Raw genomic sequence first — 69936 nt, 5'->3', positions numbered from 1 at the left:
GAGACAAATGCATGGATAAGTATCTCCAGGTCTCGCTTTGAGATTATGTTTTTGATTTTGGCAATGTTTTTCAGATGGTAAAATGCCGCTGATGTTACTGACTTGATATGGCTGTTAAAGTTCAGGTCAGAGTCCATGATTACCCCTAGATTTCTGACTTGATTTGAGGGTTTAAGAGACAGAGAATGAAGGTAGCTGCTGACAATTTCTCTTTGTTTCTGTGGGCCAAAAATAATAACTTCGGTCTTGTTTGAGTTTAGCTGGAGAAAGTTGTTCTGCATCCATGCACTGATCTGTTGGAGGCAGTGGCTGAGTGAATCCACCGGCCCATATTCACCTGCTGTCAGTGACACATAGATCTGAGTATCATCTGCATAGTTGTGATAAGATATGTTATTACTGCGTATTAACTGCCCTAGTGGCAGCATGTAGAGGTTGAACAGAAGGGGTCCCAGGATCGATCCCTGGGGTACACCACAATTCAAGCCCATGTAGTCTGAGACACAACTCCCAATTTCAACAAAATATTTCCTGTCTTCTAGATAAGACTTGAGCCAACTTAGGGCAGATCCAGAGATGCCAACCCAGTCTTGGAGTCTGTGCAAAAGGATCCCATGATCAACAGTATCAAAGGCAGCACTCAGGTCTAGCAGGATTAAGACAGTGACTTTGCCATCATCAGTGTTCAGGCGGATGTCGTTGGTTACCTTGATAAGAGCAGTTTCTGTGCTATGATGGGGTCTAAAACCTGACTGGAAAACATCAAATGAATTGTTTAATAAGAGAAAATCAGTGAGCTGTTGGTAGACAACTTTTTCAAGGACTTTTCCTAAAAATGGCAGATTAGAGATAGGTCTGTAATTATTCAGTACAGTGGGATCAAGACCGCTCTTTTTCAGGAGAGGTTTAATGACTGCAGTTTTTAAGGCCTCTGGAAATATTCCAGATTGAAGAGACATGTTAACTATTTGAGTAATTGATGGCAACACACTGTTCAGGACAGACTTTAGAAATCTAGTGGGTAACACATCAAGGCAGCATGTAGACGAGCTCAGACGGGTGATGGTCTCTTGGACAGTTTGGTCAGTGACAGGTACAAAGTGAGTCAGCTTAGAGTGAGTAGGTGGCCGTTCGATAGTTATATGTGTTGTGGAGTTGATGGCTTTTTTAATGCCCTGAACCTTGTCATTGAAAAATACAGCAAACTCATTACATTTAGGTGTACAAACCAATTCTATTGGTAGCTGGGTTGGAGGGTTAGTTAATCTGTTAACTGTTGTGAACAGGACACGAGAGTTGCTGCTGCAACTTCCAATGATTTCAGAGAAGTACCTTTCCCTTGTTCTGCATAAGATCTGGTTGTAAGCGTACAACTCCCCCTTAAGCAGGAGTGATGTGATCTCTTCTGCTAGTTCCTGCTAACAATCTAGCTGCTGCATTCTGAACAAGCTGGAGACTTCTTAAGGAACTCTTAGGACACGCTGCTAACAAGGAGTTACAGTAATGGTTTCCGTGAGCCGTGGCGTGTGAGGTCACCGCTGCACACGTGACGTCAGGTTCCCGCCTGAACGCTGTGCAGCGGTCGGTCATCTCACGTCCACAGGAGGATTTCAGCCAATGAGTGCAGTTTCTGCTGACAGGTGTGGGCTTTGGCGCTGCTGAAGCAGGAGAAGAGGCTGCTGACGGGCTCGGCCGACAGCGAGCTCCGAGCGTGGGACATCGCCGCCCTGGAGGAGGTGAGGACCATCGCCGCTGTTCTTGAATGAGTTTAAACTTAACGCCAGCGCCCCCCACAGGACACTGAAAGCAGCGTTTGGTGAAAGACTGCGGTGAAAACGAGCCTTTTTGTGTTTTAACGTGTTCTTTTATCAGCTTTCTGAAGATGGAGGACAAATAGAAAAGATATATATTTATATATAAAAGATTTATTTGTTGCACTTTTTTCTTTTGTACGACAGAGTTTTAGGGTCAGATTACAAACCAAAAAATTATTTTTAAATTGCAACTTTAACGCCGTAAATCTACGAGAAAAAACACCAAAGTTGTCTGTTTATCTGAGCTTTTTGTAAAGTTTTATTTCTGGATAGGTTAAAAAAAAAGAAATTCTGAACCTCTGAACCTGGAAGAAGCTGCATTTCCAGGGTTTCATGCTGCATCGCTGAATGAAAATTCACTAACAGGGGTGTCAAACTCCAGGCCTGGAGGGCCCCCCTCCTGCTGGTTTCCCAGAATCCCTGCCTGTTGATTACCTGGATCAGGTGTGTTTAGCCAAAAAGGAGCTTCAATGGCGGGTTGGTTAGAAAACGCGTAGGACGCCGGCCCTTGAGGCCTGGAGTTTGACACGTGACTTAAAGGGGAATAATTGGCACACAAAAAAATAAAGAAATGATCAAAGTTGACCATAAACAAAGTGAAAACGGCACAATAACAGAAAAGATATGTTTGTGATAAATGCCAGAGCCGGGAATCGAACCAGCGAGCTTCTGCACCAAGGATTCCCTATTTGTTTCAATGGAGGCAGAAATCCTGGAATATCTGGAAAAGTTCAAGGATTTGAAGGAGCAAAAGTCACAGCTGGAGAAAACTGAAAGAGCTGAACATTTGAACAGTTAAATGGTTCAAATAGCTGAAAAATTGGAGGAGTTTAGCGGCAAAACATGGAAGAAAATACTAGAATAAAGAGAAACAGGAAAACTACGGGATGAAGGGTTTATAGTATTCAACCAAATATTGTCAGTGTAGCCGTCTTTCGGGGGTTCGGTGTCGGTAAAGCGGAGTTTCATCTGTGAAATAAGGAGCTCAGAGACACGTTTGGGTGTAGAGGACCAATACTTTATTCTCCTTTTCATTCACATAACCTGCAGTTCATTTGTCTCATTACGTCATCAACCTGTCATCTGAACACCAATGTGGAAGTAAACAATGTTACGCCCCCCCTCCTCCAGATGAAACGTCCCGTTTCAACATAAAATAATAAAGATGAAGGAAAATAGTCTGTAATATTAGCGTTAGAACGTTGAAAATGCCAAACAGTGCTGCTCCTCCTCAGACAGAAGAGTCACACAGACGTAGAGATCTGGTCTTTGGAGGAAGAAAGGATGGAAGTGGACATCTGCAGGGGGGGGCGTTAGCTAGCGAAAGAGATTGTAAACAAAGGGATGATGGGATATCAGCAGAGGCCTACTTCCTCTGCGCCAACAGTCCCGCCCACAACTCAGTGGCGAGTTTCTGATGAGCTCCTGCCGCTCTGCAGAAACTATGTCCTAGAACATGACTGTGAGGAAACTGGTTATTTCTAAACAGGACTGTAAATGAAAATAAGGTTAGGTTCGTACCCTTTAGTTTCCTGCACACAGAAACGAATGAATAATGACTCAGAGACAAAACTTATCTTCAGTGGAAGTTTACTCCGTACAAACAGCACAGACATTTTGTACGAAGGGGACAGACAGATGAACATGGTGCATTCAAAGGCTGAACACCGAAGGCAGGGAGATGGGTTTGGTATAAAAACCCTGCATTTGCATATTCAGAAGATCATACACTGGACAATGGTGTGAAAATCACGCCCACAGGTTGTTGCTGGAGAGGCGCTCCAAGGTCACAATGGAGTTATCTGTGAGGCATCACACACAGGAAAAGGGAGTATGAGAAACTGTGGGAACAAAAGCTTGGCTTTGCTGTCTTCAAATGTAATATAATTTTCAGATGATAATACATGCTTAATGAATTAAGTTTAAACCATTAGTGTAATAAAAGTTAAGGGCAGTTTCTAACTATTCTTCACACTGACTTTTGGATTTTCCGAGGGTCTTCTGAAAGAAAATGTTTTCTTCTTTCACAGGATAAAACGGAAGGAGGACCCAAAGTGAAGAAGGGCAAAACTTTATTGGAGGAAGATGAAGATGATGAGGAGGAAAAAGAGGATGAGAGTCTTGACGAGGTTCCAAAATTTACCTTTTCAAATGTGATTTTTAGTGGAAAATATGTCATGTTTCTGTAGAAACCTCCAAATAATCAGTGTCTGTGTAATGGGGTTAAAGTGTCAGCCTGGTCTTTCAAAACCCGTTTTTAGATGTGGAACTTTTTCATGTTGCCTTTTGTTGGGGGGTTTCCATAGCGCATCTTGAGCTGCAAAAAGGCCGGCTCCATCCTGAGGGAAGCCCGAGACAGAGTGGTCTCCATGACGACGGACTCCAGAGCCAGAGTGGTGGCCTGCCATGTGAGTGTGGGGTCTCTTCACTTTGTGGGGGGCAACAAAAGCTTTCTGCAGGCTCTCAACTGTCTCAGCAAGAGATGATCCATAACAGTAAATAACTGTGTCATCAGCATAAAAGTGCAGATTAGCATCAGAGACATTTGAGACAAAAACTGTAGGCAGAATTAAAAAACCTGTGAACTGAAATTGAATTGATCTGATATTTTAGCACTAAAACCAGCATTTTTTATTAATTAATAATATGCATTTATACTTTTTTCTTTTGCAAATTGTGAGGAACATAAAGACGTGTCTGTCTTCTGATCAGGGAAACGATTCTGTGCTGGAGCTCTTCACCGTTCTGACAGAGGAGGAAGTGCAGAGAAAAATGACCAAGAAGATGAAGAAAGCCAGAAAGAAAGCAGCCAAGTAAGGAAACTGTGTCTGGGATCCGTTTAGCTTCACATTCCTGTGAGATTCTTGAGAAAACAGTTGAATCTGAAGGTCCACTGCAATCATCTTTGGTTCTGTTGTAAAATGCTTCTCAGTGGTTCAAATCTAGAACCCGAGTCATTTTTTTAGGACATAGTTTCTACAGAGCTGCAGTAGTTTGTTAGAAATTCACTTCTGACTCGTGGTCGGGACCATTGACGTGGAAGAACCCCGCCCACCCCTTCCCGTCACCCATAGCTGAGAGTGCTCTGTTTACACTCCTGCCCGCTGCCTTACAGCCCCTCAAAACACCAACCCAACATTAGCGGGGCAAAAGAATGGCAGCAGTATGGCAGCTACCCATCCGTACAGCTTAGATCCAGATTCCAGCTCAGACCAGGGAAACAGAGACGTTCATGGATCTGTTTGTCTGACGGTGGATGATCAGAATGGAGCAGAGCGGGGAGACTGTGGCCCCGCCCATCGTACTTTCTACATCAGATATAAGCTTTTTTTTAAACTGCATATTTTTAGCTGCTCCTGATTCACAGTGATTTGAAGAAAGACCTCCTTAAAAATGCAGGTTTGAGCTTAAGGGAGCTTGACAGTCGTGTTTAGCTTCTTCCATTTTCTAGCAGTTGCTCCATCAGTGGATCTTTTTTCACCAAGTTGCTTGGTAATTGCCCCGTTGCCCTTTCCAGACTTGTGACGGTCTACAATCTCTGGTGTCTTTGGACAGCTCTTTGGTCTTGGCCGTGTTGGTAGTTGGAGTCTTGTACATGAGGACAGGTGTCTTGATGCAGCGGACCACCTCAAACAGGTGGATAGTGGACTATGTAAGGCGGGCTAACAGGTCTTTGAGGGTCAGATTTCTAGCTGATAGACAGGGGTTCACATACTTTTTTTCCTATTGTATGTCCTCCTTCTTAGGATGTTAACTTCAAGAAAAGACCTGACTTTACCAGGACTTCTGCTTTGGTAAAATTATTTCAGAGGTTACAGTTTTTTTTATTGATAAAGGTTTCCAAATGCGAGTGACTGATGGCGTTCTGCAGGGTTCCGTGCTGGGACCACTTGCATTCTTTTAGTCTAGGACGGGGGCATCAAACGCTCAAGGGATTTGCATTTGAACCTGACTTGCAGCTGATGTGATGGTGGTTTTCGGAGTGAAATACAGCTTTGAGGTGTCATAGAAGCTGGTAGACGTCTGCTTGACGGTTCTGTGGCAGAGCTCAGGAGGAGGCAGGAGGAGCCGCCGCTGAGCCGGTGGTGGAGCGGACGCTGAAGGACGAGATCGTCCGGCTAACCAACATCAAGGCTTCCGCTAAGATCAGGTGAGCGGGGGGCTCGGCGCGGCGGCAGGGGGAGGTTCAGAAACCCAACGCCTCACGCGTCTCTGCTCCCAGGTGGGCGGACTGCCTGTCCGGTGCAGGCGGCGAACTGAAGGTGGCGCTGCTGCTGCAGAACAACACCGTCGAGACGTACAGCCTGAAGACTTCAGACGAAAACCCCTCGGCCAATAAGACGGCTCGCCTGACGCTGGGCGGCCATCGCACCGACGTGCGCACGCTGGCCTTCAGCTCGGACAACCTGGCCGTCCTCTCTGCCTCCGGAGACACGGTCAAAGTGTGGAACAGGCGAGGCTCCGCCGTCACTCACAGCCCTCTAGTCGGATCTAGTCCTCATGTGTTGGGTTTTCTGCACAGGTCGACCCTGCAGGTGATTCGCACCATGACCTGTGAGTACGCTCTCTGCTCGCTCTTTGTGCCCGGAGACAGACAGATCATCCTGGGAACGAAGGTATCTGGAGCTTTACAGCCAGAAAAATCCACAATATTCACTTTTTTTTAAATCCTGCTGTTTTAGATGCTCTATTTATCTGGAATTTCCGTTTTCCTCTTTAGAGCGGGAAGCTGCAGATCTTTGAGCTGGCCTCAGGCAGCCTCCTGGAAACGTCGGACGCCCACGATGGAGCCGTGTGGTCCCTCTGTCTGGCTCCAGACCAGGTCAAACCCGCCGCCAGCGGCATCTTTTGTGGCCTTCGCGCCTGCAAACGGCTGTGTCGTCCATCCATACGTCAGAAGTCACTGGTGTCGGTGCCGTCGTTCCGCCCGTCCTCATCGGGTTCCTGTTTTGCAGAGAGGGATCGTCACCGGAGGCGCAGACAAGACGGTGAAGTTCTGGGAGTTCGAGCTGATCAAAGACCAGTCGAGCGCTCAGAAGTAAGTCGGAGCAGGAAATGTTGATGTCATGCTTTCTTGTGAGGCTGAAGGCTCCTTCATCTGTGATGCCGATGGTCCAGAAACCGCAGACGTCCTGCTTGGAGCAGGCTGTTCAAAGGCTCAGGAGTAGGGATGGGTACCTTGCCCCGGTATTGAACCAGCCCCGGGGCCGCATTCTTCAAGACCACAGTATCGTTAAGATCTGACCTGAACGGTTCTGCTATCAGTACGGTATATCGGTAAGCGTTATCTGCCATATTTAACTCACCAAGTCAGTCAATTTTCCGTTAAATAATGATGATATTAATTTCGGTATTCTCGTTGAAGCGGAGATCTCTGTCTGTCTATTTGTGTGCACGGGGGGCGGGGCTGTTGTTCAGACAGCACGCGCCGCGCGCGCACACACACAAGACAAGGCAATGCACACAGTCGGTGGCGATCTTGTAGGGGACACGTGAGCGCCCTAGACTAAGAACTAACGTTTCTGCGTAAAAATTATTACGTTTGCCGACCATGCTGTCACCTTGCTACTACGATGACCGTATGTTGCGCTGTTTGTGCAGAACAGGCTGGGGCAGCGGGGGGGGGGCGTTGCACGCGGAGCATACAACAAACAGGTAGAGAGGCGGGGCTTAGACTCACCGCTTATGATTCCAGACCCGCGACAAACTATCAGCTGCTTCCTAATACTTAATAATAATTAATAACTAATGATAGTTGTCATTCGTGAAATTAATATCATTTATTGGGTTTACTTGATTTAAACAAAAATAAATAAATAGACAGTCTGCATCAAAGTGAATTTGTTTCCATCATTTAACTTAACTTAACTTAACTCTGGTGTTTGACAGACAGAAAAGTCTATTCAAGGTTGTGGAAAATGGACAAAAGATCAAAGGAAACATCACACTCATAAATAATAAAAACAATTAGATTAAATAATTAAATAAATATCCTGTCTGGAACATTCTCATGTATAAAGTAAAACGTTTTGTTAAAAAAAACAATGTTGTTGCATAGTGAGGAAATAAAACTCTGGAAAACCACCTCTTCCCAAAATGGCTTCATCCGTAGCCCCACCCACCTGTAAGGAGCTCGCCGCTCCACGGCCTGCAGAAGACGCCGACGTCTCCTCTGATGGATGATGATGGCAGAAACGTGACTGGATCAGCTGTCAATCATTGCTCACATCCATGTTTTTGATCAAGTGGTCTGTGTTTATCTGCACACCCGTGATTTCATGGAAACAGCGTGAAGTAGTGTTTTTTTCCAGGATTTGTGCATGCGTGTGATGGAAACACGGCTCTCACACGCTTTGTGTTGCTGTGATCCAGGAGGCTGGCGGTCAAACACGTCCGCACTCTGCAGCTGGAGGACGACGTTCTGTGCGTGAGGTTCTCTCCGGACCACCGGCTGCTGGCGGCGTCTTTGCTGGATTGCACCGTCAAGATCTTCCACAGCGACACGCTGAAGGTTAGCGGCACACGTGTGGAGGCGTGGCGGTGAGCAGAAGCTGGCGCTGTACGCTGACTCCTCCTGTGTTCCTGCTGCAGTTCTTCCTGTCGCTGTACGGACACAAGCTTCCTGTTCTCTGTCTGGACATCTCGCATGTGAGTAACCTGAAGGTGGCGCCGCAGAACCGCTATGGGCCGTTTAAAGGCGCTGTTTCTCTTTAGGGTGAAGGGTCAGAGTTTCATAACACGCTGTGAAGGAAATGACGAGTCATGGTCAGAAACACCTTCAATCCACAGATTTATGTCTGAAAATCTACTTTAGTTCTTTGTATCTTTGTATTAAAACTAAATCATCTCCACTTTGACAGAAGAATTCACAGAACCGGATAGGAATTTGATCTTAGACACGTTTAGATTCCATAGTTTTCTTTAGGAAATGAGAAGAACCTTTATTACAAAAATTACAACACAAATAAAATGTTTCTATATATTCATAAAAGTATGAAAACAATAAAATAAGGATCATAAATAAATAAAAAGACTAAAACTACTGCTGACATTTATAAAAGTCCACCGTACCAAAACCTCCCAATAGGGGGCAGCAAACTAAACGTGCTGTACTTACATTGGTGAAAGTTCAGATGATTTTCTATATTTAAATTGATCACAAGACGATCAAAGTGGGATTTTTAAATCTAAATCAAAACTGGAGTACAAACTACATAACACAACCACCACAATGAAACAAACATTTGACAAAAAACATGATTGTTTAATGAAAAGTCAAACTGTTTTAAACAGAGGTGGTGGGGGGGGGGGGGATTCTCCTGGTTCCAGGAAGTAGAAGAATTTTTTATTCTTTTTAATGAAGATTTCTGAAACAGTGTTATGTCTATTTTGTCTGATATGACTTGAATTTTCTAATGAAAATAATCTGCATGTTCTATGCTGATTTCAGAATCAGAAGTACTTTACTGATCTCACAGGTGGGAAAGTTGGGTAGATCAGTGGGTCGACTTCTACCACGCAGGAATCCAGGGTTTGATTCCCGGAGGGGCAATTACAGTGTTAATGGGGAGCAATTAACATCATCCAATCACCCAGTGGGGGGGGGGCCTTTGGGCAAGACCCTTAACTCTACTGCCTACCAGCATGAATGATCCTGGTGATGGTCAGAGGGACCAACTGGCAGCCACGCCTCGACCATCACCGAGTATGAATGAGGAGTGAATAAATGATGGACAGCACACTGTCTAGTGGGTCTATATGACCCAACTCATGTTAAAGTGTCTAGGATAGCACAAGGGTTAAGGATTCTTAATTCTGTCAGATAAAGTGATGAACCAGATGATGATAAATCATGTAATAAAATGGTTAGAACAGTTCTCTTCCTTTCAGAAATCTTTGATTTAATGTCTAATTATCCTACATTTGTTACGTCTTTGTCGGAATGTGGAACTGCTGATTGTGTTGTTTTGTGCGTTGTTCTCGCGCTCCCCTCCCCCCACGGCTCTGATGTTGGTTGGCGTTTACAGGACAGCACGCTCATCGCCACCGGCTCCGCTGACAGAAACGTGAAGATTTGGGGGCTGGACTTTGGCGACTGCCACCGCTCCCTGTTCGCTCACGACGACAGGTGGGATCCAAACCCCTCCACGCCTCCCGGCGGGGGCGGGGTTTCCGACCCACGCTGAGCCTCTGTGTTCTCTCCTCCGTCTCCACAGCGTCATGTTCCTCCAGTTTGTGCCCAAGACTCATCTGTTCTTCACGGCAGGGAAGGACCGGAAGATCAAGCAGTGGGACGCCGACAAGTTCGAGCTGGTCCAGACGCTTGAGGTGGGCCTCCTCTCTTCCTCTTCGGCTTTAACCCTGGAGGTCGAGAAGCGCGTCTGGGTTTCGGCCTCCTCCAGAATAAGAGCTGCACTCAAAACCTTCAAGAAGCTCCCTCAGACCCTTTGGATCTAGCAAACATCATGACAAAAATCACTGGCAGCTCGTCAGTTTAATCTGAAGTATCTGAATATTTTGTCAGAAAATCCTCAAATCTCTGGCTGCGGCGTCTCTCCGTGGTTTTCGGTCATTCTTTGAAGCCTTTTTCTGTTTGCTGTGCGAACATTCTCAGCCGAAGAACCACAAATACTATTACAGCCTTTTCATGGCGGCTGTACGACTGTAAAATAGTGATTGCTATAAACAATGATGACTATATATGAGTTTAAATTTGACAGCTAGCGATCAGGAAAGGAATTACATTATTATTATTGATAAATACATATTTATAAACAGAGAACCACATCAATCAAACATGTACATCTGTATTTCGTATACCGTTCTTAATCTCAGGAACAGGCTCTCTGATTGGTCAGACTGGATCACATGGTTTCACGACATGGCGGTCTCTAATACGTCTCCATTGAACGGAGCTCTGGAGTTCAGAAACGTGTCGTTTTGAGGCTGAAGCCCTCAGAGTCCAGGAGCTTCGGCGGTCGGACGAGGCTCTGAAGGGATGAAGGGTTTTCCTGCTCCCTCCGTCACCTGAACGAACAGCTTTGAGGATCAAGCTGTTCGTTCTTGAATTCAACTTGATTCAGCCGGATGTCTTGGTGGGAGTCTGGCTCTTCTTCTTCGGTTTCTACAGCCCACCTCTGCCGTCTGTGTCGCCGCCGCAGGGTCACCATCGGGAGGTCTGGTGTCTCGCCATCAGCCCCAACGGAGACCACCTGGTGTCGGCGTCTCATGACAAGTCCCTGCGGCTGTGGGAGAGGACCCGGGAGCCCATCATCCTGGAGGAGGAGCGGGAAATGGTGAGGGGGGGGGGGGGGGGGGGGGGTCAGATGATGCCGGCCGACTCTCTGACACGTGTGCTCGTACTGACAGGAGAGGGAGGCGGAGTTTGAGGAGAGCGTGGCTAAAGGAGACGCGCCCGTGGTGAGTTTCAGCCGCCGCTCCGCCACATTTGCAGCTTCCGGGTCGGAGCTCTGATCCCGCTTTGACCCCGCAGGTTCCCGGAGAGGTGGAGGGGGAGGCGGCGCCGGCGGCGAAGAAGACAGTGGAAACGGTCAAAGCGGTGAGTGTTGTGGAGCGCCGTTCTCCACACAGGTCCAGAACCGACCCTCTGACCGAGCGGAGAGGCGGTCCTGTGTGGAGGGAAAACGCTCCATGAATGAAGGTTGAATGATGCAGCCTGCATGGAACTGCACTGGGAGGATTATTTGGTTCCCTAAACACAACCGGCTAACATGAGGGAACAAGAACTGGAGACGAAGATCCTTCTAGATATTTAAAATCCTCAAGTGACTCTAAAGCTTATAAACTAACGTCCAGCTTCCTAAATGTTTTATTTGATGTGAAATGATGGTGAACACTCCTATTTTTGTCTTCCTGTCCCTCCGTACATCAGACGTTTGCAGACAGACGTGTCCTCAGCAGAGGCTCCTGAATAAGTATACATTCATTTTCTCACGTTGGCGTCTTTCTGGCAGGCTGAGCGAATCATGGAGGCTCTGGAGCTCCACAGGGAGGAGCTCAGGAAGATGGAGGAGCACAAATACGCCTGTGAGGGCGCCGGCAAACAGGTTCCGTACTCTAACATTACCTGTCGTATGTGTCATATTGGGACGTACCAGCAGCTTTACTGTTTTCAGTTTGACAGCAGAAACTGGGTTTTGTTTTTTGTATCGTCAAGTCAGAGATGGGGAGACTTGGGACTCAAACTTTAGTCGTACTTAAATCAAATCAAACTTTATTGCGCAACTGGAAGCGCTTTAACATTTAGAACAAACAAACCCAACCCACCCTTCACCCCTCCCACTCTCCTCTGTTAAAACATACGACCTATGACCCCGCACACCATGAATGCTGATAAAAGTAACTTCTAGAAGAAACTCCAGGCTCTGCTGTGAGGAAACACTATTTGGGAATCTCCCTACACCAGGAGCAGCGGTGGAACATCACCACAGATTCCAGCCTCACCGGGACGGCAAAATCTCACAAATAGAGACCCACTCCCATAAAAAATGGTCTTTTTGGTGTCCTTAAAGTTTTCTTAAGGACACGATGGAAGAAAATTAGGATTGAAATTGCGTTTTCTGAGTCTCTGTTCTTCAAATCGTTGTGAATCAGGAGCAGCCGGAACAATGCGTCCTGGAAAACAAGACTGGTTTTTGGGCTTAAAACCTCATAATCATGAATAAAGACCAATGGGAATGTTTGAAAAAGGATCAAAGGATGACTGGATGGGGACTTTGAGGACTAAAACTAAAAGCTTCAGCTGTTTCGCCACTTCCTGTTTGGAGATAATTCCATAATTCTTCAAAGACTTGAGCTTAAATGCAGAGACTTGGTACTTGACTTGCATGCAGGGACTTGTGAGCATCTCTGCTTCTGTTCATGGTCATAACTCAAACTTTTCTTGTAGCTCCCTCCTCCAAAGCCCAACCCCGTCCTGGTGGCGTTTGGAAACGTCTCTGTAAGTTTACCGCTCTCTTTCCAAACACTGCACTGATATCATGAACACTGCTAACCGGGTCGTCGTCCTCCTGCAGCCGGCCCGCTACGTTCTGGATGTGATCAAGGCGGTGAGATCCAGGTGAGGAGAACACGGCGAGGCTGGTCCGGTCCGGTCCGGTTGGAGCCCGTTAACCTCCTCTGTGGTTCTGACCCCCCAGTGAGCTGGAGGTTTCCCTGCTGGTGCTTCCGTTCCCATACGTCCCCGAGCTGCTGCAGCTTTTCAGCAGCTACATCCACCAGGGGCTGGAGGTGGAGCTCGTCTGCCGCTGCCTGTTCTTCCTTCTCAAGTAAGACTCGTCTTTGGAAAGACGCCTTTGAATTTATGTCTTTTATTTACTGTTGTAATGATATAAAAAAGTGCATAATGTTTGAACCTCTTCAGTAAACTATGACTGAATATTGGCGACACCATAAAAGATAAAACATTTACGGGAATAAAGTTGCTAATTTCTGAAAAAAAAGTTGTAACTGTGCAAAGAAAAAGCCCTGTTTATTTTGAAACTGTAGGCTAGTGTGTTGTGTTGACCTCATTACCGTCCACCTGCTGCATCCTTCATGGGGTCACGGGGTCGTTTCCTAGGCTGCGTTTCCACTGACTAGGAAATTATGCAAATTGCATTTGCGATAATAAATGTGCCAAATGGAAAACTTTGAAAGAAATATTTGCGCTTAGAGGAGGTTTTTTTTAGGCGTATTGACATATTTAACAACAATGTAATGGAAACACTGTTCTTCTAATGAAATGAGTCACATGACCAACAACCGGATGGCGATGACCTTCTTGGTGGGAACTGGCGGCCTTGGGCGCTGCACGGCGGGCGCCACCAGAGGCCGGTGTCATCCGCTGAGTGTGTCACGTGGAATCGTTGGATCCACAGCTCCTCTGGAAAACCACCATTTACCAAAAGGGCTTCATCCGTAGCCCCTCCCACTTGGAAGCAGCTCGCCACTCCACGGCTCGTTCTCACCCATCGGCATGATTTTGAACGACTTATCGCGGGATTTGGGTTAAGTTTATATGGATCATTATGATTCCAAAACTGTGTTTTGTCAACATTTCTAGAATTTCGCTAAAGTTTTGTTGCGCATGTGTCATGGAAACGCAGCTTCAGGTGCTGTCGGGTGAAGGCGGGGCACAGCCTGGACATGTCGCCCGTCCGTCACAGGGCACACAATCCCTCCCTCACACACACTCACACACACAATCCCTCCCTCACACACACTCACACACACAATCCCTCCCTCACACACACTCACACCTAGGGGCACTTGGAGTAATAAATCGGGTGTTTTTGGACGGTGGGAGGAAGCTGGAGTTCCCGCATGAACAGCGGGGATTTGAACACTCCATCAACATCACTAAATCCACCAAATGAAAGCCATCACAAACGTCCAATCGCCTGACGTTTGATAGCTAAGCGTTTCTTCCAGGATCCATTTTGGTCAGATCACCAGTAACCAGATGCTGCTGTCCGTCATCGACGACCTGCACAGCGTCACCGTGTCAAAAGTCTGTGAGATCAGAGTAGGTGTCCCTCATGACAGACGTCCTCCTGCGCGTTGGTGGGGGTGTCCTCACACGGCCTTCTCTTTCAGGACGTGATGGGCTTCAACAGCGCCGCCCTGCAGTTCCTCCAGCGCCAGATCGAGAGTCAAGAGAACGTGACGTTCTTTGCTGAGGCCACGGGGCGACTGGAGGAGAAGAAGAAGAGGAGGAGGAAGAGGGAGAGAGCCGTCCTGACCATCGCCTAAGTCCTTGTTCACATTCGTTCCTCGTCTTCTTTCAGCTTGATTATGTTTTCAATAAAATCCAGACAACCTGATTCTGTTTTAAATGGTTTTGAAACGGGAGGCGTTGGGTCAGGAATTTGCTGCGGTGCTAATGTGCGACATAAAAACGCTTAAGAATAGAAACAATGAACAACCGCGAGCAAAAAATAACACAAAGGTCAACAATAAATAGAAGTACAATAGTGCAAACTGAGGATAGAGAAGGTGCAGGTAGTGGACTGGTAACTGGACATATAGGGGAAAAGGTTTAAGGGGGGAGGAGTTAAAAGTGTTCATGAGTCGGAATGCAGAGGGAAAGAAACTGTTCTTGTGTCGTGAGGTTCTGGTCCTGATGGACCGTAGCCTCCTGCCTGAAGGGGGTAGTTCAGGAACACCATGTCCAGGGTGAAGGGGGTAGTTCAGGAACACCATGTCCAGGGTGAGACGGGTCAGCTGCTATCCGACCTGCACATCCCCCGGGTTCTGGAGACATACAGGTCCTGGACAGATGGAAGGCTGCAGCCAATCACCTTCTCAGCTGAGGGCACAATACTTTACTGTCTGTTTATGTCCCTGGTTGTAGCTCCGGCGTACCACACGGTGATGGAGGAGGTAATGATGGATTCTATGATGGCCGAGTAGAACTGAACCATCATCTGGGTTGGCAGCTTGGCTTTCTTCAACTACAGCAGGAAGTACATCCCCTGCTGGGCCTTTTTGAGCAGAGAGCTGATGGACGGCTCCCACTTGAGGTCCTGAGTAATGGTGGTGCAGAAGAAACGGACGGAGTCCACTTTGGTGATGGGAGAGTCTGTCAGGATGAGGGGGGGTGAGGGGCCTGTGACTTTCCTGAAGTCCACTATCATCTCCACTGTCTTCTGGGTGTTCAGCTCCAGGTTGTTGATGCTAAACCACGACACCAGCCGGTCCACCTCCCTCCTGTAGGCAGACTCATCATCTTTAGAGATGAGCCCGATGAGGGTGGTATCATCTGCAAACTTGATCAATTTGACATGGCTGGAGGTGCAGCGGTTGGTGTACAGAGAGAAGAGCAGAGGAGAAAGTACACAGCCCTGTGGTGATAGAGGGGATGGTGGAGACATTCATCCCCAGCCGCACACACTGCCTCTGGTCCATTAGGAAGTCAGAGATCCACCTGCAGGTGGAGTCAGACACGTTTGGCTGGAGCAGAGAGGAGGATGGTGTTGAATGCCGAGCTAGCAGAGGTACCAGGGAGTCCAGATGCTGCAGGATGAACTGGAGGGCCAGGTTGATAGCATCCTCTGCAGACCTGTTGGCTCTGTAGTCAAACTGCAAAGGGTCCAGGAGGGGGGAGGTGAAGGACTTGAGGTTGGGGAGGACCAGGCGCTCGAATGACTTCATGACTACAGACCTAAGTGCCACAGGCCTGTAGTCATTAAGACCAGTTATGCGGGGCTTCTTGGGGACAGGGACGATGGTGGACAGCTTGAAGCAGGCCGGGATGTGGCATGACTCCAGGGAGGTGTTCAAAAAATGTCTGTGAAGACTGCTGCCAGTTCAGCTGCACAGTGCTTCAGGGTGGCAGGGGAGATGCCGTCCGGGCCCGGAGCCTTCCGTGGGTTTTGCTTCCGGAAAAGCTTGAGCATCTCTTCTGTCACAGAGAAGACAGTAGTGGGGGAGAGGTGGTCCGGAGGGGTCATACTGTCCTGTCAATGCCCTACCCGCCAATTTTAACTGCACCCCTTAGTACACACATCCTTTACCCCACAGCAATATACACTCCAACACACACATATACACACAAACAAGGAAGGAGGGACCTCTGACTTCTGTCCCATACCACATCCCTGGCGGGACAAACCAGGCCCTCAGGCCCCACGTACTTGGGTGCTGGCTTCCTGTGGATTTCTGAGTTCTCTGGTAAGACCAACAGCCGGGGATCACATCACATCTGAGCCTGGGGGTGTCCGTGTCCCTGTGGTGCTGGTTCTGGTTCTTTCCTCGAGCGCCGCCCTTCTCCAAAATTCCAACAGTGGGTGAGCCTGGTCGGGCCATGGTTACAACACTCCAAGTGGGGACCCACACTTCTCTTGGGAGTCTTCCTCCTGGGCGGGAGTGGGCGGCCTATTTTAGCAACATGCTAGCTGTGTTGGCTAATTTGACATCATCTGAGATGTTCTTGTCTAATTTGGAGTTTAGCTACCAGCTATAGTCCTAGTTTTAGCGATCAACTTCTGCCTTTTCAGCTGCAGCAGTTTCAGCGTTTAGTTTCAGCGTATTCAGCGGCCAGATTCAGTTTACTGCATTCACACTATCCCAGGTGATGCAGTAAATCTACTTTAAATTCCTTCTTCTTCTAGTGTTTTATGAAGGATGGCACACTGCGTTGAGGTGCAGTTTAAATTGTAGTTGCAGTACCTCTTTTCAACACTAGGCGTCAGAGCTGCCTGCTGTCTAAAATGAAGGGATCCCTCCTCTTCCCTCCATTTAATCAATAAACGTTATAGGGTTTTGAGGCTAGTAATATAGTAAAGAAAACACACCAAAACCTGTTGAAATGACTATTTTCTTTGTGGTAAAAAAAACTAATGGTAGCAGAATATTAACCATAAACATTGTTAGTTGTTGGCTGAAAGGTTTTGTCAATTTTCACAAATCATTTAAGAGAGTTTTAACGCTGCTGTTATTTGATCAATTTAATTGATGTTGGTGGTATTGCTGCAGACCTGTGGATCTTCTCTGCTTTCATTTGGATTTTTCTTGAGGTTTCTGTTTGTGTAAAACATGATTCACACGTATCCAACCCCCCCCCCCGTGTGGAACTTTACATGACCATCGGAATGGCCCCGAAAGACTCGTTTTTCTGTGCCGCTTGCAGAATTGGGAGGTCGTTTTTTTTATGTTTGGCTCTGTACAAAGCGATGACCATTGACACATGTTAGATTGTTGAAGATTTTTCAGAATCAAACAAGTGACTCCGCCCCCAGAGGTTACAAACAAATGTGCCATAAACAGCCACCAAAAAACGGAGAAAAACCAGAAACTTCACAAAGTTCTAGTTATTTCCAGCATCAGCTTACGTTAAACTGCTTAATATTGCTTTGCTAGACCTTTCGCATTGCAGCCTATCAAGCATGAACATTAAACATTAACAAATTCCAATTGAAGTCAGAAATAAATGAGTTACAGTCAAAGCCTCATTAGCCATTTGTTCATTTGACCCGTCCCCTGGGGGAGCGGCGAACCGCCGGCACAGCAGCGCTCGGGAACCGTTCGGTCGTTTATTCCTTTAGAAATAAGATGAATTTTAGAGGGAACTGACCATTGATGAATTAAAATAGTGTAGAGTGACAATTTAACTGAAAGTTAGTGGACAGGTTTAAGGTCAAATGTTGAAATGCTAACTAACTGGTAGAGGTCAGAGGTTAAATTACTGTTGGCATCCAGTGTCAAATCACGACAGTGGGATTTAAATTGGTGTAAATGCTGTTTTTTTCAAAGCAACCAAGGATTCCCATTGAATGGGAGACAGAGTCATTATAAAATATCAATGAAAACCGAATTTGAAATATATCATCCCAACCATCAAATCCCCGTCAGGCAGTTTCCCGTTATTCTGAGCACTTCTGTGAAGATGCCAGTGAGACCCCCTGAGAGGCTTCATGTCCCCCTAAGTGCTGCTGCAGAGATCCTTCAGATGTTTGGGGTCCAGGCGACTGCAGCCTCCATGGATGAAGAGTCTAGATGACCAGAAACAGACATGATGAAGGGCTCAACGTGCAAATGCGTGTAAGGTGAACTCCAAGCTTCAGATTGCTCCATCCATGGCTGAACTTCACCAGAGGAGGTCGAGAAAAACACAGACCTATATGGGCCACGGTTCTGCTCAGAGCTCAGTCCTGAAGTGGGCTGAACACACATTTGACTTGCTCTGTGACTCTTTCCAATATTTCTGCAAGTGTAATTGATTTGTAGAAAACAGAATGCAAACCGCTTGCTCGTTCTGGGTTGGACCCCCTTTTTTTCTTCAGAACTGCCTTAATCCTTGGTGGCATGGATTCAACAAGGTTCTGGAAACATTCCTCAGAGAGTTTGCTCCATATTGACATGACAGCACCACACAGTTGCTGCAGATTTGTCTAATGCAGGGCTGCTCAGATCCAGGCTTCGAGTTCCGATGTCCTACATGTTTTCCAACCAAGCTGCTATTGAAGATCCTTATTAGAGATCCAGATAATCAGCAGCAGATGAGACAGGATTTCTGGAAAACCAGCAGGAGGCCGGCCCTCGAGGCCTGGATTTGGGCATGTTTGGCGAGGATTTTGGATTGTTTCATAAAGTGTGTTTTAGAAATTGGGAAAGACTGCAATAATACAAATGTAAAAGATGAAAACACCCAACTCCCACCAGTCAACACCTAGCTATAGAAAATATGGCTGAAGCGTATGTAATTTTGATTGAAATCAATCTTTGAATTGTTGTTTTTTCTAAGTGCTTATCTTGAATGTAATTCAACTCAGATAGTCGATTTTGTTTTAATAGTCGTTTTACACATTATAAACAGAAAACTAATCATGACTAAGCAGTTTGTTTATTTTTTTAGATCTTTGAAGGCGTTGGAAATATCAGGTCTGTTTGAAAAATTTGCAGACTTTTATTTTGAATCTCCACCGGAAGTCGCTTTTGTGGTTTCCGGTGTCTGCGGCTGTTATCAAAACAGACCAGAGAAGAAGTGCGACTTTTTCCACTTAGGAGCGAATCGCTTCTGTTCCCCGTTTGAGTTTGTTTTTATATGTATAAATACTTTCTTCATTTCTAAAATTTCAGCATTTTTTCCTCAAGATGGTGAAAGTTTCGTTTAACAGCGCTCTGGCGCAAAAGGAGGTGAAAAAAGACGACGAGAGTCTGATTCCGGAGGAGGAAGTCGAAGTGGTGAGTCGAAAATGGCTAAACGAAAGCTGCACTTTGAGCTTATTGGAATTAGGAACAGAACGACTTTGTTCTTCGGTTCGACACCACAGAACCCGATTTACTTTAACGGATCCTGAAACAGATTCGATTAAACTTGAGAGCAGCTGAAACTGCATTTGCAAGAAACGTTCTCAAAGTAACGACGTTACTTCCTGAAATACTCCACTGTGGTCTCGTTTGTCTCAGTGTTTTGAGACAAGATTGTTATCCAACTGCGCCCTTTCGATGGACTTTATTTATGAAAATGAACCCATGAAACATGTTTTTGATTAAAAAGTTTATATTCTCTCCGTTTCCCTAACAGAGGTTGTCTCTGGACTAAACTCTTTCATGTCTCTGAACATTAACTGAGTAAAAAGCAGAAGTGTTTACAGTTGATATTTTAAGATAAACTAAACTTCCTAATGGTCTTTAAATAAACACATGCTGGTTTTCCTGCTACGTCCCACACAAAGGAGAATAAACGTTGATGGAAATGTCCATTTCAACGCTGACCTGAAGAATTCATGACTTTAGTTCAAACGAAGAACAAACTTCTGATTGTTTAAGAGGGAATAGTTCCTCCAGACCAGCATGGCTCTGCCAGTGTGCCAGGAGAGGTGGACAGGTGTGTCATGAAAAATAGACAGGTGTGCCAGGAGAGGCGGATAGGTGTGCCATGATAAATAGACAGGTGTGCCACGAGTGGTGGACAGGTGTGTCATGAAAAATAGACAGGTGTGCCATGAAAAATAGTCAGGTGTGCCAGGATAGGTGGACAAGTGTGCCAGGCGAGGTGGACAGGTGTGTCATGAAAAATAGACAGGTGTGCCAGGAGAGGTGGACAGGTGTGTCATGAAAAATAGACAGGTGTGCCAGGAGAGGCGGATAGGTGTGCCATGATAAATAGACAGGTGTGCCAGGAGAGATGGTCAGGTGTGCCATGAAAAATAGACAGGTGTGCCAGGAGTGGTGGACAGGTGTGTCATGAAAAATAGACAGGTGTGCCATGAAAAATAGACAGGTGTGCCAGGATAGGTGGACAGGTGTGCCAGGCGAGGTGGACAGGTGTGTCATGAAAAATAGACAGGTGTGCCAGGAGAGGTGGACAGGTGTGCCATGAAAAATAGACAGGTCTGCCAGGAGAGATGGTCAGGTGTGCCATGAAAAATAGAGAGGTGAACCAGGAGAGGTGGACAGGTGTGTATTGAAAAATAGACAGGTGTGCCAGGAGAGATGGTCAGGTGTGCCAAGAGAGGTGGAAAGGGTTGCCAGAAGAGATGACAAGGTGTGCTAGAATAGATGGAAAGGTGTACCAGGAGAGGTGGACCGGTGTGTCATGAAAAATACACAGGTGTGCCAGGAGAGATGGTCAGGTGTGCCAGGAGAGATGGTCAGGTGTGCCAAGAGAGGTGGAAAGGGTTGCCAGAAGAGATGACAAGGTGTGCTAGAATAGATGGAAAGGTGTACCAGGAGAGGTGGACCGGTGTGCCAACAGAGGTGGACGGGTGTGCCATTGGAAATTATTCATTTTTATCCAATTGATTGTCAGGATATCAGCTCTGTCTTTATCCAAACAGGCCCAGGCTTCACACTGAGTAGTTTAAAAGATCATGAAATACCTTTTTATCGTGTGTTTATGTTATTCCTAGTCAAAACACTTTTTATCAAGGAACAAGTCTACTTTGGCTGAAGAGAGGTTGAAAACACGGTTCTGAACATTGTTGAGTTCCTGTGTTTGATCAGCAGCTTAAGTACAGGACGACTCATTTAACCCTTCGGGAGTCTGTGGGGTAAAGTCCACGGCAATGCCTTTATAAAGACCTGCAGATCACATTTATGGGACCAAACCTGCTTCTCTGAAGACAGGAGTGGGATGGAAATGTGCTGAGTCCGCCTCAGGGAAATGGCTGTGGTTGTGTGTCACCTCTCTCCAGGCAAAGTTTAGTAGGAACCTGTCTCAGGCTCCACCCTGTTGTGAAAGAAGTTATCTCTGTTAGGTAAGAGGAGTTTAACCTGTTCAGGTGTTGACAGACGACACACAGGCCTCATTTCTCCCTCCTGTTTCAAACATAAATTCAAAAAGGTTTTTTGTGTTGGTTTAGGTGTGTTGTGGTGGCTTTCTGCCGTGGTTTCAGTTTCGTCTCGATGGTCAGAGTTTTCAGCACGGGATCGGATTGCATGCAAACACAGCAGATTTAGTTCTTCTGGGGGATTTCCGTGGACATGGAAAAGAGGGTTTATCTGCAGCAGTTAGTAATATCTAGATCAGAATCCTCAAATCTCCTGGCAGATCTTTAAAGCCGTTTATCAGTAAATGTATTAACCCATGACCCACAATGCTCTGGGCCTGTTGGGTTTGCTATCCTATTTTATTTGTACTTTTTTAAGGCTTTTGTGCACTTTATATTCCAACTCCACAAATAATTTTTTAAAAATGGTTCAAAATAGATATATTTGAGTTTTAAACAACATGTATGAACAACCAATTAAACATCGTCTTACAAAGCCAGAAAAAAATTCATGTTTAATTAGGAATGTTTCATTAAATAAACTTTAATGTACAATTGTTTTTAAAGCACAAACATGAACAAACAACATTAAAACGTTGATCACAAAACGACGAATAAATCCATTTTTAAAGGACCTTCTGGAAGTACAGCTGTGTACTGAGTGAGACAGAGTTTCATTAAATACAAATTCATTTTCCACATTTCAAGTCAGAACACGTTTTATTACGTTCCGAAAGACTGGATAGTCATAATTCATTTTCAAGTGTAATGAAGCCGGACTATCAAATGGTATATGTGGTGTTTTATAATGTTCATTCCACACATAAACAACCCCAAAGTGAGCTCCAGCCCCTCCCAACCCACAAAAAACAAGTGGGTCCTCACATTGTGACGTCATAAAGTGAGAACCGCCCCTTCAGAAAGAGTCTGACCTGCCAGCCCCGCCCCCAAGCTAACTCAAATGCCCACTTTCTCCCCAGAGCTAGCGGTGGTTGGTGTTTTCTTTCATTCGCATAATATTCACATCAATCTTTGCAAAAGTTTGTTTTTTCGTTGGCGAAACGCAGACACGCTGCCGAGGCCGACTCTAGGATGATGTCATGAAAGGGCCGAAAGGCGGAGCCTCAGATGTAGAGTTGTCTTACTTCTAGATACTAAAACTACTCATGAAAATAACTGTTTAATTTAAAAAATAATAATTTTGTGTTTAATGGTAACATCTTATATGCATGGATTTAGTTAAGTATAAAAGGCTTTAAAATTGTATGATATAGCCCATTTAATTACAAAAAAAAACAGGTTTATTTTTTCTTTAAACTAAAAACTTTTTTTTTTACATACAGTAAATGGCTTCAGGAATAAGATCAGTTGATTTCATGAATCAATAATGCATCTTAGTGAAAGGTTTGCTGTAACGGATTCATTTTTTCAGACCCAGTCCACTTCAGGTGTATTTGTCATTGACACTGGTTAAGCGTACTGACTAACAGGTCATGCTAGCAGCTGCTTTCATTATAAAGAAACTCCTAACTGATGAAAAAGTCTCAGAAATGTTCAGCATCACTCAGATATGTGCAACAGGGGATCTACAAACACTCCTACTAGTGTTATCACCAGTCCAATGAGACCATTTCAGATCAATGTTGCTGTTCACCGCAGGCGTTTCTGCTGACTGTACGCTGACAAAACTCAGAGGCTCTGCTGGGTCTGACCTTCATGGTCATTTTCTTGCTAATTTCCTTTCTGAACTGGACCCAGAAAGAAAACGCTGCTTGTTCTCCTTGGTGGGGCTTCAGTTGGACCAGCCTTGTGTGGCGTTTTTGTTCTTTTGTGTCACAAATCGACGCATAAGCTGAACCCAAGGAAGGTTGTGATGAGCCACAGTGGGTGAAAGTTGAAACCCTTTTGGGCGGAAGTGTGTCTTACCTGTCCATGACATCATCACCATCTGCAGACACATCTTTAATTCATTTTCTGGGTCATGTTTACCATCAGTGTACCAGAGATGTGAGCCATCTCTGAGATGGATGATTACACACTGAAACAGCGAAAAGATTGAAAATAGATGTTGAAAAGTAAAATATTTGTAGATGTCTATGTTGACGTCTAGATCTGTTTTTGTTCACGTGTTTCTGCAGATGCGGACAGGACATTTTCAAAGGTTTTTAGTTCATCACTTTTGATAAGGAGTTATGGACTGAGTGGCTACATGTGGATCAATGTTAATCCAGCAAACGTCTGACTGCCGTGACATTGACTTCAACCTTTTTGGCTGAGTTTTAGAGTTAAGCCTGAAGCTTGAAGGTCATGTCTGAAAAGAGAAACCTGACTAACAAACCAAGTCTGGGGCTGTTTGTTTATTTACTCTATTAAACATTAACTGCCTACAGGGGAGGCACGTGGGAGGGGCCTGTGGTGGTTTGAAGGTGAATGTTGGATCTGATTTTTGGAAGCTTGTGCATCAGTTTGTGTTTTTATGAGGGTTTCCATGGAATAACATTTGATGTCTCTAAATCATAGTTTTTGAAAGCCTGCGTTATATTTGGTGTGGATCTAAAGTTGAATCGTTCTTTCAAAATGACTGTTGGCTTCACTTTCGAGCAACGCGGATGTGGTTCGGCTTTGAACGAGCAGTTTGGCAGCTCGCGTGGAGAATTATTTTCTAACGACCGCTAGGGGCGCTCGAGCAGTAAAGGTGAGCGTGAGACAGGGTGAAGACGAAAGTTGAATGCCGCTTTGAGAATGAATAACACAAACAGATTCTCACGGATAATCAAAAAAGAAAAGGAGAGTTCTAGCTGTCAGTCATCTGAGCTGTCACTCATACAAGTGATTGCAATGGAAACTATGCATGAATCATGCATCTCTTGATTCCGAACAGTCTCAGGAGGAGGCTGCCGAACAGCATGGAGGTCACTTCTGCTCTTAGACCCCTAACTCATGGTGCAACAAAAAGAAACACCCATGCTCAGCCCTTTTTTGGCCGCATCCCACAATCCCTTGCTGCTATTAGCCCCATGGCTGCATCCCACAATTCCTTGCTGCCTTTAGACCCAGCATGCACGTGACCGCCACTACAATATGATGCAGCTTTCAAGTCAAAAGCAATCGTTAAAAACAGTGTGAAAAAATCCATTATCACCAACGGGTTTGGAAAAGCCGCTCTGCCGGCGTGAATTTTAAATAAAACAACTCAGATGCCATTGAAGTCCAGATTTTCAGCTTTTATTCCATGGGTTGAACAAAAAGATTGCATAAAAATGTGAAAAACGAAAGCATTTTTTAAACACAATCCCTTCATTTCATGGGCTTGTAAGTAATTGGACAATTGACTTCCATGCTATTCCCTTGTTATGTCATTATGAGTGAAGCAGATAAAAGGCCTGGAGTTGATTAGAGGACTCGTGCTGCATTTTGAAGATTTTGCTGTGAATAGACAAATGAGTAACTGATGCAGTGCTCTTAGGGTGTGATAAATATGGACCTCATGTGTTGTGTTTTGTTGAAAGTGTTAATTGGACTTTCTAGAAACAGAACAAATAGCTTGTTTATTTTAAATGTACACATTATTAGTAGTAAAAAGAGAAGAGATCAGATAAACTCCTGGCAGTCGACGGCTGTAACCCCAGGAGACGTGTTAGCAGTCGCTCCAGTCCTCTAGAAATAAATCTAAATCCAGACTTAGATCCACGCAGTCAGCGACTGTTTGAAGCTGCTACTCACAGATCTGTATTTATGGGAACGTTTAGCATATTCTTTACATGGGTATTCATATTCCTATGGTAAAATGTTTTTGCATCTAGATTTGCAATGACAAAAACCTCAATTGTGTTTGTTGCCTAAATGTGTGACGCACAAACTCCTGCTGTTATACTTTCCGTTCAAAGTCTGCATGTTCAGACGTTTCTCCTTTTGGAGAATTCCTGCGTTGTTGCTAATGTTGTCAGAGAGTCTCGTCAAACTAGGTACAAAGTTTCAGTGGACCCATGGGAGCCTTTGGAGGGCAGGTGAAATGTTTAAAATCAATCAAATGATTTACAAAAAACAATAAAAGAAATATTTCAGGGAGCATTTTAAGCGTTTGCCCTTTAGTTTCTCCTTCTTGCTGTGATCAGGCGTTCCTTGACTCTTTTGTTTGTATAAAACAGTCACGTTAAAAAAGAGACGCCAAAAAGAACATTTGTGGGTCCTTCAAGTCCCCCCTTAAACGTCGTCTCCTCATTGGTGCCTTTTATTTATGCATTTGATGGGTTTTGGAGCCTTCACCCCTAAGAATAGCCTCCAGCTGAGCTTATCTGACTGCACACATTCACACATCACAGTCCAGCCTGTGCTGTCATCTCCATGCAGGGAAGGCCGCTGACGCACAGCTCCTGACCTGTAAGCGCTCCACGCAGATTAACGTTCAGGCCGTGCTCCCTCATGGCGAGGAGGAGGAGCTTTAACACAGATCGCTGTGCACAGATTTACCTTAACATTAACCACACTTGGTTTTGAACCGTCATCTGTGTGTTTGCTCATGGGGATGAAAAGAGGAGACAGGGATGAAAATGAATGGTTTTTTTTTAAAAGAAGGCTCTAAGCTTGAGGAAGCTGCACTCTGAGATGTTCCTGTTGCCAGATTCTTCTGGACAGAGATCACAACGGTTGTTCTGTTCTTTAGGGGTGACGGCCTCACTGTTCTGACTAACGTCTTCAGGAAGAATTTAACTTTGACCTACCAACAGGTTTTCTTGCTAATCCATCCTCTCCGGGTCGCTGTCCAAACGTCTGTCTGATGTTGTTCGTTTAGAGGAATTCATCTACCACTAAGACCTGCATCTGCTGCTTTTCTATCATCTGTTCAGACATCACCATCTTGTTTGTATCAGAGAAGTTCTTGGTCCATCCTTGTTTGTGTCTGCTGCATCTTCCACCCCAAGTGGACTGTTAATTATTGTATCACACAGAAAATTCTGAAGATCCCAGCCTAATCACAGTCAATCCACCTCTGGGAACACTTTTATGATTGATCAAAATATGACTTTCTTTCTAAATGTCCTCCATCATGGGAAAAATGCTACAAGAACATGGTAATAACCCAGAGTGGGTCTGTAAACAGATTTGTTTCAATGTTAACCTAAGTTATTGACACCATGTGCTGCTCACAGTTCATTTATCACCAGCATGTAACAGCACACATGCTGTGTGTTTGTGTTACATTCACACAACTTTGTAGTATTGGGGTACAAAGTTAATTATAATAATAATATATTGTTGTAAGTTTGGTCTGGTCAAAAGGTTGGTAGATTTGCATGGTTGTGGTTTTTCAACATTCAATGATATTAAAAGGGCAAAACGTAAAAAGTTTTGTTTGGATTCATTTGAATCTTCCGTTTTTTGTTTTTTTTTTGTAGTTGTATTTTGTGGTATCAGGCACTCTGTGTGATTAACAAAGCTTAGAGACTAATCATCCAGATATCTTTAGTTGCCTCCCACTGAGTTTGACCAACTCTATGAAAACTCAAGAGAGCTGGATACTGAACGAAGACCAGAACCGGAAGAGGATTATCAAACAGGCAAAGAGATGGCCAGCTACAGTTAGGCCCGGACAACCTTCACACAGCAGATCAGTGATACCTCATCTCACCCATAATTATAAGTTTTTTTTTCACCTGGAATGTTACATGGATCTCCATTGTGTACTTATCATCAGACCTTTAAATACAAGGACTTTTTGATAAAAATTAGATTGAATTTTTACCAAACCTTTTAGTGAGCTTTTGTAAGGGTGTAATGATTCATTCTGACAACAATTCCATGCAATATTTGTGGTTGCTGATCCCATTCATATTTGATTTTGGTTCATTTTGAACGATCTGATTCTCTGACCTGAAATGGATCCAGGACGTCTTTTTATCCCAAACTTCCAGCAGTGAGATTCAGACAGACATTCCTGCTACTGATCAGTTTTCCAGATTCTTGGTTTTCTTCCAGATCATCAAGTTAAATGAAATCTGTGTCCAAACCAACAAGTAAACTAGAATGAATGTCAAATCCATTCACATGTTAGTTTCCCAAAGTTCACCGCTGTTGTTTTTTCACATCCAAAGAATCCAAAGGGAACATTCTTAGAACATTCTAGACACTGGATGGTCACATGACTTTATTCAAAGTCTGTCCACACATTGGACTGGAATGATGGACGGATCCGCGTTCATGACATCACATGAGTGTTGTCTGGACTTGGTCCTTTTTCCATATAATAAAAAAAAAACATTAATCCAAATGGTATTCTCCAATATCGATTTCAATTATCAATTTACCTAATTTTGAAATGATTTTTTAATGAGATAGGTCGATTTGATTGTGCCTAGATCAGTCTGATTGGATTGTAGGAATAAAAATCAATTCATCGCTACACCACTAGTTTTTTTGCGACTATTGCTGTTTTTTTTTCTTGGAGACGACCTTTATGTCCCACCCTCAGACTGAGTTCACTGTGTTGATGGAGTGTCTGTGTGCTGATATACTGAAACCAAACCCGTCCTGGATATCAATACTCACCTGTCCCCAGAAACACAAGCAGCTCTCAGGTGAACTGATGCTGGGGTCACCACAGGAAGCAGAACCATGCAAAGCAAAAGGGGGAGGACATAAGACTGCCTTTTATTTGAATTTACACACATTCAGTCAGTAATTATAAAAGCTAATAATAGAGGCTTTGCCATCATAGGTGTGAATCAGATGACATTCAAAATTATGACGACTTCCTTGCGTTCCAAACAGGGACTACCCACTGGCTCCAAGAAACCAAATACCTATTTCAGGGTTAGGGTTTGGGGGCTGGGTTTCTCCTCTCTGGCTCTTCTCTCTATATGTGGGGTGGGTGGTGTGGGGCCTGGGGGGTCGGCGCTTCAGGGGATGGGACCCCTGGGTTGAGGGGACTTGAGCCCTATGCTGGGGGGGGGGGGGGGGGGTGTATTGGGCCCTTGGCAACGGCATCCGTGTTCCCTGGGTGCTTGCCCAGCAGCCCTCTCTCCACGCGGGGAGGGGGATCCCCGAGTTCTCTGGCAAGGCCAAGAGCTAGGGATCACATTTCATGTGGACCCCCTCTTCCCCGGGATGTCCTCCTCCTGGGCGGGGATGGCTGGCCCCTGCCTTGCTGTCTCCTGGACCAACCGTGGGCCAGGTGGGTGGCTGCCTGGAGCGCGGGTCTCCCTTCGGGGGTCCTGGCTCGTACCTGGGGTTGGGGGATCCCCAGAACCCCTGGGTGGTGGTGAGGTGCTCGTCTGGGGCTTGGCCCCGCATTGGGCCTTCCCGACGTGGCGGCGGGGGGGCTGCTCTCCTGGTTGGGCTGGAGCTTGCACTCTCTTTCCCGCCATTCCTCCCTGCTCTCTGGCTCTGGGGGCCCCGCGGTGGTCCTGCTGGTCCTGGCCTTGGTGGCGGATGTGATTGCCCGGGGGCGGTTGTTCTCTGCCTGCTGCCGTGTGGCGTTGGGGGGTTCTGGCTGCCGCTGCTGCTGCAGCGGGGGTCTTGGTGTGGGGATGGCTGGGCACCCCCCCCTCCTTCTTTTCACATTCCACCATCCATTTTAGAAGAACACCTTAGCACAGGTGTTAGCTCACCTTTGCACTAATAGTTTATGTGATTGAATGAAATATTTCACACTAGTTGGTTTGAAAGCATAGGTATGTGTGTGTGAACAATATTTGTATTGTGTATGTTGACATGTTTGTATGTGAACATTTTTGGAGCCAACAGGTGTGTTTGTGACATTTGAGTGTGTGTGTGTGGACAGGCCCCGCCCTTATAGACTTGTATTACATCTGAACCTCACTGTAATGAGTATAACCATCCAGAAACTTGTTGCTTTATGCTGCTTGATGCCCCCCCCCCCCCCCCCCCCCCCCCCATCTAGAATCACCCTCCTACCCCCCTCTCTTTAACATCCTTCTCTCTTCTTCCCGCCTTTCCTTGTCCATCCGGTCCAACACCAAAGATTTTCAAATTGAATAAATGATTAAAATGGTGATTAAAATAATTAAAATTGATTAAAATGTATTTTATAATAAATAAATAAAATGGCAGCTGCACCATAAACATTCTTTTTGTGGTCATCTGAAGTTTTATGCTTTACAACTAAAGAAAACTTTGCATGGGCGAATCTCCATCGACACTGAAGGAAATGATAAAAGAACAAGACACTAAATAAACAACTCTGATGTCTTTGCTAAGTCAACCCCATAGGATAAAAAAAATGAAAACATTATAACATTTTAACATCTCATTGCACTTATTCAGTTTTACTCACAGCGGTAGAAGAATAAAGCATCGTTTAATTCGGAATCTTAGTTGTTGTTTTGTGGTTTGTTCTACTTAATGTATTTTAAATGACATTCATGCAAAGACAAAGTCTTTTATTTTCCTTAATTCTGAAATCAGGGGGTTTGCTCTGTTCCAACCAGGAAACGGCCACAATCCAAAACAAACGGAAATATTTTGAAATCTACTGACAAGTAGCAAATCAAAGTAAATGACGAGTGTTGAAGTGGTCAGAAAGGACAGTTCAGGTCACTGCGATGACGTGACGACCACAGCAGGTGTCGGCGTGCTGGAGCACATTTCTGCCACTAGTCTGTGCAGACGAGGAGCCGCGCTCTTATTTTGAAAAGGGCTGTTGTAGGAAAAGGTTGGGCTGTTTTCCTGGACGGCTCCTTGTTCTCTCCCTGCAGTTTGAGGTGTTCACAGACTTGAGCGTGCAGCCAGAGGAGTGTGACGGCGAGGGCGTGGCCTGGAGTTCTGGAATGTTCTGCCGTTGACATGTCTTCTCTTGTTGGTGAAGCTTTCTGACGGTCCAACACAGTCATCAAGACGCCTCTCCCAACTCTATTTTCTGGATATTCAAAAAAGTAGCAAAGAAGCTTAATGCTTATTTTGAACAAATATCTGTTTCCATCAAAGACTTGAGCTGCAGAGACGCAGCAAGAAAACAGAAAACCTTTGTCAGTCAGAGTCTCTTCCCAGTCTGAGACGCTTCATTGTACTCCACTGTCATGTCAGAATGCAGACCAATGAGGAAGCAGTGAACACATTTCGTAACAAACATGGAGGCCAGCAGTCTGAGAAGAAGCTGTTGATTTTCTAAGAACATCTTAAACGCCAGAAAAACTGTTCTGGACAGCTCAAAACACTTTATAGTCCAAACAAACTAACAAAAGTAGCCACAAAAAAACTTCAATTAAACCCAACCCGCCCCTTTACCCACCCCCCCACCTCCACTCTATCAACACCATTGACTGTAAAAGAGAACTGGACCGAGCGAGTCTTTGAAGACTTTAACAAAAATGTTTGATTTCTTTTTAGATGATTAAATTTTTTCAATTGAGTTTTGTTAGGAATAATTAGAAAGAGAATAGTTAGAAACTCCCTTTTTACATTTTATTACACTAACTTTTACTTTTTATCACATTAATGGTTTAAACTTGATTCACTATGTATTATCATCTCAAAATTGTATTACAAAGCACAACCAAGACTATTGTCTGGTAACATTCCTCCAGCATCCTCCCCTTCCATCTCTGTGTGTGCTGGTGTGTGCGCTCTGGCAAATGTCTGTGATGACCTCAGAGAGATCTGACACTTGAAGCTCCCTGACCTTCAAACATCTAGCTGCAGCAGCCTGTGGGTGGATTTTTCACACCACGGTCTATCAGGTGATCTTCTGAATATGCAAATGCGGGGGTTATAGACCAAGCCCATTTTCCTGTTTTCTTTGTACGGACCTTGATGCAGCAACCCTGTTCATCTGTCTGTGACCCTTCATACAAATTTGTGCTGTTTGTGCGGAGTAAACTTTGACTGACGCTAAGTGTTGTCTCTGAGTCATTATTCATTCATTTCTGTGTTCAAGAAACTGAAGGGTACGAACTTAATCCTTTTATTAATACAGTCCTTTCTAGAAAATCCAGTTTCTTCACAAGTTGAATTGTGTCTGTTGGCCACTTCACCTTCATCCTGTTTCTTAAATGTTGTTTTTACTTCTTCTTTAGTTTAACATCTAAAATAATCCAGATGTTTTTAGAAAAGTGTTTGTTAGAAAAATGACTTGGACCAAACTCTGGGATGTTTGGCTGTTAAGAAACACAAACCTTGAAGGAGAACTAAACTGTTGACCTCTGACCTCTGATTTCATCAAGAAGATTGATAAACTGTTTGTGTGTTTGTTGTGGTTTAAGACAGAGAAGATTCATAGTAGAGCAGAGACGCTGTCACTTTAACCCAATGCATCATGGGAGATGTAGTGATGGCAGACAGACTCTCTTCTCTGATCTTCATGGTTTTGTTCACTTGTTCCACGGTCTGACATCGGATTCTGTGGAAAGTTACACCGCTAAAAACGAGCTTTAGCTGGTACTTCTGTTGGAACTTAGAGACTTTATGAGCAGAATCTGAACAAGGAAGTGAAGACTTTAACCACTTCTGATTGGTCAGACTGATGACATGTGATTAAGCCTCCAAGAATGATTGGTGGAGACAGTTAAAGGGGCGGGACTTTTCCAAAAACAGCTGAAGCTGTGGCTAAATCGCGTTACCGTCATTCTTATCAAAGTGTCTTTAATAGAATCAAATAAACACAAAGAAAAAAGTATTTAATGATCTTTCATATTCATAACTCCTCAGTGTTTTATCCGGGCCTGTTTGGATGAACACAGAGCTGATATCCTGGAGATGGGAAATGACTTTAGATCAGTGAAAATGGATAATCTCCCACAGCACACTGGTTGAAAAATACATATATAATGTATACATTTGAATACCAAACATTAAAAAGAGAATACAAAGATTTAAAAAAATATATTGTTGCTTATGTGACATCCATTCGGTTGTCTCTACCTTCTCTCACATTCATGAGGATCTTTCAGATAAAAAAAGTATTCTATACCTTTGAATTCATTTATAAATTAAAATCCAAGTGGAGCGTCCTATTGACTCTCTTCTACATTTCCCTAGTACAGAAAGACTGAAAGGCACGCCTGCTTCATCTGATGTAATTGTACTTCATGGTGGAGATGCTGAAGACGTGACGTAACAGCCAGCTGGTGGAGGACGGACTGTTGATTCCATTCTAGACCTTTAGGGATCAATGTTTCACAATGATAGATTTTTACAAACAAGGAAGCAAACACAGCTGCTTTTTCCCGTCGCTCCAACAGTTTGGACAAACGGAGGACGAGCAAAGCACACATCCTCCCTTCCTGTGGGGAGAGAGCCCACAGAGGACGCTGTTGGTCAGCTGCTAGCATTTCCAGAAGAGTCTGCGAGAACAGAAACCGCAAAGACGCTTCTCAGTTTTCATCTGTTTAAGATGAATTTCATCAAATTCATCCAGAAGCTTCCCAATCTGTTAGGAACAAGTTTACATTTCAAAAAATAAAGGGTTTCTGAAAACGGTCAAAAGAATATCGGAAGATTTTTTTCAAATGTCGGACTGATACCGATGTTCCGCCCTACTAGTCCCTACTTGTAACGGTCTGATGTGGTTTTCTCGCAGGACGTAGAGACAGCTGTGCTGGTGCGTCGCCAGTCCCGGGCCTGGTGCTGGTGCGTGTGTTTGGGCGTGGCCCTCATGCTGTCTGGAGTGCTGATTGCAGGAGCTTACCTGTTCCGCTACTACACAGGACCGGTAAGCAAAGAGCCCACAAAGGCCCGAGCAGAGAAACAGAAATACAGTCAGGTCCATAAATAATGGGACTTTAGGTTCCTTATCAGGTGGGAGGCACACATGCTAACTGTTGTAATACTACACCGCTCACCTGATCTGGATGTGAATACCATCAAATCAAAGCTGACACTGCAGTTAACGCACATCTTGTTAGTTTCATTTCAAATCCACTGTGGTGGTGTGTAGAGCCGAAAATGTTGGAATTGTGTCGCTGTCCCGTTATGGAGCTGACTGTAAATGGCTGTGACATCATAGTGTGGAGGCTGCTGTGTTCTTATGGTGTGATTGACGCATCTTTGTTTCTCTTTCAGACAGACGCCATCAGCCATATGGTAAATCCTAACAAAAACACTTCCTTCCTGACTCAGAAGGTCTGCTTTAGTAATGTCTCACTGATCCAGGCATCTGACTGAAAGATGGACAACTTAAAAAAAAAAAGGATTGAATGTCACCTGACCTGAGGCCTTCTTTCCCTTTAATAACCACCCGCTGTCCCTGACGGCGTGGGATTCCCTCACACAGGCTTCAGCAGGACCTCTGCCCTGCACTGTAGAAGTCATCTGTGTTTGCTAGTCCCTGCAGCGCCGACTGCTGCTGAGGACGCTCAGCTCATCTATGTGCTGACTACATAGGCTGAACTGTTACAACAGAAGGAGAAATGTGACGTTTAGAGAACAGCCCCGTGCATCTGGCGCCGGTAACCTCACGGCTGCTTCTATCTCCGTTTGTGTCCAGGGGGAGCCGGTGTTCTTCTGTGGAGTCAACTACATTGAAGACGACTATATGATAAGAGATGAAGAGGTGTGTTCAAACGTTCATAGTGTCCGTGTTATGAACTGACTTCTTAGGTTGTTCTGTTATCAGACACGGTGGGGGTTTGTTCACATACCTGAGGTATGTGAACAAACCCCCACCGTGTCTGATAACAGAACAACCCAAAAAGTCAGAGCAGAGGGGTTTTTGGGGGCTCCTCTCTTTCTCAGTTACCACATCTGCCTCCGTCCAATCAGCATCTTTTCACCAACACCATCACTGTTCCTCCTCTCAACGTGTCCAAATCCTCTCCAGAACATCCACCATGATCTCTTCCTCTCGATGGGTTCATACCTTTAACCCGGGGCTGGACAAACTACGGCCCGGGGGCCAAATGAGGCCCCTTAAATGATTTCATCTGGCCCGCCAAACTGCCATCAATTATGTTGATAATCCTTATAAAGGTCTCCTTTTCCCTGTAGTTCTGGAGTCCACTCAGCTTAGATGTAGAAGGTTATTCAGGATTCATGTGGTGTTGGAAGATTTGTTGTGTTTCTGACGTTTCTGATTCTTCCAACCGCACACGAACGCAGCATTTTGCTAATGTTTGCATTTTTCTGGAGAGACGTCAATCCATCGGTGCAAATGGCTCTAAAATGAGAACAAAATCCATTTTTGATCAGTTCCAGTTCATGTTTTCATCCAGATTCCGTGTTGTTTCTTTCTCTGATGAAGCGGACTACCAAAACACTCCACACATCAGCTCCTGGTCCCTCCTGTCCAATGTTAGAACCCTCTGTGGCCCCCCGAGTCCAAAGGTTTGCCCTCCCCTGCCCTAACCCAACATCTTCCTGTCTGCTACCTCCAGCTCTGCCTCCTGCCTTTCTCTGAACTTCAGCTCCACAAGTTGAACTAACTTGTTTAAGATCACTGATTTGGACAGACTTTGAACTGGCTGATTGATGTTTACTGGTTTCTTTTGACAAGAATCCAGATTCTCTGCTCCACTGGTGACCTATAAGTTTTTGAAAGGATCTGATGTGGAGACGATGCTCCATCCTCCACAGGTGGATGTTCCCAGCAGCCTGCGGGAGCTGGAGATGACCATCCGCATCCTGGAGGAGGAGCAGGTGGAGATCATCAGCGTTCCCGTTCCTAACTTTGAAGACGGGGACCCAGCAGACATCGTCCACGACTTCGACAGGGTAAGACTCCGTCCCGCCTGCAGCCTGGTGTCTGGACTGAGGTTCACGCGTGAGAGCAGCAAACATCCTCTCAAGCCTTTGGTGTCCCTGTTTGTCCCCCGAAGGTGAGGAGGTGCAGAGAGGAGCTCAAGATGCTAAAGTAGGGAGAGAACACGAAAGATGAGGCGTCAAATTCACTGCTGGACGCTTGTCCACAGGTGTGTACACCTGATGTGTGTGGGAGGAGCCACCCTCTTAAGTTTGGAGGAGCCGGATGACGTTCAGAGAACAGCTTTATTTCTTAGGAGGAGCTGTAGAAAAGCTCCGGTGATCATGTCTGGGTTGCTGACATTCAGAGACTCTCCTGATAAAACTTGAGGGTCTTTTATTGTTTTCTCAGTCAAAATAAGTTCAGGAGAGCAAACTGCAACCATCAGCCTCTCCTCTAAGTTGACTTTGGACTCCACCCACTGATCGGCTCCTGATTGGTTGACGCGACGCACATTCTTTGCCAAAGTTTAGATATTTGAACTCTAAGACCTCCAAAACAAGCTGCTGCCCCACCCGAGGCTGGAAACACGCTGCAGGACCTCCGATGGCGTCTGTAACTGACTAGAAACGGAACGCCGCAGCTTTAGAGGAAGTCTAGAGTTCAGTAAAGGACAGGTATGAAGATGGCATGACACCCCTGATGTATGCAGGTTTCATAATGGGGGTGGGGGGGGGGGGGGTCATGTTTACTCAACTTGTAAAGTCAGAGACTAAAACGCGTTTGCTCTGGTCTGGAGGATCATGCATGGAGTCATCCTCTCCAAACAATCATTTTCCAGAGCGCTCTGCTCTGGTTTGCTGAGATGACGGGTGAGGGATCGGAAGGGAAGGGAAGCGGGGAGCATGCAGGATGAAGCGTGTGAACGGGGGTCAGGAATGGAGCACAGAGGAGAAGCCCTCATCAGTTCTCTGTTTGCAGAGGATGACGGCGTACCTGGACCTCAGCCTGGACAAGTGCTATGTCATCCCCCTCAACACCTCCGCTGTCATGCCCCCCAGAGACCTCCTGGACCTGCTCATCAATGTCAAGGTAACGGCGGGGATCCGTGGTTGAGCGGTCACACACTGAGGCTTCAAAGCAGAGGTTTGTACAGAAACAGTCTTCTGTCTGTCTGTCTGTCCAGGCTGGAACCTACCTGCCCCAGTCATACCTGGTCCACGAGGAGATGGTGGTGACCGAGCGTCTGGAGCGCGTCGACCAGCTCGGCTACTTCATCTACAACCTCTGCCGCAACAAGGAGACCTACAAGCTGCAGCGCAGAGACAGGATTCTGGGTATGTCCTTCACCTGCAGAGCCACTGCCATCCATCAGAACCAGGCCTTAGCGGGTTTTAACCTGTTCCTCCTCTGAAGATGGAGGACGTGTCAAAAGAAATGAAAAGATGTAGAAACACACTGGGCATGCATGCCACCAGCTCCCTGTTCTGCTCCATTCTCATCATCCACCTGCAGAATAACTGTTTTCCTCACCTGAGCTGGAATCTGGATCAGAACCGTACAGCACGACAGCTGCACGGTTCTGAAGGGCTGGAAGCTAGCGGTAGAGTGTAAACAGAGATGTCACTTATGGCAGATGGGAAGGGGTGGTGGGGTTGCTCCCCGCCATCTCTCTCCTCCACAACTAAAAGGTGAATCTCTAACGGGCCACAGAAACCGTATCCTAGGAAACGACACACATTTAAGGCGGTATGAAGCCAGATTAGTTTAGGGTCACCAAGTATTCCGTCATGATCTCCATCCCAGCTGAGACGGCTGCCTCCTCTCAGGGTTCGGTTGGGCGCCGCTCTTCCCCCTTCAGCAGCCCCCCCACGCCTCGCACGCCCAACTTTAAAGACCGTTCTGCTCTCCCACAGGTATGCAGAAGCGCGAAGTGCAGAACTGCCGCAAGATCCGTCACTTCGAGAACAATTTTGTGGTGGAGACTCAGATCTGCGAGCTGTGAGCCGCTTCGCCACAGCCCCAGAAGTCACCCGGCTGCAGTGGCGGGGCGTTCTGGACGCTCACCGTGTCCTTTTCTTTGCTTCAGGTAGTTTGAGAGAATGAGGGGAAGGAAAATGTGAAACTGTGGTAAATGTTGGATTGTTTTTAGGGAAAAAAAGGCGACGCTGGTGTTTTTTCCTCTCGGCACAGTCTGGGGAATCTACCCCGAAGGTAAACCTGCTTAAATCCAGCTCAGGATAGTCATTATTGTAATCAAAGGCAAACGTGAAGCGTTTTTAAGTTTTGATGAACCACTGATCCTGGGTGTCCAGAGACACTTTACTTTCCTCTATTTTATCTGCTGTAGTCATTATCCTACTCTTCAGTTCTTGATCTTAACTGATTGGTTAAGAGTTTCCTCTGCCTTGAATTCAAAATAATGTAAAAGAAAATGCAAACACAACCTTAGCTTGGCTTTTTTCACAGCCTCTGTTTTAAATTTGTCATTTTGTTGGGAATTCTTTACCCGTTTTACTAATTTGTGTACAAAGAAACAAACAATAAACAAATATAAAAACTATGAATACTCTTGTTTGTGTTTTTCCTGATGGGTCATATTGACCCGTCTCTGTTACTACAAAGAATCCACAGCTGACAGCATCATAGACATCAAAAGACAACTGCAATAAAAACTGCATGGATGTATTTTGAGTCATTGATGATAAAAAGAGAAAAGGACGCCGTCTTCCTAACACCAGGAATACTAATTAATCCTTAATGAACAAACACTGATACCAAAAGTATTGGCTCACATATGAACTGAAGGGCCGTCCCATCCTCACCCATAATATGATGCAGTCTTCTGGGAAGGCTGTCCACTAGGTTGAGGAGTGTTTCTAAGAATTTTCCAGACTGCTTCCAAACCAAACGTCTGACATTAAAATGATGCCGGGCTTCATGAAGCTGTCATTGTACAAGGTGACCTTAAATGAAACGGGTTTGGTGCGACGTTTGCGGTGAAATGGTGGTGAATTTTACAGGCTGAGCGTGCGGCAGGTTCCTGCTTTGACCCGGATCAGAGGAGTCTCCTCCATCACTGCTGCTCAGCGAGGATGACGATGGTTGGAGTCAAATAATATCCATGGAATGTGTTTAGGAACTGTTCCTTTGAAAGAACAGCAAAGAGTTTTAAGGCGACACGAAGAAAGTCTTTAACCTTTTCCACAGTGTCTTCTACACGACAATGAGCTTACGTCCATGATGCTGTCTGGGACACGAGTGAGCTCCTGCCAGCAACATGATCTGTGACAGAATCCAGCACCAAACTGCTGCTGTCATGGCAGGGATTTACATGAAGGCTGCATGGTCTTTGCGCTCCGCGGGCGGCCTTCAGCTCCGATTACAGGCCCAACAGGTGAAAGATGCTCAGGCCTCTCCATCGTCCCGTCTGTTCAGCGCAGCGTTGCTGTCCCCGTTTGTCTGACGGGTCCAAAGAGCAGAAGCAGTCCTTCTCTAAAAATGCAGAACACCATTTTTTTGTTCTTGATGGAAACAGATTTTTTAGCACTACAGAAAAAAAGAGGAAAATCCCCTAAGAAAATCCGTGGTAATATTTGGTACAGCAGCCTTTGTTTGGGATTCCACAGGTCAGACGTTTCCTGTAGTTTTTCACCAGGGATTTTGGCCCACTCCCCCACACAGATCTCCTCTAGATCAGTCAGGTTTCTGGGATGAGAAACATGGAGTCTGAGTTCCCTCCAAAGATGTTTCCTTTTGCGTTGAGGTCTGGAGACTGGCTGGACCACTTCAGGACCTTGATATGCTTCTTTTGGAGCCACTCCTTTGTCCTCCTGGCTGTGCGCTTCAGGTCATTGTCATGTTGGAAGACCCAACCACGACCCGTCTTCAATGCTCTAACTGAGAAGGAGGTTGCTCCCTAAAATCTCCCAATACACACCCCAGTCATTAACTTCTTAAAATATACAATTATCTCCCATGATCCTCTGGATCGCCCAAATGGTCTTTGGCAAACTTTAAACGGGCCTGGACGTGTGCTGGTTTAAGCAGGGGATCCTTTCGTGTCATGCATTATTTCAAAGCATGACGTCTTAGTGGATTACCAACAGTAACCATGGAAACGGCGGTCATTGACCAGCTCCACCCGTGTAGTTCTGGGCTGAGTCCTCCCCGTCTTAGGATCACTGAGACTCCATGAGGTCAGATCTTGTGTGGAGCCCCGGTCTGAGGGAGCTTGACAGTCGTGTTTATCGTCTTCCATTTTCTAACAATTGCTCCATCAGTGGATCTTTTTTCACCGAGCTGCTTGGTAATTGCCCCGTTGCCCTTTCCAGACTTGTGACGGTCTTTGGAGAGCTCTTTGCTCTTGGCCGTGTTGGTAGTTGGAGTCTTGTATGGGGTGGACAGGTGTCTTGATACAGCCAGCCCCCCCAAACAGGTGGATAGTGGACTATTTAAAGGTAGACTAACCGCTCTCTGAGGGTCAGAATTCTAGCTGATAGACAGGGGTTCACATACTTATTTGCAGCAGTAGATGATTGAAGAAAATCATGCAATGTGATTTTTGTTTTAGATGATGTCTCACCGTGATCGTGCAGCTAAGATGAAAATATCAGACCGTCAAGATTTTCTAAGAGGGAGAACTAGCAAAACCACAGGGGGCTCAAATACTTATTTGCCTCTTTTATGTATTTGATTATGAATTGCTTGATGAATGTTGACTTTTGTGTTTTAAATTTTCTTCCGTTTAGTTTCAATTGTATTTATTTCTGTAAAACTTCTTTAACCGTGTTAAAAACCCAAACGGGTTTCTGTCACTCACCATCACAACATTTTATTTTCTATGTTTAATCCTACTTTTTGGACAAGAGTGTTCTTTTTATAAGATAAATCAAACCAGCTCCGAGCAAACCCTGCATTTAATGCTCGCCTCTGTACTGTATTATAAATTTATAAAAAGCAAACAAGAAACCAAAAAGCTCCACACAGACCCAAAGTTTTGTGTCTCTAATCGTTTGAAAGTCAGACAATTACAGAGCCTGTGACCCAAGATGGGTAGAAAAATGATCAAATAATTAATTTGCTCCCACAAAATAATTAATAAGGAAATTATTATTTCGTGTTAACGGATTAATTAATTTTTTACCCACGTCGGGTCACAGGCTCCATAAAACAACATCCCTCCAGTTAGAAAAATGATCTTACATTTTAAAAGTTGAGCTGATTGATGTCATCGTTTCATAATATTTTGTCTGGTAATGGTAAAAAAAAGTCTTCAGCCTGTTATGACAGAAACTACAACCCCCAGCATGCAACAGGGCCGTGCTCCGGCTTCCCGTAGTTTCTGAAGCTGAGGTCTTTTCCAGGCTCCGGCTCCGGCGGTTCACCTCACAGCCTCCGTACTTCCAGAATGTAGATGTGCTTCTGTGAACATTGGAACGGGCGACTTCCTGTTTTCCTGCAGATGTGAAAGGTAAGGATCAGCTTCAGAGCCAGAGGCCGTGTTGTTGTGGTCTCCATGGTAACGGCTTTGCCTCACAGCTGATGGGGCAGAAGGCTTTGAATTTGTCACAATGCTGTAAAAGGAGAACTCACAGCTTGTTATGGGATTCTAAAACCTCATATGTGCTGACTGAACAGGATTTTCCAAAAAAATGGTTCATTCAGAATGTTGTCGATTTGTCAGAGATCTGCAGACACAATGAATTGGATCTACTTATTTTAAGAGACTATTAGCACGTCTCCGACTTAAATTAATAAAACTGTAAGCTTTGGTTAAAACAAAAAGTGCAAGAGAGGAAAATGCAGGTCAAATCCCGTGAACTTGCTGATGGTAGTTTGGTTCTCTGGTTCCATTCATCAGGTTTTCGCAACCATCAACCCAGATTATTTTATGTCTTTATTTATTTTTTTCACTTATTTGTTCTCCTATTAATCCTTTCTTGTTCCCCTCTTCCTGCACTGTCTTTTCCCCAAAATGTTTTAAACAATGAGTAAAGTTTAAATGGTCCTACATAACATCCACAGGTTAGAAGGAGCAGTAAAGAAAAACATTTTGTTTACTGCTGTAAAAGATTTGTCTTTTTCAAAACTGGTGGGAAACAATTATTTTATATTTAACATATTTTACATAAACTTTGTTTTGGTCAAATTACATTAAATGTTCCCATTATTCATATGTTTTTTGTTCTCTCAGATAATCTTCGTTTCAGAATGATGTGTTGAGGCGACAACTGTATCCTCACCTTAACGCATTTGGTTTTTCATTTATCTCTGCTTCAAATCTTTGTAAAAAAAAAAAGCTAATTCAATGATTTTCAACCATCATTTCAACACTTCATGTCTGATTTTAAAGATCTACTTCAAACAAAATGGTGTTTTTGGAGTTTGAAAAGCTTGTAGCTGTGATGTAAAACAACAATGGCCGGCCACCCTGCTCTGCTCCATTCTGATCATCCACTGTCAGACAAACAGATCCATGAACGTCTCTGTTTCCTCGTCTGAGCAGGAATCTGGATCTAAACTGTATGAAGGGATAGCTCCGATGTTGCTTGTCCATTTTTGTTGCACCGCTTATGTTTGGTAGAGGGTGTGAGGGCTGTAAACTATCAGGAGAGAGTGTGAACAAAGGGGCTGATGGGAAATAAAGCCAGGCTTACTCACAGTCCCGCCTACAAGTCAGAGGTGAATTTCTGATGAACTCCTAGAAAATAACAGTTTTAAAAAAAATGTTGCCAAAAAACGCATCATCATAATTAAAAAAGAAAGATGATTGACGTTGGTCTTTAATGGAAACACATTGAACTAACATAAAACATAAAAAAAGACATCAAATGTGAAATATTTCCACAGATGACCTCCCAAAGCTAAACTGGAGTTGTGACTGAAGACAAACAGACATTCTTCATGTTGTGCTGTGTGCTGCAGCCTCTCCAGTGTTATGAACGACTACGAGGTTCTCTGGCAGATTGGAGAGGGAGCGTTTGGGAAAGCCTTCCTGGTCCGGAGCAAGACGGGAGGCGGAGACACGCAGTGTGTGATCAAACAGATCAACCTCCAGAAGGTCCAGCCGACGTCTCCACCCTGTTCCCTCCACTGCATCACTGCATCACTACATCACTGCATCCCTGCATCACTGCATCACTGCATCACTACATCACTGCAGTACTGCATCACTACATCACTACATCCCTGCATCACTGCATCACTGCATCACTACATCACTACATCACTGCATCACTGCATCACTACATCATTACATCACTGCATCACTGCATCACTACATCACTGCAGTACTGCATCACTACATCCCTGAATCACTGCATCACTACATCATTACATCACTACATCCCTGCATCACTGCATCACTGCATCACTGCATCACTGCATCACTACATCACTACATCACTGCATCACTGCATCACTACATCATTACATAATTGCATCACTGCATCACTGCATCACTGCATCCCTGCATCCCTGCATCACTGCATCACTACATCATTACATCACTGCATCACTACATCACTACATCACTGCATCACTGCATCACTGCATCACTACATCACTGCATCCCTGCATCACTGCATCACTACATCACTGCATCACTGCATCATTACATCACTGCATCACTGCATCACTACATCACTGCATCCCTGCATCCCTGCATCACTGCATCACTACATCATTACATCACTGCATCACTACATCACTACATCACTACATCACTACATCACTGCATCACTACATCATTACATCACTACATCATTACATCACTGCATCACTGCATCACTGCATCACTGCATCACTACATCATTACATCACTACATCACTGCAGTACTGCATCACTACATCCCTGCATCACTGCATCACTACATCACTGCATCACTGCATCACTACATCATTACATCACTGCATCACTACATCACTGCATCACTACATCACTGCATCACTGCATCACTGCATCACTACATCACTGCAGTACTGCATCACTACATCACTACATCCCTGCATCACTGCATCCCTGCATCACTGCATCACTACATCACTACATCACTGCATCACTACATCATTACATCACTGCATCACTGCATCACTACATCACTGCAGTACTGCATCACTACATCCCTGCATCACTGCATCACTACATCATTACATCACTGCATCACTACATCACTACATCACTGCATCACTGCATCACTACATCATTACATCACTGCATCACTACATCATTACATCACTGCATCACTACATCACTACATCACTGCATCACTGCATCACTACATCATTACATCACTGCATCACTACATCACTACATCACTACATCACTACATCACTGCATCCCTGCATCACTGCATCACTACATCATTACATCACTGCATCACTGCATCACTGCATCACTACATCATTACATCACTGCATCACTACATCACTGCATCACTACATCATTACATCACTGCATCACTACATCATTACATCACTGCATCACTGCATCACTGCATCACTACATCATTACATCACTGCATCACTGCATCACTGCATCACTACATCATTACATCACTGCATCACTACATCATTACATCACTGCATCACTGCATCACTACATCATTACATCACTGCATCACTGCATCACTACATCACTGCATCACTGCTTCACTGCATCACTGCATCACTACATCACTACATCACTGCATCACTGCATCACTACATCATTACATCACTGCATCACTGCATCACTGCATCACTACATCACTGCAGTACTGCATCACTACATCCCTGCATCACTGCATCACTACATCATTACATCACTGCATCACTACATCACTACATCACTGCATCACTGCATCACTACATCATTACATCACTGCATCACTACATCACTACATCACTGCATCACTACATCATTACATCACTACATCATTACATCACTGCATCACTACATCACTGCATCACTGCATCACTGCATCACTACATCATTACATCACTACATCACTGCAGTACTGCATCACTACATCCCTGCATCACTGCATCACTACATCATTACATCACTGCATCACTGCATCACTACATCATTACATCACTGCATCACTACATCACTGCATCACTACATCACTGCATCACTGCATCACTGCATCACTACATCACTGCAGTACTGCATCACTACATCACTACATCCCTGCATCACTGCATCCCTGCATCACTGCATCACTACATCACTACATCACTGCATCACTACATCATTACATCACTGCATCACTGCATCACTACATCACTGCAGTACTGCATCACTACATCCCTGCATCACTGCATCACTACATCATTACATCACTGCATCACTACATCACTACATCACTGCATCACTGCATCACTACATCATTACATCACTGCATCACTACATCATTACATCACTGCATCATTACATCACTACATCACTGCATCACTGCATCACTACATCATTACATCACTGCATCACTACATCACTACATCACTACATCACTACATCACTACATCACTGCATCCCTGCATCACTGCATCACTACATCATTACATCACTGCATCACTGCATCACTGCATCACTACATCACTGCATCACTACATCACTGCAGTACTGCATCACTACATCACTACATCCCTGCATCACTGCATCCCTGCATCACTACATCCCTGCATCACTACATCATTACATCATTACATCACTGCATCACTGCATCACTACATCACTACATCACTACATCACTGCATCACTGCATCACTACATCACTACATCACTGCATCCCTGCATCACTACATCACTGCAGTACTGCATCACTACATCACTACATCCCTGCATCACTGCATCCCTGCATCACTACATCATTACATCATTACATCACTGCATCACTGCATCACTGCATCACTACATCACTACAGTACTGCATCACGTCATTACTGCAGTACTGCATCACTACATCACTGCATCACTTCTCTCTGAACTCCTTTGAGGATTTTTAGAATTTCAGGAATCACATTGTGGTGAAGACGTTCCTGGTTTAAATCCCAGGTGGCAGCTGTCTGTGTGGAGTTTGCATGCCCCCCCGCATCCGTGGGTTTTCTCCGGGCGCTCCGGCTTCCCCCCACAGCCTAAAAACATGCTTCATGGGTTGATTGACGATGCTACATTGACCTTTGGCGTGAACGTAGTTGTGTGCACCAGCATGTGACCGGGTCAGGATGAACCCTGCCTTCAGCCAACTGCAGCTGGGATAGGCTCCAGCAACATTGTGAATGGAGGGAATACTGTGGAAATGGACATAGTAATACAGTATAAGTTACTGTATTATGTTACAAAGAATTCACTTTTTTGTACCTAAACTATTTTCTTCAGCAACATTCATTGTTGTATTTTTGTGCTTCACAGCTTTTTAACAATAGTCACTGATATGAATAGTGATATATTCAGCAAAATAACTATTTTTTAACGTCTTCAGACTCAAGCTCTTATTTAATATGTCATTTTTATTTAGCTTTGTGAGAGCTTTGATGGCAGAATGAAGTACTGTGGTGATGTCACCAAACTGTGTCGTCCACGTATGTCTCACAGTCACTGAGGCCTTTAACACTCCAGGGCCACAAACCTGTTATTCTGATCCTCTGGTTGGTGGATTAATATATTTAGAGTAATTTCTGGGATCTAACAATGAGGTTTCAATAGAAAAAAGCTCAAGTTTATTGAAACATTTGATTGGAAACACATCACCACATTACCTCGAACTAAGAAAAAAACTATTTAGAACATTTTTTTTTACACTTTTAACAATGACAAAGATGACAAATAAAGACAACTTGCACATCTACAGTATCAAAAAACCCTCATGTCAGCTGTCAGATGGACGTGGATGTATACGTCCACAGAATAACCGGGTGTGTTTGTCACTCAGATGTCAGCGAAGGAGAGAGAATCGTCCAGGAAGGAGGTGACGCTGCTGTCCAGGATGAGACACCCGAACATCGTCTCCTTCATCTCATCCTTTCTGGGTGAGTGTGCCGCCCTCCCGTTGCAGCATCTGCTGTGGCTGCAGCAGTTCACGTGTGCACCGCCCTCCTTCCTCTGCGTAGAAAAGGGAAGCCTCTTCATCGTGATGGAGTTCTGTGATGGAGGAGACCTCCTGAAGAAGATCAACATGCAGAGAGGAGTTCCCTTCAGGGAGGAGGAGGTTCGTACCAAACCCAACTTGAACTGCCTTTGTGATGTAAAGAAAGTTGATGTCAACTCCTCACTTAGAGGAAAGAAAGGTTTTCAGAGTGAAAATGAGCTTCATTGGGGTTTTTTCTCAGATCCTGGACTTGTTTGTTCAGATCTGCCTGGGTCTCAAACACATCCACGACAAGAAGGTTCTCCACCGAGACATCAAGTGTCAGGTCTGTCAATGCTGCTTCTTTTTCCTGACAGACTGAGCATTTCCTCTGTTTTTTACTGTGAGGAAACTGTTTTTTTCTAAATAGGACTGTAAAAAGGAAGGTTTAAGGTTCGTACCCACATTTCCCTGCACAGAGAAACGAATTAATAATGACTCAGAGACAAATACTTGTCTTTTGTGGAAGTTTTACTTCGCACAAGTAGCACAGACGGAGGGTTACAGACAGATGAACAGAATGCATTCAAAGTCCGCAGACCGAGGCTCAGGAAGATGGGTTTGGTATAAAAACCCTGCATTTGCATGTTCAGAAGTTATACACTGGACAATGATGTGAAAATCACGCCCACAGGCTGTTGCAGCCGAGGCGCTTCAAGGCCACAATGAAGTTATCTCTGAGGCATCACACACAGGAAAAGGGAGTATGAGAAACTGTGAGAAAATAGTTGACTGTGCTGTCTTCAAATGTAATATAATTTTGAGATGATACTATGTGCTTCATGAATTAAGTTTGAACCATTATTGCAATAAAAAGTTAAAGGGAGTTTCTTTCAACCCACAAGAATGTTTTTCCAACAGCCTGTCTGTTTAATGCAGGAATGAAGTGTTTGACAGAAATAGTAAAACCCAAAAACAGATGGACTCCGGTCTCACACTGACTCTGAAGCAGACACGTCTCCGCTCAGCTTCTGAGCTATTTCCTGAAGATAGAGCCCACTTTTCTACGTCAGAACCTCCGACTTCAGTCGTTGAAGATTCAATCCAACTTTTCCTCTAAAATGCTCGTTTCCAGAAGGAGAGATATTAAAGTGAAGAACGAGTGGTCTATTTTTTTAACCTGCTGTATCTGTCCCAAGAGCGGTTGGATCTGAGTGCAGTAGGTTTATTAGCTCAGCTAAAAGCCCACAAAGCTAAATCAGGGTCAGGCAGGCGGGGGTCAATAACAGGCATGAGATCATCAGAGGAGAAACGGGGGGGGGTCAGGATCCAGGCGAGAGTCGGGGCAGGCGACATGGCAAACAGAGTCAGAGTCAGGATCAGTTACCGTGACAATGCGCTGCACCCAACTCCCAATGTTAAAGTGCCTAGGATAGCACAAGGGTTACGCTACGTGACCGGAACTAATTTTTTAGGCGTGCGGTTATCACTTTTTAATGCAAACCCAGCAGCCAATCAGAATAGAGTATTCACCCGGACCGTGGTATAACTATTAATAAAAAACACGTGGGAACGTTTTGACAAAAGACCAAACGATGATGGGAGTGGATCTTTCAAGCCCTCTTTAGATTTTTTTGATATAATAATAATTGATACTTTATTTATCCCACAACGGGAAATTCTTCTCTGCATTTGACCCATTCCCTGGGGCAGCCGAACCGACCTCAGGAGGCAGTATCGTTAAGGGTCTTGCCCACTGGGTGATGTTATTTGCTCGCCATTGATATGGTAATTGCCCCCAGTACCATTGTTTGTTCCCCTCCGGGAATCGAACCCTAGATTCCTGCGAAGCCATTTACCTCACCAACTGAGCTGCTAACAGCTGATCCGTGTTTTGGACATTTCTCATTTGGTTAAAGAAGTAAATAAATGGAAAGATGCATTCTGTCCTTAAATGCACCAGATTCTTAAAAAAATAGTTGAACTTTCTGTCGGACAAGAATCCATTCTGACCAGACCCACGGTGAACATATGTGGCAGCGGTCCCCCGAGGTTAGGCTGCTTAATGAAGGAGCATTATCACTGCAGGGAATGTTCTGCAGAGCTCTGAACACAGAGCTCCCAGTCAGTCCAGAATATCTCCACAAAACTGACAGCAGGCCGAGGCCTCTGTGCACTGATCCCCTCCACACACACACACACACACACCCACACACACACACACACGCACACACAACAGCACAGTGTGTGAAAGCATGCCTTCATTCCCGCTCCTCTCTGCTGCAGAATATCTTCCTCACCAACGGGGGGATGAAAGCAAAGCTGGGCGACTTTGGCATCGCGAGAATGTTGAATAAGTAAGTCATCTCCACACTCAGGAACAGTCCAGCTGTCTGCGGCCCATGGAGAACTTCCAAACAGCTGATTATCATTCCACACAGCGCCGACCCGGACACAAAAACACCACCCAGGTCCTCCTGGGGTGTTTGGCTGCGAGGAGCCGGTCGGGACAGAAACTGTTGCAGGATTAGAAAAGGAAGCTTTTTAAAAAAAAGACATGGATTCACATATTATTGACTCATCATTATTGATTATTTCTATTTTCAGAGCAGTAATAGAGGGAAGATTGAATGAAAAGTTCCAATAGATGATTCACCTCCTCATCAAACACTGATGAACGTCTGTTTTCAGCAGCTTTTGTGTCACAGAAATGAAGAATTTCATTTTTTGGTTTTCTTTTTGCCCGATTTCAGCAGAAATAAAAGGAGACAACAGAAACCTGGAAGCTCCTTCACTCAGGCTTTCACACAGTTCTGCAGAATATTTGACACAATGTGGCTGCAGTCCTAACATTAGGATTGGGCAATGACTTTTTTATATCATTATTATGAAATCCCATGGGATGTAATCTAATATGGATCCTGTGTGGACACCCGTAGTTCCATGGATCTGGCCAGAACCTGTGTCGGGACTCCGTACTACCTCTCCCCGGAGATCTGCGAGAGCCGACCTTACAACAACAAGACGTACGTACGCCAACAGGCGCCGCCGCCACCACACTCCTCACAGTCACCTGATCTAATATTTCTGACTGAATCAGGATTCAGTTCAAGAAGAAAGGAAATGAGATTTAAAAAACAACAAACATGTATTTTCTTTATTATTTTGATCCACAATCAGTTTTTTGTAAAGACTGAATTAAAGGCAAAGGTGTGAAATATGTTTTGTTTCCACTGGTGCAAAAAATTATCAGTAATAAAAAAGCATGAAGAAGTGAGCAGCAGATCAGTGAGAGCATCCGTCTGTCTCACCATGTCTGGATTTGAACGGACCTTTTAACACTTTTAAAACTGGAGAACACTTTTAACACTTTGACTGAGGACGAGCCAAAGTCTTTTTTCAAAGAAAAACGACCATGACTAAAAAAATCAAAGGGTGACTAAAAGCCCCCTCCGCTGCAGGTGGAGGCATTGAGGTGGAGGGACTGACATGCTTACATAGTACTGTCCAGGCAAAACAGACTTTTGGGTTTGTGTTGCCATTTATTGACCCTTGTGCTATCTTAGATGACCCCACCCTTACATTGATGTGTTCTCCCTACCAGAGCACTGTCTAGTGGGTCTAGATGACCCAACTCCCAACATTAAAGTGCCTAGAATAGCACAAGGGTTACAGCAGATGATGTTAATTTCATAATCCAGAGCATAAATGATTGCAGAAGATATTAAAGTTTCAGGAAAATGCCAGCAATAAATTTGTTGTTTTAGTGAAACCAAATGATGAGGTAAAAACCGTGTGACCGCCTGTCTCCCAAACACCACCGGTGCTCGGACACCGGTACGGTTTTGTGGGCTCCACAGACTCCACCAGTGGTTGACCGAAACATAAGATACAGAAATATCCTCAAAGTAAAACCAAAACCAACCTAAACCAATTTCTCATCCAAACCAAGAACTCGACTGGCTCCTGCACTTTCAGACTCAAATAAAATTCAAATCCTTTACAAGGAAAATCTTTGGTGGCTTTGAAACATGCAAACCATCCACGGTCTGCTGAATCCAACAAGCCAAAATCCCACAGACCCCTAGAGAGAAATAAACGGCTGTTACTCAGTCATTCTGTTGGTCGGAAGAACCGTTCTGGATCCAAAACCTTTCGTCTATATGTTTTAATGATCCAAGTTATTCCAGTTATAAACTGACCAATCAGATGCCTCAGTAAGAGTATCTGGCCTCCTGTCGTAGGTTAGGAGTTTTTGATTGACAGATTTTCCAGAGCCCACTTTCAGTGGAAGGGTCGTGGTCCTTCTCCAGCTCACTTCTGAATGCAGAGAATGGTTGCCATAGAAACATTGACCCAGACCTGCAGGGACCAATCACGGCTTACTGGGGACGTGAATTTACATTTTTTTTCAGAGGGACTGAAGGGATCACTTCTGCTGGTGCCGGTTGGTTCATGTTGGGTCATGTCGGTTCATGACCCAACAGGAATCCGCTCTAAGTCTTGTCCGTACATGACATCTCAGAGTCTATTATCTTATTTTTCAAAACTACAGCTGCTGTCTTGTTGTTGCCTAACAGAAACAGGTTGAATTCCCATCCACGGCTGTGGTGCAGCTCTTGGACACAGTTCCCTCGAGCAAAACGCTGTCTGTGGAAGGTTGTGTGTGATCATAGAGGCTGTGAGTGTCATGGTTGTGAGATAACCTGTTCTGACTCACACAGACAGTGAAGCAGCTCCGGGTTTGGTTCAGTGCTTTGCTCCGTTGTTCCCGCTCTCCTGAGCTTTCCACTTTATCACAAACGGACTCGACCTCTTGAATGTCTACCTAACACTTTGTCTTGAATTCCTTTCGCAGTGTTGGGTCTTCAGGTAGGTTTTTCTTTTTGGGTCACTGCTTTGGTCTGTGTTCTGTGGTTTTTTCGTCATGAGATCCTCGGCTCAGGACAAAACAAAGACGTCTGCGTCCCTGACTCCACCAGGATGACCTAAACTGAACACAATGTCTGCGATGACTGAAAGGCTGGCTCCCACAGTCGTTTGGGCTGGAGAACACCTGCATGGAGCTGAGGACGGGTTCTGACCTTGATGCATGTCCTCTCTGCAGGGACGTCTGGTCTCTGGGCTGCGTCCTGTATGAACTCTGCACCCTGAGGCATCCTGTAAGCTGCACCACACCCGGCACACTCACAGCTCCACCACCTCTGTCAAGGCGCTCTGCAGAGAGATCTCACAGAGATGTTTAGAGTCTCCTGCACTGTATTGTGACACTAAGAAGCCGTTACAGGACTTTTCTGTTTCCGTTTCCTTAGGTTATAGTTGTAGGATTGCAGCTCTGGAACTGACCGGTACTGGAACAGACGATTGAGCTTGGATTTTCAGTCCAAACCTTTCCTAATCGTCCTGTTCTTGTGTACGACTGTTTCTGGTGTCTGTCTCCACCGTTCCCCTTCAGGTGTGAAGATTGTGTTAGGAAAGAATGGTATTGTTTTAAGGCAATACAGAGTTAGCCAAAGGGCTATTTTTCATCTGCAGTCCCTAGGTAGATGTTAAAATCACCCTAAAAAGTGAAAATAACATTGCATATTTACATAACATTATGTACAAATATTAAACTATACGTTCAGGAAAATTACCATTTAACCCAAAAGGAAACTGTGGATAAAACAATCCAAAATCAGACAAATGTGTGTACAAATACACACATACAAGACAAGATGGTAGCGGGATCAGTGAGAGGTTTGCTCATGTTGACAGCTCTGACTGTCAATGAGCCATTTCCTTAACTGTGTCTTACATGAATTCTATGAGTTTTGATTTCTAATAGTTATTGGGATGAAGTTCCACTCAGCTCCAACGGAAAAAAACTTTTTTCTGAGGGGAATGGTTCAGTCTCCTCTGACTGTGATCATCTGTCCGGATGTTAACAAACTGGTGAAGAGGAGAGGATGAGGAGCCCTGAATGATTTTGTACACGAGAGGCAGAGATTTAAACATTTGACCATGTTTCTCCAACAGTAATCCCTGTTTTTGTAATACTGGACCATAGTGAACAATGTTGGGTTTGTTTGTGTCTGCTCGTGTTCCAGTTTGAGGGCAGCAGCCTGCGCCAGCTGCTGGGTAAGATCTGCAGGGGCCGCTACGCCCCGGTCCCCACCCGCTACACCCACGAGCTCCGCCTCCTGGTCAACCAACTCTTCAAGGTCCCACCTTTTATGTGTTTGTCTGTGTGTGAGGTGAAGAGATTTGCCCCGACAGACAGAAGGTGCCAACGTTGAGCCGCTCACAGTGATCATTGACTGTAAATGAGAACTGGACTGAGTGAATATGAGGTCACACATAGAAAACGGCTCACTTCCTGCTCCAACCAAATGACGTCAATTTAGTCACCATTTTTTCACGAGACGGACGGCCTGTCGGAGCCAGAAATCATCAGTAAGCAGTGATTGGTCGATGTTGGTCAACGTTTCTATGCCAACCACTCTAGCCAATCAGGAGTGAGCTTGTTGGAAGGCCACAGCCCTACTACTTTGAAGATGGCTCAGGAGAATCTGTCAATCAAGCATTCTTGAGCCTTTTATTAAAGCATCTGATTGGTCAGTTTATGACATGAACGACTTGCAATAAAGAGAAAATATGAAAGTAATTGAGGATTATCAAAAACAACATAGAGAAGGTTTCTTCTGACCAATAGAAAGTCAGTAACCGCTGTTTATTTCTCTATGGGATTTTGCAGCTACTTCCTGTTTGGAACGCCAGGGGGAGGGGTCACCCAGGCCAGTTCTCAGATACAGTCAATGCAGCAGCTTCACATCCAGCCACACAAAAATGACTCCGACTGAAATAATTCTCAATCACCATCAATTTCACCAAAGAGTGACACCAATTTTTTTCAGTTTAGTTTCTATTTTCTGTTTCCCTAAAAAGACGGGCTGATCCAAAAGGTTTGGGGGGGGGGTCCGAGCTGTGAAGCTCCAACAAACACGACCAGGAAGAAAGAGGGATTTGGACTGAACTGCAGTCATTTAGATCACAGCACCTGAAATGAGCTGAAGGCATCAATTAAAACCACAGTTATTCAAAATGCAGAAGAAAACCGTTTAGTTTGATCTCATTTGGGGTCAAAAAAATAATGGCAATCAAAATGACACCATTGTAAAGTAGCAGAAAGCTGCAGACAGTGTGCGATCTTCCAGAAGGATGGGGGGCACAGCTGGTTAAGGAAAAGATCATTTGGCAAAAAATTAACGTAACTGAAGGAAAACTCTTTGGACGGTTGTAGCATTGGTGGTTTCCCACCTTGACTTGTACCTGCCCCCCCCCCTCACGAAGAGCGTGAAGGTCACAAAGATTGTGTAACTACAGAATTCTGCAGCCGTCGTGATGATCCAAGGGTGGGAATGATGGGATCACAGTGGTTTTATCCTGTTAGGATCCTGGTGACAGCTCCATGGATGACCCGTCAGAAGGACACTCGCTGTTTGGGCAGCTGTTGGGGAGATCACTGGGAGCGACGCGCCGAGGCGGGCGCCCACCGTCTGATGGACAAGCTGCAGTCAGCTGATTATTGCTGCCGGACCAGCCGCCATTGTCCAGCGGCCAAACAAAATCCTCCACTTTGGTCTGAGAATTGAAAATGATTGCAAAAAGTCCCATTCTGGTTTTACAGCAGGAAAATATGTCACAAGAAAAGAAAAGGAAGGAAATCACCTCTTCAGTCAGCTCACACATTCACATCTGTGCTTTCAACCAGGGGAAATTCTCCCTTTGGGGTTGAAATTCCTCCAGTGATATTTGACATTAGACTGAAGCAGAGAACTCGCATCTTTAGCCGTTTGAACTGTGGAGCTGGTTGACCTCCTCGCAGAACGAGCTTCTGATGTTTTTCAGGTCAACCCCCGCGACCGTCCGTCCATCAGCTCGGTCCTCCAGAGGCCGTTCCTGCAGAAACACATCAGCAAACACCACCAGGTACTGACCCTGCAAGCTGCCCTCTGAGCACAGCTGGACAAAGGAAACTGTACTAGACTTTGACTGGAGATGTGAATTCCTGGGAGTGAAATATTAGTAAGAAAAGTGTTTATGTTTCTGACAAAACTCAGCGTTTAATTGTCATTGGGGAGTCTTTATTGTAACATTTCTGCTAAACGCAGAAACATTTAAATGCAAAAAACTGTATTTGTGATGCAACTTCTCCATTTGATACAAAGTTATCGGAAACAATTACAGTAAAGTTATTTTAAATGATAAAAACATAATTAAATGAGATTTTAGGAAGTGACTGATCATTCAAAAAAAGTCCATTCAACCAGTTTTAGACATGTCATGTTCAGGATGGAACATGAACTTTGGCACACGGTGTGTTCAGACTGGATGGATGGAAACTTGATCCAAAAGTAACTTACTGTGCATTATGGGTAACTAAAAGCTGGCGTTAATGAGGTTTTATTACAGGTAAATTAGAATTTGCTATGTGTTATGAGGCGGAAAGTTCTCCCCGTGCAAAGAAAATACAGGGTTGGGTCGGGAAGGGCACCTGGCGCACAAATCTCTGCCGAATCAGTGAAGGCTGATTGGCCGTGGCGACCGCTGATGTTAACGTGTGCAGGTGTTTGAGTGTTGGATTGTGTTTGCAGGCCTCACACGACCACGCCGTCACACATCGCACAGAAACAGCCGCCAGGGCAAAAGCTGCTGGAGGGGGAACAGCTGACCCTGCAGGTAGAATGTGCCGCCAAACATCCCATTTCTGCACAAATGTGTTTTTGTTTGGTGGACTTTTGCACTTTTTTCCACGCTGATGATGATAAAGAGTGAGTGTCGGCACTCACAGTCCAGAAAACCGTTTTTCTTTAAGTTTTTGAATCTGTATTTGCTCAAACTCTTTCCTGTTCTGGGAAGCTTGTGACTGAGGCGTCTGCATGGAAGCAGTGCTGCACATGCGCTGTGGCGCCATCCAGTGGTGGTTCCCTGTCATGACACTGCTGCAGGTTGCTGCAGCCTGCATGGAGCCTCAGATCCCTGGAGTGTGATCTGCAGGGATCTGCTGCAGCCTCAGATCCCTGCAGGCGTGATCTCCTCACATCTCTGCACACAGACTGGCATCAGTTTGTAGACAGAGTCTCCGTTTTAGCATGTTGGTTCACAGACGTCACTGCAACCCGGCTCCCCCTCTAGAGATGGGCACTTTTGAAAACAAAATGTTTATTTTGCACAACCAAACTATGAAAACCTGGACCTGGATTTACATCAAACCCTTGTTTTCTAGAAAAAGATATGAGTTCTGCAGTTGCTGAGAAACCCGGTAAGCCGGGTCAGAGAGCTCACAGAAGCAAGGCTCCTGTCCCACACAGGGTAAGAACCAAACAAAAGGCTCCGGGACACACAAGGACACCGGGACACACCAGAATACAGGGACACACCGGGATACAGGGACACACTAGGACACACCGGGACACACAGGGACACACTGGGATACAGGGACACACTAGGATACACCGGGACACAGGGACACACTAGGACACACCGGGACACAAAGGGACACGGGGACACACTGGGATACAGGGACACACTAGGATACACCGGGTACAGGGATACACTAGGACACACGGGACACACAGCGACACCGGGACACACAGGGACACACAGGGACACCGGGACACACCGGAATACAGGGACACACCGGGGATACACTGGAACACACAGGGACACCGGGACACGCTCTTTTTCTGACTTCTGAGCTCGTTGTAACGGCTGCATTCATCAGATCGACCCAAACATTTCCATCAATGTGTCGTCACATTTGTCAGAAGCATTAGTTCAGACATTTCTGAGACCCAAAAACACAATCAGATTGAAATTCAAGATTATTCAGACGGTGGATGTATTTAGTTTTCTAATGATTTTTGGTGATAGGCATGAGAAACAGGCTCAGGAAGTCGACGTTCAGCTTCATCTTCTTTAGAGGAATGTTTTGCTCTCAAACAGAAGAAGGTAACTAATGCAGAACTAACTAATGCACGAATCAAATCCTCAAACGCTCCTAACTAGTCTGAGTTTCAGTGTTTTTCATTCTCTCACAGAGAGCTGCACACACGTCTGTAAATACAAGTAAACGTCAAACTTAAAAGGCACACCGCTTTTTAAACTGGAATGAGATACCTGCTACTTTTTCTTCTGTTTCCATTAAAACATGTTTATTTATTTGGCAGAATCCAAATCAAAGATCAAATCTGCCAACTGCGCAGAGAAAGGCTGCAGGGAATCAAAGGTGAGCGAACAGACGGGAACTGCAGCAGCTCACCTGATCAGAACACCTGAAACCTTTTTTTACTTTTTAAGTTTCTTTCTTGGAACGATGACATTCATGATCCGGTCTCTGTCCTATTGGCATTGCAAACACAGAGCGAGGGTTAAGCAGTGCACGGCGGACACGCCCATTTTTCCTTTCTGTTTTATCCAACATGAGAGAGAAAAAAACAACTTTTGAACTTTTTCAACAAACTCTGGCCACAAAGGCTTGATATGTTCAACCCAGTTGGTCCATAGTGTAATAAACACTGGTAAGAAGTGATTTTGTCCATCAAATATATATCATTTACAGGCTTCCAGGGGACGCCAATGTCTTGTTGTTGCTTTTTAGCGGCTGATTTTAAACTGCACATAAATAATTCCCTATTTGTTGATTGTCAAAGGGAGGGTAGAAACTTAAAAACGTAGCATTTCCACCACTTCTGTGTGGAATTCAGCCCAAAATGGCCAAAAGATGTGCCGACGATCCGCTTCCTGAGCCCCACGCCGCCTCCAGCGGTTTGCATCAGCGGCGCCAAAACCTGCTTTTTGCTTTGGGCTGATGAAAAATCTTGTTAGGCACTTCCAGTCCCATTTCCACCAGGCATGTGAGTTTGTACACCTTCATGGAGATTCAGGAAAATCCAACCGATCACAATCTGATACGGTCAGACTTCCCTCCATTATCCACTTTTCCCTAATGTCATTTGTTGAAAGTGTTTCTTTAGACAAATCCCTTCATAAAACTTACCAATAGCTCCTTTACTTATACTGTTCTTGTGAACTTTAAGGAATATTGAATTCCCCAATTGAAGTTACCTAAAAAAATCTGAGTTTTCTAACTGAAACTCGGCCTCTAGACGCTCTCAACCCAAGCTCCTAGCATTTGTACTGTCGCAGTCATGTGGTTTGGTGATAACAGGATTGGGTTTTCCAGGGTATCTGGAATAGGAAAGAAGTGTTTTCCTCCACCACATGCTGTAGTCCATCCATGGGGGAGCCAGAGAACAACAACAAGTCACCTCCAAATTTCTGGGTTTGAGGTTCAACAGAGAGGAATCCCTCACAGAGACATTGTCCAGATGATTTCTGCTCACTCAGAGTCTCTTAAGATGCAGAGAAACCCGTGAATTGATGTTTGTTTCATGTTAAGATGATCAAAAATGAAACAATCTGACACATTTGAGCATTTCAAGCCTTAAATTGTGTCAAATAAAACGATAGTAGTAGAAACATTTCCACGTCACCAGGAGGTCTGGCCCCGTCTGCGTTCTCCTCTGGAGCTCACGTCGGCTTTAGGTTCCACGCTGTGGTGGAACATCTGAGAATCTTCTTCACTGATCACAAACCTCCTGGACTTTGTGCTTCTGACTCCAGGCACTTTGGTCCACAGCTGATCAGCCAGTACCATCAGTACCATGTGCAGTTAGATGCTTTTCAGAGGAGGAACACGGATGGCACGCCTGCACCTCCTCCTCCTCCTCCTCCTCCTCTTCCTCAGGAGAAAGTGATGGATGTGGTGCTGCAGCATGAGGAGCAACCTGCTCGTCCTGCAGAGCCATACCAACGGTGAGCTGCAAACGTTTGGAAAACGATCGGTGGGGATTTGCTTCTGGAAGCAGAGCAGTGATGGTTCTGCCGGAACCTCACCAAGCTTTGATGGTGTTGGTGTCTCAGTGTGGCTGCAGCTCGTGAAGAATACCTCCAGAGGAGGCAGGAGGCCAACCTGTACAAGCTGAGAGCAGAGAAACAGCTGGTGAGGAGACCGGGACGCATCTGAACGCACATGGGTGCTTTTCCCTGTTCCTGTGCAAACATGACGTCCTCTGTTCTGCTGACTCTCTGCAGGGATTTCTGCTGTTTTATTTTGTTGCACACATGGTAGCAGCTCAGCGCTTTGCCCTCCTACTCTATACATTTTCTATAAATAAGCAGAAAAATCTACCAATGGGGTAAGAAAATTATTGGCCTTACCAATAAGCTGGGTTTTCTCAAAGTACCATTATTTTACTATTATAAAACCTTCTTGATAAGCAACAGTCTCATCCTAATCATCCTCATCCCTGGACAGGGACAAACGTAGCTGTCACACGTTTTGGGATGACTGCATGAAAATTCAGTTTTTCAGTGAGAGTTTTGAAAACAACCTTAAAGGTTCTACATCATACAAAATTCCCTTTTTTTTTTAGCTTTTAAGTATGTTATAATGTTCATTCCTCACATAACCCCCCCCCCCCCCCCCCCCCCCCCCAAAGTGGTGTTTTGGTACATTCCAGGACCTCCTCCAAAAACCTCTGAGCTCCAGCCCCCCCCCCAATCCACGAAAACGAGCAGATTCTTACACTGTGACGTAGATAATTAAGAACCGCCCCTTCCATGAAGAGAATGCACTGACAGCTCCGCCCCCCCAGGCTAACACACACGCCCACATTCTGGTGGCAATCGCCTAAAACGCTTTCATTTTTTATGCACAATCTGCACATTCATCTTTGGAAAAGTTCAGATGTTGTCCTGGGAGAAACGCAGACACGCCGCCAAGGCCGACTCTAGGATGACATCATGAAATGGACGGCACCAAGAAGGAGTGAAAGGCGGAGCCTCAGAGAGGGAGTCGTTTTACTTCCAGGCTGGAAAATGAGCTGCAAAAATAATTAATATTTAGTTAAAAAACACGTTCTTTAGTGTGCCAAAGGTGGAATATGCTCACATATATGGATATAGTTTACTCTGAAAGGCTTAGGAATAGAATAATATAGATCCTTTATGAAAGTCCTTTAGGAATAAAGGTCTTAAAAAGGCGGATCCGTCATGTGAGGTTCAGGCAGAGAACCAGAGCTGTGGACCCAGCTCAGCTCTGGTTCTGAACCAAAGGGTGTTAGTCTATGGATCCATTCACTTTGGTCTGTGTGCTTTCCACTGTTAAAAGCAGAACGACCTTTAACCTCTTACCCCGACTATTAGGGTCTGCGTCCGTGCACGGCTGAGCGCGGCAGGAAGCCTGGAGGTCAGGAGGAGGAGGAAGTGGGCGGAGCTGAACAGCAGCACAAGCTTCAGGACAGAAGACAGGAAGGACAGCAGGTGGACAGACAGACGGACAAAAGCTGCTCGTGGTCAGAAGCATGCGGGAGTGAAGCAGGTGTGTGTGTGTGTGTGGGTGTGTGTGTGTGTGTGTGCAGGAATACCTGCGTCAGCTGGAGCTCATCAGGCAGGAGTACCACCGAGACGTGAGGCTGATGAGGCAGAGACCTGCAGCACAGGTACGCCGACTCACCCAACACGGCTGGAAGGAGATGCAGCCCAAACAAACAACAATGAACCCTCTGTGGTGGGATGTTTAATAATATTCAACCCCAGCTTTAAGTGAGGGGGGGGGGGTCCTTATGATAACCCCCACGGAATGTTCCATTTCTGTCAGTAATAGTAGGTAGTACAGGGAAAACAAATTACAAATAATTATACCATGGTCCGGGTGAATACCCCATTCTGATTGGCTGCTGGATGTGCATTAAAAAGCAATAATGCACGGTGATAACTGCACGCCTAAAAAAGTAGGTCTGGGTCACATAGCCTAAATGTTCTGTATCACTGCGCCGGCTTCTTTAAAACAGACTTTATCTTCATCATCTGGACAAAAACAAGCGGTGTAACCCTTGTGCTATCCTGTGAACCCCCCCCCCCCCCCCCGCCCCTTACATTGACGTGTTCTCCCTACCAAGACAAAGGTGGATAAATAGTCCTCTATTTGTGAATAAAGAGAACCAAATTGGAAAAATAACAATAATAAAGGACTAATAGTGACCATAGTATAAGCGGGTTAATGGCCAACGAAGTGTGCATGATCAGAAATTAACGCACTTTAGTGCGTTAATTTCACATAAGGTAAATAAATGAAGGTAAAAAGTGTCTTCCCTCAATCAAATATGCTTCTTTACAAATTCCAACAACAAATTCGTATTTATTGGAGCTTTTACAGACAGTGAATCCAACTTGGCCGTGGTCCCAAAAAGGACCGTTTTACCCAAAGAAGAGGCCAAAACGTCAGCCAGCTCAAGTGTGGTGATTGGTCACTGACTTATCATCCAACTACTAATGGCATGTTTCATTTCAAAATGTCAAAGGGCCAAAATAACGGTTAACGTCATCCGATAGAAGGTTAAAAGTACAAAGCAAAGACAGAAAAAGGAAAAATCTGAATCAAAATGAGTTTTAAAGTAACATTAGAATATAAACAAACTTTGTTTGTAAAAGTTGAAGGCTTTTATCCTCCGCACAGCGTATGACGTCACGCCAGGGCGGAGGAGATTGTTGTAAAGTAATCAAAGTTTGAGGTTCATTTGTGAAAAAACTGTAAATTGCATAACAAGACTAAAAGAAGTTGTAGCCTTGTGAGCATTTTAACATTTTGATGGTGTCTCTAGCTGAAAGAATGCCAAAATAAGAAGTTTGGTGAAAATGTCGGAAGCCTCTTTCGTTGAAACCCATTATAAAGCTGAAATTACCACTAAATTTAAAGGTTTATATTTCAGAAACAAAAACATCTATAAAAAATCTAAAAGACTTGGAATCAGTTTAAAGTCTTGTGAACAATTTGTAGTTTGAATTGTGTCTTTAGCTAAAAGTATGTTGAAGTTATAACTGTCAAAAGAAGCAAAGGTTTTCAAGTATTCCCCATTTATTTCAATGGAGGCAAAAATCCTGGAAAATCTTGAAAAGTTCAAGGATTTGAAGGAGCAAAAGTCACAGCTGGAAAAAGTTGAAAGAGCTGAACATTTGAAGCACCAAAAAATTAAAATGACTCAAAAACAGGTAACCTATCAGTCCAAAGGTAAGACATCAGCGCTTTACATTCAAGCAAAATCCTTTGATGTCATTCAGAGGGTCTTATTTAGTGAAGACAGCAATGAGAAACAGGAAAGGGAAGGAAAACGTCTTTTCTTTGTTTGGTCACATAAATCTGGGCTTCGTCAGAAAAGTGTTGCAATGACTTACTAAGTAGAACAAACAAGACTCTTTTCCTAAACAAAGGCTGAAGCAGAGTTTCACCCACTTCTTGTGGCCGTGGGTCCAAATATAGTAGAATCCATCAGGATGGAGCTTTTGTAGGTTTCTGCTGAGCCTTCAGACACGTCCCGGGCAGCAGCTGGATCACTGCGTTCAGCGCTGAGCAGGAAATGGAAAGGCTGGAAGACGGCGGCCCTCCTCCCCCCCTGAGAAGACTGATGTCATGCTGCGTTCCACAGCTCCAACGTGGAACCTTTGTGGTGGAGAAACCTGGACACCCAGAAGCGTCTGTAGTGCCGGTAAGATCCAGATCTGCTGAGATCCGGTCAAAGGCTCCGTCAAAGTCTGCTTCCTCAGTCCGGTCAGGACCTATCAGGACCTCAGGCCACATCCGAGTGGAGGGTCTACGCCTGGGAAACTCAAAGAACCCAAAACATTCATGAGGGGATCTTTAGCTGAAATCTACAATACATGCCCCCCCACACACAGTGCTAACCCCCACAGCTGCACTCATGCACCCAACTTCATTCATTTCCTCTGACTCTGCAGGATGTTGAAGCAGCTCTGCAGCAGATCAGAGAGGACAGCAGCGACCAGAGAAGACCCCAGCTCAAGGTGAGGAAGAGGAGACGAAGCTGCTGCTTCCAGCTCCATGAGCCTGTGAACCCATCTGTGAACGATGAGAAAGCTTCTCATGTGACGTTTCCCCAGAGAGGAATCACGTTTGAAGTTTGCTTAAACGAGGAAGAGCAGAAAGGAGAGGAGGTTTCAGAGGAGAGAGGACCCACAGAGGAGGTGACGCTCGGAGGAGGACGGAATCTGCTCCTCCTTTTCCCTTCACTCACTCTTTGAATCAAACTCCAGGACGGGAAGAGGATGGACCTGGAGGAGTGGTTTCGGGTCAGAAGAGGGTGGAGCATGAGGTGTCCTCAGACGGCGCTGGACGCCCTCGCCGACATGGACGTCAACTCGGCGTCCCACACGGCCGCTGGAGCAGCAGAAGGTGCAGGACGCGTCTGCGTTTGAGCCCAGATGTTTGTTTCCGTTTGCTCCTCACTGACCTACAGAGTTCCCTTTCAGCTCTCACAGAGGAGGGGGCTGCAGGTCGCAGGCGGTGGGTGGACACCCCCCCAAAATCCCTGCTGGATGCTCTGGGTCAGGCTGAACTGACATCATCCACTCTGGACTCACCGGCTGCAGGTCAGAACCCGGACAGAACCTGCAGACTTTCACCAGCAGCACCCGTGAAACAGAAAGTCTGACCGTTTCAGGGAGGCTTTACAGACCCCCCCCCATGAAAATGCTGTTTTGCACACTTTCTTGTAACATTTTCGGTTAATGGAAGACAATATTCAAAGAAAGTTTTGCTTAAAATTTCTGAATATTTCTTTATTGAAATCCTTCTGAATCAGGAGCAGATGAAAAAAAGAAGTTTGAAAAAGATCGTATTTGTGACGCCGAAAATAAGACGGGTGGGCCTCTAAGCTCCCAGAAAGAGGGAGGGGAAGGGGGGCGGGGTTGTTCTGCTCCAATGGTCCTGCCCACAACCCAGAGGTGGAGTTCCAGTGAACTTCTGCTGCTCTGCAGAAATTAAGTCCTAGAGAACGACATGGGTTTTTAGGATATTGACGATAATCAATAATCATAAGTAAAAGACCTCTGCGAACGCTTTGATCACAGATCAGAAGATGAAAATGGGAAACATTGAGATGTTTTGTCCTCACAGACCTGGAGTCAGAGGACATCACCAGAGAGGAGAACGAGGGAAAAAAGCCGGATGGGGAAGAGGAGGAAGACTCTGATGTGGAGTTGGATGCAGAGCGTCTGGAGCCGCGGTCCGATGACGATGACACGTGAGTTAACGGTTAACGTGGCAGTCTGTGAGCCGTTGACCTGACGATGACCCAACCCGGACATCAGAGCCAATCATCTGGAATAAAACCCCAAACAAAAGAGAAAACGCTTCAGAAGTTCTCAGGAGAGCACCAGCGGAACGGCGACTGATTGATTTTGCAGTTGAAGCCACGTTTACGTACATTTTAGATCAAAAACAAACATCATTTCTTGTCGTTTTTAAATTGTCCAACAGCTGAGCAAACAGATGAGAGCTCTTGTGTTGGACAGACTCTGACACACAAGGAGTATATTTGAATAAACCCCTTTTGTAATTTAGACTAAACTTTATATTATATATGATATTTGCATCCTTTTATTTTGGTGGACCGGACAAAAAAGAAGAAGAGGGACAAAGAGAGAGGGATGTTGGGGGGGGGGTAAAATCAGAAAGCATCAGAAAGCAAGAAGTTGCTGGAAGTTTATAATCATTGCTAAAAGGATAAAAGGGGCGGGGCCTGTCCACACACACAATCAGTTGTTACAAACATGCCTGTTGGCTCCAAAAATCTTCACACATAAACATTTCAACATGGACTCAACACGACTGGATGATGGAACGTAAAAGCAAGAGAGCAGGGAGGCACTCTCTCTCTCTGGCATCGGGGGCCCCTGTGGCCCCCGATGCCAGAGAGAGAGAGAGGCTGCAAGCTCCAGCCCAGCCTGTCCCCCTAAAAAAACGTTTATATCTATTCTCACAAAACACTGTGATGTTTTTCCATAAAGACAAAGAAGTGAAGAAGGAAAATAAACCTGGGATGAAGGCAGCTGAATTTCGTGGTTCTCAACAGGAACTTTGAGGAATCCGAGGACGAGCTGAAGGAGGAGGTGGCAGACTCCATGAGGAACCTGTTCGTCATGGAGGACTCCGGCTCCGAGGAGCACGGAGAAGCCCAGAGCTGCAACGGATCCTCAGCAGGTCCAGCCGTGTGACGGAGGAACCGAAGGGCGGCGGCATCCGTCCGGCTCACAGAAAAGCTGCTGCACACGAACAGCATCAGGCCTGCCGACCATGAACCAACACTAATGTCCCTTCTAACAAAAAACCCAAGAGTTTCTGAAAGCTTCAGGTCTGTTGGTCTGAGGTTAGAAAAAAAGCAAAGGAACCAGAGAATTACGAGCAGAACAGCAAGAGAAACCCCTGGAAGGAATGACTGTTTATGGACAAGAAGTTTGTTTCTCTAAACTGCCTCCTGTGTTCAGCTAAAGGAAAAGACTCTCACGTGTTTCTATGCAGACAAAATGTCTTGGTTTAGATTTCCCTGATGTGAGCAGATCATGTAGAATTTCAGGTCAGACTTTTCTTTTAGTGCTTTAAACATATTATTGGAGTATTTTCTCATGATGGACGACATCTAGAACAGAATTTAAGAAAGTTGCATTTCTGAGTGAGTATTTCTTTATTCAAATCAGGAGCAGACAAAAAAAATGCTGTTTGAAAAATGTATTATGAAAAAGAGGGGCGGGGCCAAAGTCTCCCTGCTCTGCTTAACCCTTGTGCTATCTTAGATTACCCCCCCCCCCCCCCTTCCATTGACGTGTTCTCCCTACCATGACAAAGGTGGATAAAGGTGGAAAGATTTCATGGACACCAGTGAAGATCACAAATCATTGAAGAAACTGTCTAGTGGGTCTAGATCAGTGTTTTTCAACCAGTGTGCCGCGGCACACTAGTGTGCCGTGGGAGATGGTCAAGTGCGCCGTGGGAAATTGCCCTCATTAATCATTCACTGATCTAAAAACATTTTCCATCTCCAGGAAATCAGCTCTGTGTTCATCCAAACAGGCCCTGATAAAACACTGAGTAGTTAGGTATATAAAAGATCTTAAAATTACTTTTTCTTTGTGTTTATTTAATTCTATTAAAGACATTTTGATAAAAATCACGGTACCGCGATTTAGCTGCAGCTATAACTGTGTAAGGAAAAGTCCCGCCCCTTTAACTGTCTCCGCCAATCATTCTTGAAGGCTTAATCACATGTCATCAGTCTGACCAATCAGAAGTGGTTGAAGTCTTCACTTCCTTGTTCTTAATTCTGCTGATAAAGTCGCTCAGTTCTAACAAAAATACCAGCTAAAGCTCATGTCTTAGATAAAACAGCCGCAAATTCCTGCTCTTTCTGCCACGATTATCACAAAAATCCACGTGAGATTGCGGGGGGGGGGGCTGTCGATCAAAACAGACCATGAATTTCTGGGTTTTTTTTTTTTTGGATGCTGGTGTGCCGCGGGATTTTTGTCAGGGTTAAAGTGTGCCGTGGCTCAAAAAAGGTTGAAAAACACTGATCTAGATGACCCCACTCCCAATGTTAAAGTGCCTTGGATAGAACAAGGGTTACCTCAATAAAAGCCACCGCCTTCTGTTCTTAAATTTGTAACAAATCAGGTGTAGTTCCTCAAATGTCCACTGAGAGATGGTTTCACAAAGAACATCTTTCCATGATTTCCGTGTTCAAAACTCAAACTTTCTGGAGTTTTTCTCCCCTTCATTTTTGGTGATCCCTATTTTTGATTTATTTTATTATGATAAATCAGCTGTTTGCTCTAACCTCCACCTGTGCATTATTGGGGCTAGGTATTTATTATGGATTGTTCTTGAGATGGGGGGGGTAAAGCCGTCTGGGAGATGATGTGCAGAGTCTTCATGATGTTTCCTTGCAGCAGTAAACACCTCAACACATCCAAATCCCTCTCAAGTCCTTCATTTATTTATTGCAATCATTCCCAAGAATGATTTCCTGATGATACAAACCCAAACATCCTCTTTAAATAAACGTAAATAGTAGTAATGCGTGGTTAAAGTCTAGGTTTATAATATTTCTGGTCTTATTTTCATGCTTGGTCCTTAAAACAAAACAAGAATATCTGGAAGTGAACAGAACTTGGAACAGGAATCTGTCAGTTGCTTGGACCCTAAAACTGGGTTAAGTGCTAAAAAGCAGGAAACACTTCAAACCTCTTCACATCCGGTCAATCATTCCATTGTCTCTCCTGGTCACATGTTCGGCGTGTGACATACGTGTTGATCCTTGGTGTGAACACGTGTGGACAGAAGCTTCTGGAACACTAACAGTGTCTGGAGACGCGACGCAGAAAGCTGGAATGTTTGCAGATTATTGTGGCCATTTGGTTCTGTAGGTTAGCCAATAAAGACTGATTCTCTGGTGAAAGAGTGCAGAGCTGTGCTGGGGTTGATGTTTCTGAAGCTCTTTCCCATCCTTCCGTTTGACCTTTCCCACTTTTGTTTGACCTTTCCCACTTTGTGCCCTGCAGTTTTCTGGAACCATATGGAAACGTCCCGGTGCCGCCTCCTCCACTCCTCCTCAAAGCGTCAGCTGACTCATCAGAGACTCCATGGCGGCGAGGAAACACACTTCGAACTCCTGGTCAGAGAATCGACTGACAGATTGGCGGGCGGCGCGTCTTATCTCCAGTCTGGCGGCTGGCGACAGTGCCAGGATGGTTTCCATGGCGGCGGCGTAGCTGTCCTCGCTGTCTGCCAGGAAGCCGGTCTGCCTGTCGTCGTACGGGACCACGATGTCCAGCTTTGGACCTCCTGACTTGTGAGCGAGGACGATGGTGCCTGCTGCCATGCACTCCACCACGCCTGAGGGCAACAACAGAACAGACGCAGAGAAAGGTTTGATCCGGTCAGCGGAGAAATCTGAGACGGTGTGCAGCCTAAAGGCGGAGAGCAGATTTTTCTAACCTTTTTTTAGGTTAAGTACAGAAAAGACATGAATATTTGTACATTTATTAGGATCGGTTATAAATCTTAAATGGAAATCGACACTCTCAGTCTGACAGAAGCGCTCCGTCAAGGGGGGCGGGGTCGTACCTATGCCAAAATGCTCGTTCCACATGGTGTGCAGCCCGATGGTGGCGCTCACCAGCTCCCTCTTCAGCTCTTCAAAGGGAACGTTCAGTTTGAACTGGACGCGGTCGGCCACGCCCAGCTCCTGACAGAGACCTCGAAGCGTCTGCACCCGCTCCTCGTCTTCCTGGTTCCTGCAGCCCCCCACCAGCACCAGCCGCAGCGACTCCCGCCCCGCAGGCTCCTCCCCCTTCCCGTCCAGCAGCTTACGAAAGGCTCTGATCTGCAGCTGGTGGTCCTTCTCTGGTCTGAACTGCCCCACCGACACGATGGTGTGGCCCTTTTTGTCCTCTCTTCTTCCTCCCCCTTCCTCCCCACCCCCCAGCTCCTGACCAAGCTCCTCCCATCCCTCCACATCGTCCTCATCCTCCTCTTCCAGAGGGACGTCCAGGAAGGCTCTGACATCGCAGGGCGGGTAGACGATGCTGGTGCGGCTGGGAGACCTCCAGAGGGCCAGGATGTGTCCGAGCGTCCAGGTGGAGTTCACCATGACGACGTCGCTGCAGGAGCCGGCCAGGCCGTACAGCAGGGCAAAGCAGCAGTAGTACACCACCTTCATGGTGCTCAGCAGCGGGTTTCTGGAGATGAAATCGGCGTTGTTGAATCTGGAACGAGAGGACGAAGATCCAAGAAGCTTTAGGGAGGAGCACCCACACCACCACACACACTCGGTCATGTGGCTGCAGTCCTACCTGGGGTTCCGGTCTCTGACCACAGACAGCATATCGGTGCTGACCGTGGGGTAGTGGACATAGCTCGCTACCTTGCACCCTCCCAGATAGCGGAAGATTGGCAGCGTGAAGGCATAACCCATGGAGTCCACATACAGATCAGGAACAAAGGCTGTGAGAGCTTCCCATCCTACAACACACACATACACCGCTGTCAGACAGGAGCGACTGATGCCGGACACGCCACACACCAGAACCCGCTCATACCGAGGAACATGGAGCCGGCGCTCTGACCCAGAAGGGTGAAGTGGGGATAGGAAGTGGCCTCCACCGCAGAGCGGCGGTGCAGGAAGACGAAGGAGACCGGCCGGGGCAAGGTGATGTTGAAACGCTGCCGCGCTCCCGCCAGGATCTGCTCGCCCGTCACCCCCTGGTCACCCGTGTACACCACAAAGGAGACGCCGGGGTATCTGGAGGCAAGGGGGCAATGAGGAGAGGCTCAAAAACAATCTACCAAAATGTTCCATTGTTCTGCTGGTTCTGTGCAAAAAATCACCAACAAATGAGAGAAAGATCAAGAAATGCTTTGGTTTCAGGGACGGTACCTGTTCATGAGGGCTCTCAGCGAGCACCACAGCACCCGCTCCCCGCCGCCGCCCGCATTGCAGTACGGGTGGAAGAAAGCCACGCTGGGGCCGCCGTCCCGGGCCCAGCGCGCCTTGCGGCGACCCTGCAGCCAGAGCCGGAGCCCCAGCAGGACCAGCAGCAGGGCGAGGGTCAGGAGCAGGCTGAGGAAGGCGCAGGGCGCCACCAGAGACCACATCAGCCTGCGGCGGAGGACAGAGGCGGTCAAGTCGCGGTGTTTTGACACAAGGAACCGCGGGGACGCCGCGGACGGACGTTTGAAACAAACCCATCTAACATCAACCTGATTAGCTCAACTTTAGGTCGAGTCGGCTAGCTGCGAAGCTAAAGCTAGCACTCGTTTCCCGCCTCAACCACACCCGTGATTCCTGTCACGCGCTTAAGTTTCACGTGAGTTTCTACGTCAGGCGAAGAGCTGAACTGTTGGAAGATATTTACCTCATTAAATCACAGAAGCAAAGCGAAAAGTGATGATGATGTTCGTGTCCTGCCATCTTGTCAACACAACGTCACTTCCTGTCAGCTGACCCAAAAGACGCACTTCATTGGAAAAGCGTTTGTTTACTAACACGCCATGTGCACGTGACGCACAGTAGTGGATTATTTTTTACGTTTGTAATTTTTTTGTTTACATTTTGAAATAATAAAGTTGACAACATTTGTGGTAAATGTATGTTTTTCAACAATTTAGAGTTAGAACAGCTGAGTTAGAAATGCAAATCGACATTTTTCACGGTGACGTCAGACAAAATGGCGACGTAACCGTCAGTGTGTAAAGTTACTTTCGGTTTAGTGGTTTGGACAGGCAAAGCTGACAACCAAACGCTGTATAACACAATTTTATGTAAATAATGAAAGGTAACCTTACCATTGTACGATAAATTCTCACAATATTTATTTTATAAATGTTCTTAAGATTGAGACGTGGTATGCTTATTTTACTGCAACATAAAAACAACCAAGTGCATCAGCGGACATTACACTCATGTGATGTCATGAACACGGATCCGTCCATCATTCCAGTCCAATGTGTGGACAGACTGTGAATAAAGTCATGTGACCATCCAGTGTCTAGAATGTTCTAAGAATGTTCCCTTTGGATTCTTTGGATGTGGAAAAACAACAGTGGTGAACTTTAGGAAACTAACATGTGAATGGATTTGACATTCATTTTAGTTTACTTGTTGGTTTGGACACAGATGTCATTTCCACTTGATGATCTGGAAGAAATCCAAGAATCTGGAAAACTGTTCAGTAGCAGGAATGTCTGTCTGAGTCTCACTGCTGGAAGTTTGGATCAAGATGATCTGGATCCGCTTTAGGTCAGAGGATCGGATCATTCAAAATGAACA

At 45.3% G+C, this 69936-nt stretch overlaps 4 protein-coding genes across 7 annotated transcripts in view; 3 read left to right on the top strand and 1 right to left on the bottom strand.

The window, feature by feature from the left end:
• Positions 1-14638, top strand: part of wdr3 (WD repeat domain 3) — a 20592-nt gene extending 5954 nt beyond the window's left edge. Inside the window, exons 6-27 of the mRNA XM_004081376.2 lie at positions 1641-1736; positions 3845-3943; positions 4121-4222; positions 4527-4627; positions 5860-5964; positions 6037-6267; positions 6337-6430; positions 6535-6636; positions 6770-6852; positions 8187-8325; positions 8406-8462; positions 9842-9942; positions 10031-10142; positions 10976-11110; positions 11184-11234; positions 11308-11373; positions 11789-11881; positions 12724-12774; positions 12851-12894; positions 12974-13102; positions 14247-14340; positions 14412-14638. Of these exons, the coding sequence (XP_004081424.1) occupies positions 1641-1736; positions 3845-3943; positions 4121-4222; positions 4527-4627; positions 5860-5964; positions 6037-6267; positions 6337-6430; positions 6535-6636; positions 6770-6852; positions 8187-8325; positions 8406-8462; positions 9842-9942; positions 10031-10142; positions 10976-11110; positions 11184-11234; positions 11308-11373; positions 11789-11881; positions 12724-12774; positions 12851-12894; positions 12974-13102; positions 14247-14340; positions 14412-14567 (2241 nt within the window). The 3' untranslated portion in view covers positions 14568-14638. The remainder of the gene's footprint in view (positions 1-1640; positions 1737-3844; positions 3944-4120; positions 4223-4526; positions 4628-5859; positions 5965-6036; positions 6268-6336; positions 6431-6534; positions 6637-6769; positions 6853-8186; positions 8326-8405; positions 8463-9841; positions 9943-10030; positions 10143-10975; positions 11111-11183; positions 11235-11307; positions 11374-11788; positions 11882-12723; positions 12775-12850; positions 12895-12973; positions 13103-14246; positions 14341-14411) is intronic.
• A 4625-nt stretch (positions 14639-19263) lies between these two features.
• On the top strand, positions 19264-37726 carry itm2b (integral membrane protein 2B). Of its 2 annotated transcripts, XM_004081378.4 has the most exons (8): positions 19270-19499; positions 33063-33194; positions 33545-33565; positions 33969-34034; positions 35054-35191; positions 36141-36251; positions 36346-36496; positions 37076-37726. In XM_004081378.4, exons 1-8 carry the CDS (start codon positions 19410-19412, stop codon positions 37162-37164), a joined length of 798 nt encoding a protein of 265 aa, XP_004081426.1. In that variant the 5' UTR covers positions 19270-19409; the 3' UTR covers positions 37165-37726. The 2 variants fall into 2 exon arrangements, with proteins under 2 accessions (XP_023806972.1, XP_004081426.1); XM_023951204.1 differs by lacking the exon at positions 33545-33565 and having other exon boundaries at positions 19264-19499.
• A 2803-nt stretch (positions 37727-40529) lies between these two features.
• On the top strand, positions 40530-64865 carry LOC101162253 (serine/threonine-protein kinase Nek5). Of its 3 annotated transcripts, none has more exons than XM_011489186.3 (24): positions 40530-40632; positions 42087-42222; positions 46076-46172; positions 46254-46351; positions 46473-46556; positions 48497-48567; positions 49150-49236; positions 51318-51372; positions 52300-52413; positions 54101-54181; positions 54847-54931; positions 55479-55564; positions 56422-56480; positions 57878-58069; positions 58178-58256; positions 59462-59578; positions 59677-59757; positions 61741-61800; positions 62051-62116; positions 62213-62296; positions 62366-62504; positions 62582-62701; positions 63228-63354; positions 64186-64865. In XM_011489186.3, exons 2-24 carry the CDS (start codon positions 42100-42102, stop codon positions 64325-64327), a joined length of 2247 nt encoding a protein of 748 aa, XP_011487488.1. In that variant the 5' UTR covers positions 40530-40632; positions 42087-42099; the 3' UTR covers positions 64328-64865. The 3 variants fall into 3 exon arrangements, with proteins under 3 accessions (XP_011487488.1, XP_023806867.1, XP_023806868.1); XM_023951099.1 differs by having other exon boundaries at positions 40535-40632; positions 42012-42222; XM_023951100.1 differs by lacking the exon at positions 61741-61800 and having other exon boundaries at positions 40535-40632; positions 42012-42222.
• Positions 64866-66080: 1215 nt separating this feature from the next.
• On the bottom strand, positions 66081-69146 carry LOC101159230 (GDP-Man:Man(3)GlcNAc(2)-PP-Dol alpha-1,2-mannosyltransferase). Its single transcript, XM_011489185.2, has 6 exons — positions 69023-69146; positions 68545-68766; positions 68207-68409; positions 67961-68129; positions 67233-67873; positions 66081-67001 (listed from the first exon to the last, which is right to left on the bottom strand). Exons 1-6 carry the CDS (start codon positions 69076-69078, stop codon positions 66718-66720), a joined length of 1575 nt encoding a protein of 524 aa, XP_011487487.1. The 5' UTR covers positions 69079-69146; the 3' UTR covers positions 66081-66717.
• Between the last annotated feature and the right edge of the window lie 790 nt (positions 69147-69936).

This window comes from Oryzias latipes, chromosome 21, assembly GCF_002234675.1.
Source record: "Oryzias latipes chromosome 21, ASM223467v1".
Taxonomy (NCBI): domain Eukaryota; kingdom Metazoa; phylum Chordata; class Actinopteri; order Beloniformes; family Adrianichthyidae; genus Oryzias; species Oryzias latipes.
This window is presented reverse-complemented; position numbering and strand designations above follow the sequence as displayed.

What these genes read in the sequence shown, in the direction of transcription:
- LOC101159230 (XM_011489185.2), bottom strand. Translation starts at nt 69,078, where the DNA reads ATGGCAGGACACGAACATCATCATCACTTTTCGCTTTGCTTCTGTGAT. An exon ending in TGCTTCTGTGATTTAATGAG is followed by an intron (nt 68,767 to 69,022) that starts GTAAATATCTTC and finishes CCTCCGCCGCAG; the next exon opens with GCTGATGTGGTCTCTGGTGG. An exon ending in CTGAGAGCCCTCATGAACAG is followed by an intron (nt 68,410 to 68,544) that starts GTACCGTCCCTG and finishes CCTTGCCTCCAG; the next exon opens with ATACCCCGGCGTCTCCTTTG.
- LOC101162253 (XM_011489186.3), top strand. Translation starts at nt 42,100, where the DNA reads ATGAACGACTACGAGGTTCTCTGGCAGATTGGAGAGGGAGCGTTTGGG. An exon ending in CGACCTTACAACAACAAGAC is followed by an intron (nt 49,237 to 51,317) that starts GTACGTACGCCA and finishes TCCTCTCTGCAG; the next exon opens with GGACGTCTGGTCTCTGGGCT. An exon ending in AGAGAGGACCCACAGAGGAG is followed by an intron (nt 62,297 to 62,365) that starts GTGACGCTCGGA and finishes ATCAAACTCCAG; the next exon opens with GACGGGAAGAGGATGGACCT.
- itm2b (XM_004081378.4), top strand. Translation starts at nt 19,410, where the DNA reads ATGGTGAAAGTTTCGTTTAACAGCGCTCTGGCGCAAAAGGAGGTGAAA. An exon ending in CGGAGGAGGAAGTCGAAGTG is followed by an intron (nt 19,500 to 33,062) that starts GTGAGTCGAAAA and finishes GTTTTCTCGCAG; the next exon opens with GACGTAGAGACAGCTGTGCT. An exon ending in GCGCAGAGACAGGATTCTGG is followed by an intron (nt 36,497 to 37,075) that starts GTATGTCCTTCA and finishes GCTCTCCCACAG; the next exon opens with GTATGCAGAAGCGCGAAGTG.